Raw genomic sequence first — 72,089 nt, 5'->3', positions numbered from 1 at the left:
CCTAAGTCTTGGTCTAGATCTGTTGTCTCTATGTCATGTATCTCTCTTGTCTCTTTTATGGTGTCAAGGTCATGTAACGGCCTTTGTTGGTTTCCCCACTATGCCTGGGATGAATGATGAAATGTTCATGTATTATCATGGTTAGGTGGATGAGTCAATATTGATGTATCCCCACTTGGTTGGGTGGATGAGTCATTTTTTTTGTATATCCTCACTTAGTTGAGAAATGGATGTATGTATGAGTCTTTGGTTATAGGAAGGTCTTTTATGATGTATAGAGTCATGTTCTTCTTGAAGAACATCTTTTGCAGATCTTGCCTACAGTCAAGGGGAGCATGAACAGCACTTGGTGAGCAGGATGGATAGATTGGTACTCTTTGGCATTCACAAAGGGGGAGCACACTTGGAGATTTTCAGCATGTACTCAGGGGGAGTATGGACAGCAGTATGGACAGCAGAAGGATTACCAAGGAAGAGAATATCTTGGTCCTCCCTTTGCCCTTGATGTCAAAGGGGGAGAGTGACTTGGTGTGGTGGTTGCCATCAAGTCCAAAGGGGGAGATTGTTGGCATTATGGTTCAAGTGTTGTCCTTGATGGCAACTCACTCAGTGGATGGTACAGGTGCTCAAAGGTTAGTACAGGTGATGGCAACTTAATCAGAAGACAGATCTCAGTACAGCATGGCAAGAAAGCTCATACACGCTGTTTCGTTAAGCCCAAGTCGCGTGTACACGCAAGTTCGATTCAGAAAAAGCGCGTGTATGTGGAAAGGTTCCTTTGGTTCATGGTGGTTAGACCTTGGAAGTTGTGCCTATGATTTCGGACCATTATGTCTCGACGGGCGTGTCGATCCCTAGTTTTAAAGTTGATGGTATTGTGTTACTATGGTTTTGGCTCTTGGTATTGAGAAAGGCCTAAGGCTATATAAGGAGAAGAAGATCATTAGGCAAAGATCATCTTTCGACAAGGCATGAATATCTAAGAGAGAAAGAGATCTGATATGCAGGTTCTGAGTTGGTTGATCTGAGCTAAGGAGAGATCTCATCGGTTGATGGAGAACTAGATCTAAGGAGAGATCGGGATCAAATGGTTTGAAATGCACTATCATGTTATGGTTGATTATGCGTATTTCTAGATCTGCATATTGTCGCAATGTTACGTTCTGAGTCTAACTAATATCTGGTACAGCTGCAAGTTGAGAAAGTTTATTTTTAGATCTGTACGCAGGTTGGCTTCGGTAAAAGCGCGTGTATACGCGGTTTCTGCTCATTAAAGTAGCGTATATCTTTTGAAGCTTGATTTGGGTTTACAGTGGGATCTGACTGTTATTACAGAGTTCTGTAATCTGCTCTGTGTTCTGGTAACTGGTGATTGACAGGGTTCAGTGGTTCAGTGATTCAAAGTTGGTTGTTTTATGCTTCAATGATCTGTTGTGAAAATTGAATGAATTGTGGTCTTCAGATTGTAATGTTGTGCTTCAGGAATATCCAAGTCTGAAAATGTATGAAAAGTGATACCTGGAAGAAGGAAGATTGTAGGTCAGCACCTACGTACTAGTATCTTGGCTAGTACAAAAGCAAAAGGGGGTTGGAGCTCCCTTCCAAGGAAGTTTGGAGAACGAGAGAAGGTTGAAGCCTTCTGCAGGTTGTAGCCTGCGTACTGGTATAAGGCTGCACCAGTACAAAAGATTGTAAACTGAAGTTTCATATTAAGAAAGATAGAGACAACTTGCAGCAGGTGGTTTTCACCCACATTGGGTTTCCACCTTATATCTTGGTGTTCATGTGTGTGGCTTTTTATCTGTTCTGTTATACTGCACATGTTTACTGTTAATATGATGAATAATGTCCCGATGCACTTAATTGAAGAATAAGCCAACTAAATTGTGAGTTTTCTGATTATACGCTATTTTACTTCGTCACAGTAGCGTGTACACGCTGGTTCACTTAACTGAAGTAGCGTATATGTTTTGGGCATTTGAAAAGTTTGATTAATCTGATAATATTGATTCACCCCCCCCTCTCAGTATTATTTCCAACAAGCCAAAGATGTTGAGGATAATTTTCTTGACAACTTGATGCACTATTGGAATAGGTCAAATTAGTATAGGGAAGTGATTGATGAGGCATTAAGTGAGGAAGAAACAGGCTACATTTGTATGCCAGAATAGGGACCAATCCTTGGAAAGGAGGAAAGTGATGACGATGATGAAAAGAGACCTAATGAGATTCTCACAAATTGTCTGTAAGATCATCATATGATGGTTGAATCATTGACGAAAGATAAAGGCTATATTTATTTTAAATCTAATAATTGGTGTGTGGATGCAAGACTTGTTGTTCATGATAATGAAAAAAATATTAACTTTGTGTGTACAGATGATGAACACAAAATTGATAAAGAAATGAAGTTGCTAGAGTAGGATCTTTGGCCTAAATATATCAAAGATGGAAAACTAATAATTTTTTTTATGAAAGATAATTATGGTACATATGAAATGGAAAAGGACCATCAAATAAAGGGATAAAATGTAAACATGGGAGATATTGCAACAAAATCAGGTTCCTAGAAGAATGGTTGGACAATTCGAGGATAGAGTGTAGTAAATGAAGCTATGGTCAATTCAAAGGAAATAAAGGAAGTATTTCCATGAATGAAATAAAACAACCAATGGAAAACAAAAATAATCAATCCCAACAGAGATATAACATATTTAAGAAGGTTGAATGAATGCAGGATCTCAACAAAACTATAGAAATCCTAAGGAGGATTTTGGGATCTGAAATCAATTTTGGTTTAGATCAACTTGTATAAGCTTATGTAAATTTATGAAGCATAATAGAGAAATATGGCTGGGAAACCTATGCCCATATTGTGAGTCAGCAAGTTTTTAAATATTGTGAATATTTTATGTATGGTGTGGATTTTGTATGGATGTATGCTTGGTTTTTGTGTTGGTTTAGTTTGAGGGTATGTTGAGAGTGTTCAGTGGTATAGGAAGATAGTGTTGCTTACAAGAATGGAATTTCAACAGGTTGGCATTAGAATAACGCAACCCTAACATAACGTGTTTACGTAACATAATTAGTTGAAATAAGGCAACGAGTCAACGTAAAATGACTAGTTGACATAACAAAACCAGGTAGCATAACACAACAAGTTTACATAAAATAACCAATTGACATAATGCAACCAATTAGATTTATACAGCCAATCGACATAACACTTATAGTTGGCATAGTACATCCAATCAACATAGTACTAAAATGGTCGCCATAATATGCCCAATCTACATATTACATCTAGATGGCTTAACACAACCAATTGACATAACAAAAATAGTTTAAATAACATGTAAAGTCAACATAATATAGCTAGTCTACATAATACAACTAGTCAACACAACACAACCAATCAACATAACACAACCATAACACAGTTCTTTAGAACCCCTAGTTTGGGTTGATGATGGTTTAATACTGACGGGATAAACATACATATACATTAATATATCCATAACTAATGCATTTTTTCAAAATCAAGTACAACAACATCATATAGAACTACAAAATGGATCCTAAAAAACACTGCCAGGTTCAAAGATTCATGTACATTACACCAACTCATAGTACTTTACTAAAAAGGACAACTAATAGTCTTAAATAGTCAAAGGTCCTTGATATTTGTAACATACGAAACAATCGAATTCACACACTATAATAGTCTAGCCATGTGCATCATTCAATCATTCATGACCATAAAAATATATCTACTCTTTAAAAACATGTCAACAAATGCATAGGCCTCCAAGCTCCTCATGACCATAGAAAAATTCACACAAGCATCTCGTCATTGACAGATAGGAATACCACATTACTCCATTGTCAACGGTGATACATATATTGTCATAAAAAAAAAAAATTCATTCATCATTCATAGTGCATCATATATACAGGTAAATACACATATCTAATTACTTGAACGATTGGTAACTAAGGGAGGAACTTGAACGCTCCACCTAACTATAGAACAATTACACTATAGTGTTTCTTGTAGTTGTCCATTGCCAATCCATATTCAAGGTTTTAGGAGTGAAGTGCTAAAGGGAATTCACAAATTCAAGTCAAATATATGAGAGAGAGTATATTGTCCAAGTGATTCTCAAAATAGATCATAGGTATTCACTCTTAGGCATAGTGAATGAATGCTTAGTTCTAGGAGTATCATATCACTCCAAGGTGGTTCACATTTGGAATTTCAAGTAAATAACTACAGGAATCTAGAGCACACAATGTATCCACTTTATAAACCCTACATGAATCCAAAGCACAGAGTGTTGGCACTTGCTAGGCGATTAGTGGATTTCCAAAAATAATAGGAGTGGTTTAATCAATCTTCAACGAAGTCTACATTAGAGAAATTTTGAGATCTAAAATGGGCCTCAAAACAAAAATATAAAACCAAAATCAACTTTATAAGAACCAATATGATTCAAGATGATTATGTCAACCCTGAGGGATGATTCACCATTTTTTGAGTAAAAAGTAAAGAAAAAAAATAAATTAAAAATTAAAAGAACAACTTTTTCAACTCGTATTGTCAACTTATCTCCCTATGATTTTACTCAAATTTCAATCAGGCTCACTCGCTGGATGAGGAATTTAATTTTTCATCTAAGGATTACTCGTATTGCATACTTTCAATGGACCCTACTACAAGAAAAGTGAGAAATACATGAAAAGCGTGCTTGCAATCATGATTTTCATGTATTTCTCATTTTTCGTGTAGCAGCGTCCATGAAAAGTATGCAACATGGGTACTACTTGAATGTGGAATTAAATTCCACGTCTAATGATTCCTCCCACTCAAAATGTGAGTAAAAGAATAGGGAGATAAGTTGAAAATACGAGTTGAAAAAGTAGTTTTATTTTTTCCCTTTCAAATTTGGTGATGTAATCAAATCTTATTTTATTATTTCCAAAATTATTCTATAATATTCCTTAGGAGGCCCATTTTAGACCTCAAAAAATCTCTAATGAGTGGTTCACATCCCCATAGAAAGCACTTATAATTTCCCATCCAAGACATCTAGTACTAATGAGTCAAATTCCACATTTAGACTTTCGAGGCTATCATGGAATCGATACACATCATTAGTCATACAACAAAGTAAGTGGAAACATCGTCTCATTGCCTTTGAATTTTTCTTCACTTCTTTCGACTCTCCTCTGCATTTTCTCACATTCAATTATCTTCACCTCAAGCTTCACCTCTGTGAGCTCTCTAGCACTTCTGTCTACACATCCAAGCATACTCTCCATCTAGTATATTATTTTCTTGCTCCCTCTTTTCTTCACATCACTTCTCTTTTGTTGTTGGCCCAGTTTCTTACCTTTGAGAGGTTAGGGACAATATGGGCTTGTCCTTCAATTAGGGGGGCCATACACAACTCAATGTTCACACTAGCATGGGCATATATTGATTAGGGAGATATGTGGAAAAATAAAGGAAGTGGCATGCCGATCAATGCATTCTTACATTTTCACATTTATGTTCACTAGCAATTACACATGGTGACTTTTATATGGGGGGTAGGAAAAAGGGTTCTCACAACTACTTAAAAATGGTACTTTGAACATCCTACCTTCATGATGATACGCGAAACTAAATATTCAAGTGAAGAAATTAATAAAATGATGAACACATGGTTTCACAACTATAAACCAATAGCCCTTAATTATTTATGTAAATATGGATGCCTTTCCATTATTTGGAATTCCCAATAAGTAGTTATTCTACAAATGTTTTCCACCTTCATAATCCTCAAAATCTAATTCTAGCTCATCAACTCCATTGGAACACACTTCCTCTCAAATGCATATGGTCCACCACTTCCTAAGGATAAGCCCCACTTCCTCCACTTGATTTTACAAACTGGTAATCTCATCTCTTCTTCTCCTTGTAACCTAGGTGGAGTCTTCAACCCAATAAAATCTCTAGAAGAATAAAAAAGAGGCATAAGAAAACTTGAAGCCAAACCTCTCTATCTTGAGGAAGTAATGTGTTTCGCCTACCTAGTTGATATTGCAACTATAAACAACATAAATACTTGGAACAACAGAACAAGAGGATCCCAAAAAACTGACTCAAGTTGGAGTACTTCCTTGCATCCGAATCAATAATGGTAGGGGATATTTTCTTAGAAATCTCCATCCTTTCCAACCACAATTTTGATCATTTTCCTATCAATATTAACCGTAACATCAAAATATGCCATGGGAATAGACCCTTCCAACCAGAAAATGTTTGGACCCAACACTTGGATGTCCATTCCAATATCAACAACTAGTGGGAAGAATAGGAAAGCCTAGATGGAACAAAAATGTATTGGCTTTAAAAAAAATAAGGTATGTCAAGTTTAAGTTCAAATTATAAAATAAAAAATAAAAAAATTTCAATATATTGGTGAAAAAACATAGTATGGAAGTGAAAATGGAGAACATCCAACAAGAATTTATCACTCATGATATATTAAAATAGCTAATTCAAGAGGAAGCCCATACACTCACTCAACTTGAGGAGTGTAGAAATAAAGAGGAACTCCTTTGGTTGTAATAATTGAGGATATGTTGGCTCTAAGAGAGTGATAAGAAGACAAATTTATTCCATAAAGCAATGATACAACACCATAACCACAACCACATGTCATCGCTCAAAAATCAAGAAGGGGATAAACTTTGGGAACATCATGGCATTTCCCAACAATTGAATTACTTCTATCAAGAAATTTTAATGAATCCAAAACAAAAAAAGAAGCACACAATCCAAAAAATAGTGTGAAACATCCTCTTGTTTGTTACTCATGTGTATAATGAAACCATCCTTCACCAAATATAATTGGACAAATTTTTAATTGTCGTCAAAACAATGCCTTACACCAATGCCCATGACCTAGATGGCTTCATGACTAAATTATTTGAAATTTGTTGGTCCATAATTGAGAAATATGTTTGGTAAGATTTTGATGAGTGTAGACAATCAAAATCCATCCTAAAGCCCATGGATTCCAACTTCCTCACTTTATTTCTGAATAAATATAAGGTGGAAGATCCAAGTGACTTCAGGAGCATAGCCTTATGCAATGTAACATATAAATTCATCACCAAAATTATAGCCAACTAAATCACACCTCTTATACCTTATCTCATCTCGAAGGAAACAACAGATGTTGAAGGGTTCCAAATGGTTGATGGCATCATGATTTCTCATGAAACTATCCATTCCTTAAAAATATCAAAGAAACTAGGTATGTTGCTCAAGCTAGATCTCTCCAAAGCCTTCAACAACCTCGATTGGAACTACCTTTTCAATTTCCTCACACTCTTTGTTTATTATCATGAGTGGATTGATCGGATCAAAAGATTCTTATCCTCTACATTTTTCTCTATCATTTTAAATTGGTATCCCATGAACCCATTTAGTGCCTATGGAAGGATCTATCAAAGAGATCCACTATCACAATTCTTAATCATATTGGTGGTGGAAGATATGGGAATGCTATTCAAAGTGGAAGTGGTGGAAAATTCTATAAAAGGGATACTTCCTTTTGAAGAACATCACACACTAACACACCAACAATTTATTGATCACACCAAGTGCATAGGAATTCTAGAAATCCAAGAGGAAAATGGATTTTTTCAAAACCTATATAATTTCTCTCAATCTTCAGATATGGATATAAAAATGTTTGAATCTCAAGTATTATTTTTCAATACTTCTCTTGATCCAAATTGGATCCTAGAAACTCCCTAAGTTTTCATGATTATTTCAAATTATGATAAAATATTCAACTCCTAGAAACATCAAGCTATGAAAAGGAATCCTCGTAACAATTGTGGTTGCAGCTAGAGCGAAGCAACGACGAACCTCAGTCGAGCACGCAGACCGTTGGTCCATGGTAAACACGGGATATTCAAATACCATTTGAGAGTCAAACAGATGCCAGTGCTAGCTTGACGAGGAGTCGACATCATTCATGCACCGTTGTCTAGAGCTTCCTGCATAGAAAAGAGCTACCCACATGGAAAATAGGTTCCATTCCTCTGCACTGATAAGAGTTGTAGCACTGACCAGAGCTTATAGGGGAAAGAGTCTCCAGCCCCACCAAGCTCGACAGAAGCCTTTCAACCCATAAAAGTCAAGAGAGCTAGCTCTTTTCTTGGCAAGCTTACCTTCAATTAGGGGCATTAGGTAAGGAGGTTTATCGGTTATTATGGCATAAAGAAGGCATCATTAGGTTAAAATGGAATGGGGCGTGGCCAAGCCATTCTGAGACATTTAATTCTGCAGTAGTTAACTATCTCACATATGATAAAGAATTGTATGCATTAGTACAGAATGTGAAAAAGTGGAAACATTACTTAATGGGAAAAGAGACAATTATACATAGCGATCATCAACCACTTCAATATCAAAACTCCCAAACTATGTTGCAGCAATCAAGACACTATAGATGGATGGGTTTTCTGCAACAATTTCATTTAGTCATCAGATATAAAAATGGCATACACAATAAATTTGCAGATATGTTGTCCAGACCAATTGTGAATGCATCTACTATACTTAAGCATAATTCAGTATTGCATGAGAGTTACATTGAACAATATGCTCAAGATATAGATTTTAAAGATGTATATGCAACTTTAAGTCAGGGACAATGAGTAGAAGAATTGGATTATCGTGTTAAGGACCAACTCTTGTATCATTTTGGGAAGCTATGCATTCCACAAACTGAAAGAGTAAAGATAATTCGAGAAGCACTCACTTCTCTAATATTAGGTCACTTCAGTGTAGGTAAAACAGTTGCACAGCTACAAAGATTTTGTTATTGGCCAAAAATGAATGAGACAATTTCTAGATATTTAAGAGGGTGTACCATGTCTGCAAAAAGCAAGCCCAGCAATAGAAAACTAGGCTTGTACACTCCACTACCAGTTCTTTCTCATCCTTGGGAAACTGTTTCCATGGACTTTGTTGGAGGACTGTCTAAATCTAGGAAAGGTCATGACTATTTATATGTTGTTGTGGATAGGTTCAGCAAAATTTGTGTTTTAATACCTTGTAACAAATAGATTATAGCTAAACAAACTACAAAGTTGTTCTTTTAGCATGTATGGGTTCATTTTGGATTACCCACTTCCATAATATCTGATCGAGATATCCAATTTGTTGGGAAATTTTGGATAAGTTTGTGGGAATTGATGGACACCAGGCTAAATAAAAGCACAGATTTTCATCCGCAAACAGATGGGAAAACATAAATGGTCAATAGGACAGTGATCCAGTTGCTTAGAGGCTATTGCAGTGATCTAGTTTTGAATGAGTCCTTCCCGATGTTGTACACCAAGCGACACGCATCTGGCGGATGAGAGATAAAACTGCCTGCATCAGATGGGTAAATGTCATGCAACTTACCCGCCTGATATGAGCGATGGCCATAGGATCTGGGGGTCCCAGATTGATGGCGAAGATGCATCTCGATGACTGACCAGATTTGACAAGTCAAAAAGCAAGATTAAAGGGGATTTGGAGTCCAACATGGATGATGAGTTGGCAAATGATTCACATTTGTGGGCGATCTTGAAGAAAACAGAATTAACAGCCATTTGAATATGATTCAAGGAATCTGACATCAGTTCATTGGGAAACAGGTGGCCGCCTTCCTATGAGGTGTTACCCAGTGATGATGACGCAGAGCAAAGACATTCAAATGGGAAGAGGTAAAGAAACTAGAAGGCGAGGAAGTGAAAATGAACAGTCAAAAGAACAAACTAGGTTTAAAAAGCCATGAATTGATAGAAGCAGAGCAGAGGCAGATACCGACAAAAAAGACAAAAAGGTAGTGACAAGAATTAGTCATACGAAGTTAGCTAAGAGTAGAGAGTAGAAGCCGAGCTGACTTGAAGGCAACATCGAGCCAGACAAAGCCAGAGTAGAGTCAAAGAGTCTGTGTACTCTAGAAGGCTGTAGAGGTTCAAGCAAAATCCTCGACATAGGCCTATCTTACTACTTTGACCCTCAGAGGTTGAGTTCAGTAAGGAGAGTCTGTGTACTCCAGTCATACTGACTTAAATCTGTTTAAGTGAGACTCAACTTGAGTTCACGATTGTAAAACACTGCTTGAAAACATAATAGAGAAGCCACCACTGAAAGGTTGGACTAGGAGACGTAGCTCTGGAGCATTAGGTGAACTCCTTATTAAACTTGTTTTGTTTATATGTTTGACTATTATGTTTTTCTCTGATTGCCTCAGTGTCTAGGTATTCTATAAATCCTATCGATCCATTGCATAAGTAACATGGGCACATCCATGCATATGAGTCTGTAATACCTTTAATTCTTTATCCTAGATAAATTCCAGATCAACTGATATTAGAGCATAGGGTTACTGAGGTTAGACAAGCTTGTGTTGGATTTTGCTGTTGAATGCTAACTAGATCAAATCTTGAATTAGGAGAAGGAGAGTTGGCTTAACTAACACGAAAATTGGAAGAGTCTATTCTAAGAGGAAAATGTCAGAAGAAAATCCCTTGGAATCAAACCCCCAGTTCATGGATATTTTTATGACCATGAAATCAATGGTGGAGGAAATGTATAGGGACTTTAAGCAACATAGAGAAGACGAATCATCAAGCTCCAAACAAGAAAAAGGAGTAGAATAATCTCTCCTCCATGACCACTCTAAAGGCAAAGGGAAAGAAGAAAAATTTCTCACACCTCCTAATAGCCCTGAAAATAAAAATAATACATTTTTTATTAAATTAGATGTTAAATTTGATTTACCAATATATGATGGAGAGTTGAATGCAAAAAAACTGGATAATTGGATCAAACAGATTGATGTTTATTGCATAGTGCGGAGCATTAACTCAGACAAGAGTAAGATTTAGCTAGCCAGCCTACGCCTTGGAGGCATTGCCTTGGTATGGTGGGAAGGCAGGACACAAGCTAAGATGAAGAAACATGGTAAGATTCTTTCTATCTTGAGTGAATTTGTTTCTGCAATTAAAAATAAATTCTATCCATTGGCTTCCATGCAACAAGCCATGATGAGCTGGAAAACTCTTCAACAGTTGAAACGGAAAAGTGTACAAGGTTACACCCAAGAATTTAGGAAAGGAGCTTTGATTCTAGGAATTTATTTAGACTCACCTGAGACTCTGTTTAATTATGTAGGTGGTCTACACAGCTACATGAGGCACATTATCCTCATGTTTAATCCCACTAGTATAAATGAGGTATTCGTTCAGGTTATGCATCTAGAAGATAGAGGTAAGAATGGGAACCCAGAAGTGGGGGGATCATCCCAACCTACTGAAAGAAAAAATAAGGAGAAAAGAAAATAGAAATGGAAGGATAGGAAGACAAAAACTGTACAGAAAAGCAAGTCTTCATGCACCCACTATAAGAAATATGGGCATGATGATGAAAACTAATGTATTCTGCAACCAGAGCTAAAACCTAAGAAGTTTGAGGGAAAAAATAAGAAGACTGTTGCAGCTATTCAAAAGGATTTACGGTCAGACTTAGGAGATGAAGCAACAACCACAGCCACAGGTATAAAAGGTTGTCGCTTTAGAGAATGTAGAAATTAGGAAGCAGGTATAGGAGTTGCTCGAGAAAGGGTTCATAAGACCTAGCACATCACCATGTGGGTCTCCAATCGTTTTGGTGAAAAATAAAGATGGCTCATGGAGAATGTGTATTGATTACAGAGCACTGAATAAGATAACGATAAAAAACCGTTATCCCCTTCTTCACATAGATGATCTATTAGATTAGTTGAAGGAAGTTGTTTATTTTTCCAAGTTAGACTTGCACAGTGGCTATCATCAGGTCAGAGTTGTAGAGAAAGATGCATGGAAGACTGCTTTCAAAACAAAGTAGGGATTGTATGTGTGGCTAGTTATGCCTTTTGGCTTAACTAATGCTCCTACTACTTTCATGAGATTAATGAATGATGTACTCAGACCTTTTCTTGATGATTTTCTTATTGTATATCTGGATAAATTTTTATATTCAACAAAACATGGTAAGAACATTTAAAGCATGTTAAGGAGACACTAGATGTTTTGAAAAGAGAAAAGCTTTATGTTAAACTCTCAAAATGTGAATTTGGCAAAACATCCTTGAATTATTTGGGACATATACTAGGGGGTGGTGAATTGAAGATAGATCCCTCTAAGGTTGCGGTCAATATAAACTGGCCTAAACCCAAATCTGCTATAGAAGTTAGAAGCTTCTTAGGGGCAACATAATATTGGAGAAATTTTATTCCTAATTTTTCCTTAATTGCAACTCCCTTACATGTTTTAATAGGATTGAGCAATGTGTTTCAGTGGGGAGGAAAATCGCAGAAAGCCTTCGACACCTTGAAAGAAAAGATTAGTATAGTACTAGTACAAGCATTGCTCGATCTTCAAAGACCATTTGAGATTCAAATAGATGCCAGTGACTATGCCATGGGAGCAATGTTGATACAACATGGTAAACCCATATGTTATCATTCTGAGACATTTAACTCTACAGTAGTTAACTATCCCACATATGATAAAGAATTGTGTGCATTAGTACAAAGTGTGAAAAACTGGAAACATTATTGAATGGGCAAAGAGACAATTATACATATTGATCATCAACCACTTCAATATCTACACTCCCAAACTAAGTTGCAGCAATCAAGACACTATAGATGGAAGGGTTTTCTACAACAATTTCATTTAGTCATCCGATATAAAAAGGGCATACACAATAAAGTTGCAGATATGTTGTCTAGACCAATTATAAATGCAACTACTATACTTAATCATAAATCAGTATTGCATGAGAGTTACTTTGAACAATATGCTCAAGATATAGAGTTTAAAGATGTATATGCAACTTTAAGTTAGGTAAAACAAGTAGAAGAATTGGATTATTGTTTTAAGGACCAACTCTTGTATCATTTTAGGAAGCTATGCATTCCACAAATTGAAAGAGTAAAGATAATTCAAGAAGCACACACTTCTCTAATATTAGGTTACTCTGGTGTAGGTAAAACAGTTGCACAGTTGCAAAGATTTTGTAGTTGGCCAAAAATGAATGAGACAGTTTCTAGATATGTAAGAGGGTGTACCATGTGTGCAAAAAGCAAGCCCAGCAATAGAAAACTAGGCTTGTACACTCCACTACCAGTTCCTTCTCATCCTTGGGAAATTGTTTCAATGGACTTTTTTGGAGGAGTGTCTAAGTCTAGGAAAGGTCATGAATATTTATATGTTGTTGTGGATAGGTTCAGCAAAATGTGTATTTTAATACCTTGTAACAAACAATTTACAGCTAAACAAATTGTAAAGTTGTTCTTTCAGCATCTATGCGTTCATTTTAGATTACCCACTTCCATAATATCTGATCGAGATACCCGATTTGTTGGGAAATTTTGGTAAAGTTTGTGGGAATTACTGGACACTAGGCTGAAGAAAGGTACAACTTTTCATCCTCAAACAGATGGCCAAACAGAGGTGGTTAATCGGAGAGTAATCTAGTTGCTCAGAGATTATTGTGGTGATCCAGTTTTGTATGAGTCTTACTTGGTGCCATACACCAAGCGACACACGTCCTGTGGATGAGAGAGAAAACCACCTACATCGGATAGGTAAACATCATGCAACTTACTCGCCCGATATAAGCGATGACCGTAGGATCTGGGGGGCCCAGATCAATGGTGGAGATGCATCCTGATGACTGACTCGATTTGACAAGTCAAAAAAAAAATTGAAGGGGATTTGAAGTCCAACATGGATGATCAGTTGGCAAATGATTCATGTTTGCAGGCGATCTTGAAGCAAACAGAATTAACTGCCATTCAAATATGATTCAAGGAATTTAACACCAGATCGTCGGGAAATAAGTGGCCACCTCCTTACAAGGCATTACCCAGTGATGATGACGCAGATCATAGGAATTCGAACGAGCAAAGGTAAAGAAACCAGAAGGCCGGGAAGTGGAAACAAACAGTCAAAAGAATAGACTAGCTTTAAAAAGCCATGAACTAACAGAAGCAGAGAAGAGGCAGAAACTGACAAAACAAACAAAAAGGCAATGACAAGAGTTAGTCATACGAAGCTAGCTAACAACAGAGAGTAGAAATCGAGATGACCTGAAGGCAGGGTCGAGGCAGACAGAGCCAAAGAAGAGTTGGAGAGTCTGTGTACTCCAGAAGGTTGGAGAGGTTCAAGCAAACTCCTCGACATAGGCCTATCATACTACCTTGACCCTAAGAGGTCGAGTTCAGTAAGGAGATTCTGTGTACTCCCGTCCTACTGACATAAATTTGTTTAAGTGAGACTCAACTTGAGTTGACGATTGTAAAACACTGCTTGAAAACATAATAGAGAGGCCACTACTAAAAGGCTGGACTAGTAGACGTAGCCTATGAGCATTGGGTGAACTCCTTATTAAACTTGTTTTGTTTATATGTTTGACTATTATGTTTTTATCTACCTGTCTCAGTGTCGATGTATTCTAGCAATCTTATCTATCTGTTGCATAAGTGACATGGGCACATCCATGCACATGAGTCTTTAATACCTTTAATTCTCTATCATAGATAAATTCCAGATCAACTAGTATCAGAGCATAGGGTTACTAAGGTTATACAAGCTTGTGCTAGATTTTGTTGTTGAATGCTAACTAGATCAAAGCTTAAATTAGGAGAAGGAGAGTTGGCTTAAACTAACCCAAAAATTGGAAGAGTCTATTCTAAGAGGAAAATTTCAGAAGAAAATCCCTTGGAATCAGACCCCCAGTTCATGGATAGTTTTATGACCATGAAGTCAATGGTGGAGGAAATGTATAGGGACTTTAAGAAACATAGAGATGAAGACTCATCAAGCTCCAAACAAGACAAAGGAGTAGAATAATCTCTCCTCCACGACCACTCTAAAGGCAAAGGGAAAGAAGAAAAATTTCTCACACCTCCTAATAGCCCTGAAAATAAAAGGAAGACATGTTTGATTAAATTAGATGTTAAATTTTATTTACCAATATATGATGGAGAATTGAATGTAGAAAAGCTGGATAATTGTATCTGATGGATTGATGTTTATTACGGAGTGTAGAGCATTAACTCAGACAAGAGTAAGATTTAGCTGGCTAGCCTACACCTTGGAGGCACTCCCTTGGTATGGTGGGAAGGCAAGACACAAGCTGAGATGAAGAAACATGGTAAGATTCTTTCCGTCTGGAGTGAATTTGTTTCTGCAATTAAAAAGCAATTCTATCCACTAGCTTCCATGAAGCAAGCCATGATGAGTCGGAAAACTCTTCGACAGTTGAAAGGGTAAAGTGTACAAGGATACACTCAATAATTTAGGAAAAGAGCTTTGATTCTAGTAATTTCTTTAGACTCACCTGAGACTCCGTTGAATTATATAGGTGGTCTACACAGCTACATGAGGCACACTATCCTCATGTTTAATCCCACTATTATAAATGAGGTATTCGTTCAGGCTATGCATCTAGAAGCTAGAGGTAAGAATGGGAACCCATAAGTTGGGGCATCATCCCAACCTACTGAAAGCAAAAATAAGGAGAAAAGAAAACAAAAATGGAAAGAGAGGAAGACAAACACTGTATAGAAAAGCAAGTCTTCATGCACTCACTATAAGAAGGATGGCATGATGATGAACAGTGTTGGATTCTGCACCCAGAGCTGAAACCTAAGAAGTTCGAGGGAAAGAAGAAGAAGATCGCTGCAGCTATTCAAAAGGATTTTGGGTCAGACTCAAGAGATGAAGCAACAATCGTAGCCACACTTATAAAAAGTTGTTCGCTTTAGAGAATGCAGAGATCAAGAAGGAGGTACAGGAATTGCTTGAGAAAGGGTTCATAAGACCTAGCACATCACCATGTGGGTCTCGAATTTTTTTGGTGAAAAATAAAGATGGCTCATGTAGAATGTGCATTGATTATTGAGCACTGAATAAGATAACGATCAAAAATCGTTATCCCCTTCCTCACATAGATGATCTATTAGATCAGTTGAAAGAATTTGTTTATTTTTCCAAGTTAGACTTGCACAGTGGCTATCATTAGGTCAGAGTTGCGGAGCAAGATGCATGGAATACTGCTTTGAAAACAAAACAGGGATTGTATGACTGGCTGGTTATGCCTTTTGGCTTAACTAATTCTCTTGCTACTTTCATGAGAGTAACGAATGATGTACTCAGAACTTTTCTTGATGATTTTGTTATTGAATATCTGGATGAAATTCTTATATTTAGTAAAACATGGGAAGAACATTTAAAGCATGTTAAGCAGACACTAGATGTTTTGAAAAGAGAAAAACTTTATGTTAAACTCTCAAAATGTGAATTTGGAAAAACATCCTTGAATTATTTGGGACATATACTAGGGGGTGGTGAATTGAAGATAATTCCCTCTAAGGTTGTAGTCATTATAAACTTGCCTAAACCTAAATCTGCTACAGAAGTTAGAAGCTTCTTAGGGGCAGGACAATATTGGAGAAAGTTTATTCCTAATTTTTCTGTAATTGCAACTCCCTTACATGCTTTAACAGGATTGAACAAGGTGTTTCAGTGGGGAGGCAAACAACAAAAAGCCTTCGACACCTTGAAAGAAAAGAATAGTATAGCACCAGTATTAGCACTGTTCGATCTTCAAAGACCATTTGAGATTCAAACGTATGCCAGTGACTATTCCATGGGAGCAGTGTTGATACAACATGGTAAACCCATATGTTATCATTCTGAGACATCTAAATCTACAGTAGTTAACTATCCCACATATGATAAGAATTGTATACATCAGTACAGAGTGTGAAAAAGTGGAAACATTACTTAATGGGAAAAGAGACAATTATACATACTAATCATCAACCACTTCAATATCTACACTCCCAAACTATGTTGTAGCAATCAAGACAGTATAAATGGATGGGTTTTCTACAACAATTTCATTTAGTCATTAGATATAAAAAGGGCATACACAATAAAGTTGCAGATATTTTGCCCAGACCAATTATAAATGCATCTACTATACTTAATCATAATTCAGTATTGAATGAGAGCTACATTGAACAATATGCTCAAGATATAGATTTTAAAAATGTATATGCAACTTTAAGTTAGGGAAAACAAGTAGAATAATTGGATTATCGTGTTAAGAACCAACTCTTGTATCATTTTGGGAAGCTATGCATTCCACAAATTGAAATACTAAACTAATTCGAGAAGCACACACCTCTCTAATATCAGGTTACTTTGGTGTGGGTAAAATAGTTGCACAGCTGCAAAGATTTTGTTATTGGCCAAAAACGAATGATACAGTTTCTAGATATGTAAGAGGGTGTACCATGTGTGCAAAAAGCAAGCCCAGCAATAGAAAACTAGGCTTGTACACTCCACTACCAGTTCCTTCTCATCCTTGTGAAACTGTTTCCATGGACTTTGTTGGAGGAGTGTCTAAATCTAGCAAACGTCATGACTATTTATATGTTGTTGTGGATAGGTTTAGCAAAATGTGTATTTTAATACCTTGTAACAAATATATTATAGCTAAACAAACTACAAAGTTGTTCTTTCAGCATGTATGGGTTCATTTTGGATTACGCACTTCCATAATATCTGATCGAGATACCCCATTTGTTGGGAAATTTTGGATAAGTTTGTGGGAATTAATGGAAACCAGGCTGAAGAAAAGCACAACTTTTCATCCGCAAATAGATGGCCAAATAGAAGTGGTCAACATGACAGTGATCCAGTTGCTTAGAGGCTATTGCAGTGATCTAGTTTTGAATGAGTCCCGCTCGATGCCATACACCAATCAACACGTGTCCGGTGGATGACACAGAAAACTGCCCGCATCAGACGGGTAAACGTCATTCAACTTACCCACCCGATATGAGCGATGATTGTAGGATCTGGGGGGCCAGATCGACGGCGGAGATGCATCCCAATGACTGACCAAAGTTGAAAAGTCAAAAAGAAATATTAAAGGGGATTCGGAGTCCAACATGGACGATGAGTTGTAAAATGATTCACGTTTGTGGGTGATCTTGAAGCAAACGAAATTAACGGCCATTCGAATATGATTAAAGGAATCTGACACCAGTTCGTCAGGAAATAGGTGGCCACCTCCCTGTGAGACATTACCCAGTGATGATAACGTAGAGAAGAGGAATTCAAATGGGTAGAGGTAAAGAAACTAGAAGGCCGAGAAGCGGAAACAAATAGTCAAAAGAATAGACTGGCTTTAAACAGCCATGAACTGACAGAAGCAGAGCATAGGTAGAAACTGATAAAACAAACAAAAAGGCAGTGACAAGAGTTAGTCATACGAAGCTATCTAAGAGTAGAGAGTAGAATCTGAGCTGACCTGAAGGCAGCATCGAGCCAGACAGAGCCAGAGTAGAGTCAGAGAGTCTGTGTACTCCATAAGGCTGGAGAGGTTCAAGCAAACTCCTCGACATAGGCCTATCATACTACTTTGACCCTCAGAGGTCGAGTTCAGTAGGGAGAGTCTATGTACTCCTACCCTATTGACTTAAATCTGTTTAAGTGAGACTCAACCTGAGTTCATGATTGTAAAAATTGCTTGAAAACATAAAATAGAGGCCACCACTGAAAGGTTGGACCATGAGAAGTAGCCCAGGAGCATTGGGTGAACTCCTTATTAAACTTGTTTTGTTTATATGTTTGACTGTTATGTTTTTCTCTGATTTCCTCAGTGTCGATGTATTCTAGCAATCTTATCGATCTGTTTCATAAGTAACATGGGCACATCCATGCACATGAGTTTGTAATACCTTTAATTCTTTATCTTGGATAAATTCCAGATCAACTGGTATCAGAGCATAGGGTTACTAAGGTTAGACAAGCTTGTGCTAGATTTTGTTATTGAATGCTAACTAGATCAAAGCTTAAATTAGGAGAAGGAGAGTTGGCTTAAACTAACTCGAAAATTGGAAGAGTCTATTCTAAGAGGAAAATATCAGAAGAAAATCCCTTGGAATCAGACCCCCAGTTCATGGATAGTTTTATGACCATGAACTGAATGGTGGATGAAATGTATAAGGAATTTAAGAAACATAGAGATGAAGACTCATGAAGCTCCAAACAAGACAATGGAGTAGAATAATCTCTCCTCCATGACCACTCTAAAGGCAAAGCATTCTCACACCTCTTAATAGCCCTGAAAATAAAAGAAGACACCTTTTATTAAATTAGATGTTAAATTTGATTTACCAATATACAATGGAGAGTTGAATGCAGGAAAACTAGATAATTGGATAAAAAAGATTGATGTTTATTGCAGAGTGTAGAGCATTAACTCAGACAAGAGTAAGATTTAGCTGGCCAACCTACGCCTTGGTGGCACTGCCTTGGTATGGTGGGAAGGCATGACAAAATCTGAGATGAAGAAACATGGTAAGATTATTTATGTCTAGAGTGAATTTGTTTCTGCAATTAAAAAGCAATTCTATCCATTGGCTTCCATGCAGCAAGCCATGGTGAGCTGGCAAACTCTTCGACAATTGAAAGGGCAAAGTGTACAAGGTTACACCCAAGAATTTAGGAAAAGAGCTTTGATTATAGGAATTTCTTTAGACTCACCTGAGACTCCGTTGAAGTATATTGGTTGTATATACAGCTACATGAGGCACACTATCCTCATGTTTAATCCCACTAGTATAAATGACGTGTTTGTTAAGGCTATGCATCTAGAAGCTAGAGGTAAGAATGGGAACCCAGAAGTTGGGGGATCATTCCAACCTACTGAAAGCAAAAATAATGAGAAAAGAAAACAAAAATGGAAAGAGAGGAAGACAAGAACTGTACAGAAAAGCAAGTCTTCATGCACTCAATGTAAGAAGGATGGGCATGATGATGAACAATGCTAGATTCTGCACCTAGAGCTGAAACCTAAGAAGTTCAAGGGAAAGAAGAAGAAGATTGTCGAGGCTATTCAAAAGGATTTGTGGTTAGACTCAGGAGATGAAGCAACAATTGCAGCCACAGGTATAAAAGGTTGTCTGCTTTAGAGAATGCAAAAATCAAGAAGCAGGTACAGGAGTTGCTTAAGAAACAGTTCTTAAGACCTAGCACATCACCATGTGGGTCTCGAATTGTTTTGGTGAAAAATAAATATGGTTCATGGAGAATGTGCATTGATTACGTAGCACGGAATAATATAACAATAAAAAATCGTTATCCTCTTCCTCACATAAATTATCTATTAGATAAATTGAAAGAAGCTGTTTATTTTTCCAAGTTAGACTTGCATAGTGGCTATCATTAGGTCAGAGTTGCAGAGAAAGATACGTGAAAGACTGCTTTCGAAACAAAGCAGGGATTGTATGAGTGGCTGGTTATGCCTTTTGGCTTAACTAATGCTCCTACTACTTTCATGAGAGTAATGAATGATGTACTCAGACCTTTTATTGATGATTTTGTTATTGTATACCTGGATGACATTCTTATATTCAACAAAACATGGGAGGAACATTTAAAGCATGTTAAGAAGACATTAGATGTTTTGAAAAGAGAAAAACTTTATGTTAAACTCTCAAAATGTGAATTTGGCAAAACATCCTTGAATTATTTGGGACATATTCTAGGGGGTGGTGAATTGATGATAGATCCCTCTAAGGTTGCAGTCATCATAAACTGGCCTAAACCCAAATCTGCTACAGAACTTAGAAGCTTCTTAGGGGCAGCACAATATTGGAGAAAGTTTATTCCAAATTTTTCCTTAATTACAACTCCCTTACATGCTTTAAAAGGATTGAACAAGATGTTTTAGTGGGGAGGAAAACAGTAGAAAGCCTTCAACACCTTGAAAGAAAAGATTAGTACAACACCAGTACTAGCACTACTTGATATTCAAAGACCATTTGAGATTCAAATGGATGCCAGTGACTATGCCATGGGAGTAGTATTAATACAACACGGTAAGCCCATATGTTGTCACTCTGAGACATTTAAATTTGCAGTAGTTAACTATCCCACATATCATAAAGAATTGTATGAACTAGTATAGAGTGTGAAAAAGTGGAAACATTACTTAATCTGCAAAGAGATAGTTACACATACTGATCTTCAACCACTTCAATATCTACACTCCCAAACTAAGTTGCAACAATCAAGACATTATAGATGGATAGGTTTTCTACAACAGTTTCATTTAGTCATCAGATATAAAAAGGGCATACACAATAAAGTTGCAAATATGTTGTCCAGACCAATTATAAATGCATCTACAATAATTAAGCATAATTTAGTATTGCATGAGAGCTACATTGAATAATATGCTCAAGATATAGATTTTAAAGATGTATATGCAACTTTAAGTCAGGGAAAATGAGTAGAAGAATTGGATTATCGTGTTAAGGACCAACTCTTGTATCGTTTTGGGAAGCTATGCATTCCACAAACTGAAAGAGTAAAAATAATTCAAGAAGCATGCACTTCTCTAATATCATTTCACTTTGGTGTAGGTAAAATAGTTGCATAGCTGCAAAGATTTTGTTATTGGCCAAAAATGAATGTGAAAATTTCTAGATATGTAAGAGGGTGTACCATGTGTGCAAAAAGCAAGCCCAACAATAGAAAACTAGGCTTGTACACTTCACTACTAGTTCCTTCTCATCCTTGGGAAACTATTTCTATGGACTTTGTTGGAAGAGTGTCTAAATCTAGGAAAGGTCATGACTATTTATATGTTGTTTTGGATAGGTTCAGCAAAATGTGTATTTTAATACCTTGTAACAAATACATTATAGCTAAACAAACAGCAAAGTTGTTCTTTCAGCATGTATGGGTTCATTTCAGATTACCCACTTCCATAATATCTGATCGAGATACCCGATTTGTTGGGAAATTTTGGTCAAGTTTGTGGGAGTTGATGGACACTAGGCTAAAGAAAAGCATAGCTTTTCATCTGCAAACAGATGGCCAAACAAAAGTGGTCAATAAGGTAGTGATCCAGTTTCTTAGAGGCTATTGCAGCAAGCATACCAAACTTTGGGATGAACATTTGTGTTATGTGCATCATGCTTGCAACCGAGCTAAACATACTTCTACATAGAGATCTCCTTTTCAGAACCGTTTTGGTTTCACACCAAGGTCTCCCTTGGATTTTGTCTTTGGTAAAGACATAGTAGTTGATGGACACGGTGATGTGGACAAGGCAACCAAGTTCATTAAACAAATCCAAGAGATTCACCAGGCAGTACAAGAACAACTGGAAAAGAGCCAAGCCAACTTCAAGGCAAGGCATGACAAGCATCGAATGGAGCATAGTTTCCAAGTTGGTGATCAAGTATAGCTGTATATCAACAAAGACAGAATGCAAGGTGAAGGTAAGAAGTTGAAGCTAATAAGGTACCATCAAGAGACTTGAGAAAATTGGTGAGAATGATTTTCGCCTTGATTTAATAACTTACATGCACATCTACTAAGTTGTTAATGCAGACAACCTGAGATTATTTGAACCTTCATTAATTGAAGATCCTGAAGGGTAGAGTCAATTGCATTCTATTGATGAACTGTTGCTTGAATATCTTAATGAGATGTAGGAAGTTATATTTCTGCACAGGAAGGTGAGAGCCATGCGCAGAGGAGATGTTGAGTACCTAAAAATTGGGCTCAAAGGTTCAAAACCAAGCAGTGAGAAATGGATAGAAATTGAGAAAGCAAGGGAGCAATACCCTCACTTGATTGATGCTTAAAAGAAAACCAAGTTTTGGCGGTCCAAAAGCTTTTCATTAGGAAGGTCGTGATCCAAATTGGAACCTAGAAACTCCCTAAGTTTTCATGACTATTTCAAATTATGCTAAAAGATTCAAGTCCTAGAAAAATCAAGCTATCAGAAGGAATCCTCGTAACAATTGAAGTTACGGCCAAAGTGGAGCAACAAGGACCCTTAGTCGAGCGTGTAGACCGTTGGCCCATGGTAAACATGCGATGGTGCAAAACTGGCAAAATCAAAGGTCAAATTAAGAAATGGGGGTGGTGCTAAAGCACTAATTGCATATTGCAGGGTGTCCCTATCAGTGAAGGAAAGCCTCGAAGCACCCGAACCTGAAATCACTATGAAATTTAGAAAGTAACCATTTCGGCTCCGTAGCACTAGATTCCCCAAAACCGACAGGATATCAGAAGGCTTCGAGGCGATAAGCTATTTTGATTGAGTCCCGCCCGATGCCATACACCAAGCGATACGTGTCCGGCAGATGAGAGAGAAAACCACCTGCATCAGACGAGTAAACGTAATGCAACTTACTCACTCGATATGAGTGATGATCGTAGGATCTAGGGGGCCAAGATTGATGGTAGAGATGCGTCCTAGTGACTGACCAGATTTGACAAGTCAAAAATCAAGATTAAAAGGGATTTGGAGTCTGACATGGACAATGAGTTGGCAAACGATTCACGTTCGCGGTGATCTTGAAGCAAACAAAATTAATGGCCATTCGAATATGATTCAAGGAATCTAACACCAATTCATTGGGAAATAGGTGGCCACCTCATTGCGAGGTGTTACCCAGTGATGATGACACAGAGCAAAGGAATGCGAACAGACAGAGGTAAAGAAACCAGAAGGCTGGGAAGCAGAAATGAACAGTCAAAATAACAGACTGGCTTTAAAAAGCCATGAACTGACAGAAGTAAAGCAGAGGTAGAAATTGAGAAAACAAGCAGAAAGGCAGTGACAAGAGTTAGTCATACGAAGCTAGCTAAGATCAGAGAGTAGAAGCTGAGCTGACCTGAAGGTAGCATTAAACCAGATAGACCTAGAGTAGAGTCAGAGAGTCTATGTACTCCGAAAGGCTTGAGAGGTTCAAGAAAACTCCTTGACGTAGGCCTGTCATACTACTTTGACCCTCAGAGGTCGAGTTCAGTAAGGAGAGTCTGCGTACTCCAATCCTACTGACTTACATCTATTTAAGTGAGACTCAACTTGAGTTCTCGATTGTAAAACACTACTTGAAAACATAATAGAGAGGCCACCACTGAAAGGTTGGACCAGGAGACGTAGCCCAGGATCATTCGGTGAACTCCTTATTAAACTTGTTTTGTTTATATGTTTGACTGTTATGTTTTCTTTTCATTTCCCCAGTGTCGATGTATTCTAGAAATCTTATCGATCCATTTCATAAGTAACATGGGAAAATCCATGCACATGAGTCTGTAATACCTTTAATTCTTTATCTTGGATAAATTTCAAATCAGCTCTCTTAGTTTAGAAACAAATTTCAAGAATTCTGAAATTTCAAATCAACAAAGTTCCTCAAAATATTTTGGATCTCCCATAGCTAATAACTCACTCAATATAGGTCTTTGTGGGTATCTCCTAACCAAATTAAATAAAAATTTAGATGGTTCAGCCTTCCACTCCCTCAATATAGTGGGACATCTAGTTTGAGTCAAATCAATCCTTCATTCTCTTGTTATATCTTTGGCAAGCTCACATGGCCCCTATGTCTATTTTAAATGATATATGATGACTTCAACACTCTTTTCACTAGGGGGAACCAAAGTGGAGGAAACACCATCCTTATTTTCTTGTGAAAAACTTTTTCTTCCTAATTTCAAAAGGGGCTTGGGTTGAGACACCCCTCCACCTTTTCTAGATCCTTGGGAGCCAAAATATGTTGGATATCGATTCAAGGAGATTCAAATATTTGAAAATTCCTCTAGCTAAATAAATATGACAACCACAAACCTGCTCAACACCTCATCATAACTTTCTCTTAAATGGGTTTATCCATCTAGACCCTAGCAATGAAAGTTATGCACTTGATCCAACAACATTACTTTTAAGAAATCGAAGTTGGGCACACAACCATGATTGAGAAGATTCATAGGAATAGATACCTAATCTCCAAGATCAAGAATACATTGATGACCTTTACCTCCAAATAACCTCTTCAGGATTAACAAATTCATAAACTATTGGAGTTACCTCCATCCTCACCACTCATGGCAGTAATGGCTTCCTCTAGTAGAATGGTCTCCCAAGCCATGAAAAGAAAAATGGAGCAACTTTTGGTAGAACCTCTAATAGAGTCTCATTCTAATCACCAGTGAACCAGAGCAATTCCATTGGCGATACAGTCCAAGGGGACCCTTAACCATTTTGGAAGCCTATAGCCTAGAAGCAAGACATGAAGAGATACCAAGGGAATCCATATGTAAAAACATCTAAAAGAAAGAACTATGGAAAACATGTCCTTTTTCCTGTGGCTTCTTGTCGAAAATAAAACCCTGACTTGGGATAACATCTAGAATCATAATCATGTAGGACTACCTCACTACCCCCTATGCCTATTCAATTTAGAAACTATATATAATATCTTCAATGGCTACACCTACTCCAATAGCTATTGGTTCTCTTCGGAAACCAATTTTAGTTTCCTTGACTAGCATCTTCTTAGTATACCAAACACCATTGACAATTAGTAGACCACATCTTCTCAAATCCTATCCTTCACCAAATTTGGATCCTAATTATAGGATTCTTAGTATGGACCATCTAGAAATATTGTAATATATTCATATTTAAAATATAATATCTTGGCGACAACTCTCTTGTGTTCATCATATATAAAAACACTAAGGAATCTACCATTTGTCACCTTAACTTCCCCATGACTAGTAAAGACATGGATAACCAAACTCCTTAGTCATTGGCACCTAGCGCTAGGCCTCTCTCTCCCAAAAATTTTCACCTTGATATCCTTGAACCTCGGTCAGCCCCTCCTCCTTCCTTTCTCAAATTAAACATTGATGGAGCCTGTAGAGGGAATCTTGGCCCCACTAGGTTTGGAGGGGTATTCAGAGAAAATCCTAGTTCTTCTCTCTTTATCTAATCCATTTCTCTTGGCCTCACCAACATTAATGATGAAGATTTTTTAGCACTTGTGAAGGGTCTTATCAATTCCCAGACCCATGTATTCTCAAAAGTGTTTTTGGAGGGATATTCTCAACTAACCATTTGCATGGTTTGTAAAATTCAAAATGGAACTCTAGTCCATAAAATCTCACATATTTACAGGCTTGTTATAGACATTTTTGGGCACTAAAACCCCAAGCATGAAATGTCCATAAACCAAGGGTTCCTAAGTCCCTAAAAGAGTTGTTCTAACACCTAAAGGAACAAGGTCAACTGATTACAGCTTCTCCCAGAAGTTCTCCGTGAAAAACTACTCAAAATTGGTCAAAACAGGATCATTTCAGCTGCTCCATAGGCCAGGTGCGTTGCATCTCACCTAAGTACACTGTGAGGGTGCGTTGCATTTCAAAAATCCCTTCTATGGGGTGCGATGGGCAAGAAATGACAAATGGCAGTGTCATTCCGCGAGATGGAGAGGCAATGGAAGCTTCCAGAAAATTCTCCTGTGACACTTGCCTCTCTGAATTTGACCAAGGATGAGTAAGAGATCATCAATATCCAAGTGGAAGCAAGAACTATCAGAGAGAAGACACTAATCAAATCATAAGCTGACTCATCTCCATTACAAATATCTATATATGGATCCCTCATCCCAGAGATCTAGAGGCTGGAATTTCGCATATTGTAAGGAATTGCTGTTGGTTTCTTGAGACAAACATCAGATTGTTGGGTGATCTAAGCTTTGTATGAGGTGGAGAGGGGCTTCCTTGCTGAGAGGTTGATGCTGGGTCAGAACAACTGGTTGTAACTCCTCTTGGCTTTTTCTTGTTTATCAATAAAAGCTATTCAAATTTTCCTCCATACTCTTGTGTCATTTATGTTTGCTGCATTTGTATGGTCAATTTACATCTGATCCTAGATTGTTTATGATTATAGATCCATGTCTTTGTATAGTGTTATGCTACTGTGATCTTACAGGTACTCTCTGAAGCTGGGCGTGCAAGGGAACAAGTAACGAAAGACTATCAAGGAAGAGAGGAATCAAACCAGGAGATTAGCGCAAGACATAGGTTGGTCTTCTTTGTTCCTCTCTATCTATACTTTATAAAGGAAAAATGAAAGTAGCTTTACTGTGTTTGTTTCTAAGGTAGCTATCACACATTAGTGGGATAAGCAGTTTTGAGTAGACACTTTTCCCTGTAACAAAATGGCGACCCCACTGGGGACGAATTAGTTTGTTTGTTTATCTTCCTTGTTGTCTATTTCATAAACTTACAGACGGAGTCTGAAGTTGTGCCAGGTAGCATTCGAACTGCGTTTTCCATAGCAAATGCAAAGTAGATAAATGCCACTTCAGTCCATCTCCGGGATCTGTTTATGATTTAAACAACTGATTCACAAACTCTCTGATTGCGCTTGTGATAGCTCTTAGATCCTCCTTAGATCTACCCCTGATTTTTGAATTACTGATTACCTTTTGCTCGCCCAAAACCCATGAATTGAACTGCAAACTGTGACCCGAAACCCAAGCAAAGTCTCGTTTTTGGCCCAACGCAGGTACTGTTCTGAGAATCTGAAATTCAACGCACTTCCCAAGTGTAGAAGGTGCGCTGCATTTCAAATTCCCTGTGTTACAGGTGCACTGATCAGGCTAGGCTTTGTGCAGTTTTGGTTTCTGTGATTCATTCTTTCCAGTTCTATTCTTGAATTTTGCTGCCTATGATCAGTATATGTCTGTTTGAAACCCCTTTTCCTTGTTGTTATTCTGCCTCCTTTGTACAAAAGAACTGTAAATGTTTTTTTGTGTTTGTTGAGTCATTTTTAGTTCTCCTTTGCAAAAGTAGTGTAATCGTACTGTCGTCCTTTGATTTGAAACTGTCGCAAGTGTCGATTTCAATCATAGGAAAGAGTTTGATTGCTATTGATAGTCGATTATCCTGTTACTATTGTTTTTGGTATGAATTTGTAATTTTTCTAGTGTCAAAACAAGTATTCATTTCAAAATCGTAAGGTGTTGTGATCGTCTCCATTTTTTATTTCGAAAAGAAACTTGTTGATATTTGTCGCTTGAAAAGAAATTCAGATTTGTGCATCAACTTTCTTCTTATCATTCATATACTAAGAAAGTCGAAAACAAATACATGCATGTGCATTTGCATTTAGACAGTCTGATTGGTTTGATTTAGGAAAGTGCATTTAGAGTATGCTCCTTGCTCTTTGTGAAAGAATTCTTTCTTTCTTTCCTTAGTAGCTAGGATTTTCATTGCACAAAGAAGATAAAAAGATTGTTTATCATCTTAGATTTCATTTTAGGAATTACATCTACATCTCGCGGTGAACCTGAAAGGAAAACTTCATAAACAAGATCAACTATAAAATAAATTCAATGAATCTAACAACGCTTTGGAACCTAATGCACAACATTTAGAAGTCTAGGCTAGAGACGTATTCTGGCGTCGTAAAGCCTGGTAACTGTTGTTCTCACTGAATGTTGGGTGATTCCTCCACTTTGAGACAATAAGTGCAAGTAAGGACTTGTGCTCCCACATATCATCGAGTATATTTTGGGACACCAGAATAGGCTCAATCCTTTATCCATAGGAAGCCGTGTCTGCCGCCCTATCGATCGCAATGCACTCAACACAACATTTGGGAAGATTGACTGCCGTACCATAAAAAGTATTCTGTAGTTTTGCGATTGGTTTGGTAATCCCTCTACCTAGATTTCCAGAGCAGTCCCTTTCATTCCTTTTCAGACTCTTTAACAGAAAAGGTCCATCTGAGCACTTGTCACTTTAGGCTCATTAAAAATCGAAGGAGACTAGAGTCATCTTTTGTTTTTTCTCGACTCTTAAAAATTGAAAAAAAACAAGTTGTGTCAAAGCGTCTAAAATTCATTTAATTCAGAAACATACTTCCCCTTTATTTTTAGTTGATCGAGTAATCCGCAATCGTGGAAGAAAGTCAATTGAAACCCCGTCGTTCGCGGAGGCTTGCGAGTCAACCGTCTTTGTCTCTGGAATCGAAGCTAGTATGAACAAAGCAAACTCGTTTAACCGGTTCCAAATCTCCTGTTGAAGTTAGAACAAGTGTTCTGTTGAGGGCCCCGAAATCGGGTCAACAACAAGGGGGATACCCACCCGGTCCGGAACCTGGTTGGCGGCTCCTTGCCCGTTTGGTGTAGCGGGTCCGACTGGGGATGATGGGACCAGCTTCCCAATCTAAAAGATGTGTGTGTGTGTGTGTAGATTTTTGATGATGCTAATCTAAAGGTAATTTCAAACTAATTTAATTCTAAACTCTAAACTGACTCAATGCTACTGTAATCTAACAAAAACAACACATCTAATCTATACTAACCCGGGGTAAAATTCTTTCATTATGCGATCTAAAAAGATTTCATACAACAACTGGTAATAAAGATCATTCAACTATCATAAGAATGTAAATCAATTAAGATGAACCATTCAGCATAAGAAGTTAGGCAAAACAGTTATGAACAGCATATCGCATAATCAGTTATTCATATGTCAAGCACAAACAAATGATTCCACCGTACAAAAGTGCCAAATGGTAATCCAGACATTCATACATCAACATATAAACAAATCAGCTGTATATCACTCTAAGAATATGAGCAGAAATTAATCAAGAGATAAAAGTACCATTTATGACTGATTTTCACTCACAAACTTCAAGCAATAACGATTTACCTCTACTTACTTCTAACATCTACTAAGAGTACAGAAGTGCAACATCAGTAGTAGACATTAAAATGTAAACATAAATAAATCTCGATCCATTCATTCATCAAAAACCCCCTCCGAGGGTGCAAAAGTGCATGTTCTGAGGATAAGTTTTTTGACAAATTTCCGGACCCTTCTCCAAATGCCATGAGAAGGGTTAAATACTACTAACTAACTAATCTTAATTACACAAATTTAGGAAACGGCTTCAAATGACCGCCCTTTTACTAAAACAAATTTATTTCTAAAAATTGAATCTAATTTCTAACCGTTTCTGTATCTGCTCCTTAGTGCTGTAAGAAATGTAAGGTTCGCCTGGAAAGAGTCGGTTGTTTGTATTTTCCTTTTGCTCGAGTGATAAAAGTAGAAATAACAAAAGCTGGCACCTCTTTTTGACAAACTAGAAGATATTTTTGAAAATCTTCCTCTGGATGGGTGTTTTTTGCTGTGTGTATACTTAGTATAACCCAAATTTCTTTCAAACTGATTGTGTTGTTGCTATTTCGGTTTCCGGCCGTGTGAATGACTCAATGAGTTAGGGATTTCGTTGCCTGAACAATCTTACATATTGAAAATTGCTTCCATTCTTTGTTCCAGGCTTTTCTGAAGCATCATCCCTTTTCAACGTTTTTCTTTTTGCTTTATCCAATCTGAGCTTCAAGATCTTTTGCAAACATGCTGCTTTTGTGCGCCTTTGACTCTAAGTCTTGGATAGTCTATTTTCATCAGTGTCTGTGGAGTGATACTCTGGAATCCGCGGCTCTGCTGCATGCGGCATTCATTTGCGAAGGCATCTCCTCTCTGTTCTTCAAGTATTGGCGTTTTCCCCTTTTCCTTAGATGTTTCCTGCATATAGATTTATATCAGTTACTGCCTTACGATTTACGCAAAGGAAAAGAGACATGACGAAAAGATTGACATGAAAGCTTTAAGTTCTAATGAATGCATAATCATGACACTCATAATGACTTGACTCTTCGAAAAACGCAACACGATCATCTTTGGATACTCAGGCGTGCAATCATTAATTTGCCTTAAGGTGCGCGCTCAATTTTGGGTTTACAGATCATGCCGAAGAAACTTTGCGATGAGTGGTTTCTGCGATTTGCATCGCAGCAATTAATAGTCTCATTCGTCGCAGATCGCAAATCGCAAAATCGTAGTTTGTGGGATCGCAGATCGCAAATCGCAATATCGCAATTTTCATTTGCTCGTTGTGTGCTGCTTATGCGACGTTGCGATATGCGACGTCGCATATTGGCCGTCGTCGATTCCTTTTTATTTTCTTTTAAGGGCGCTTTCAAAATATGCGATGCGATGAATTTCGCATCGCTTCTTTGCAGCTTATTTACGCACATAGGAAAATTCTTCACTCTCTCTTTGCGATGCGATATAGCTTTTAGGGAGTTCAATACAAAAATTTTGATAAAAATATTTTTGAGATTTTTTGTTAAGGGTCCCCCTTTCCTTGATATTATTGCTAATACTAAACAAAGAGGGGGGTTGTTGGTGACCACAACAATGGCGATTCACTGTGAAGAACCAGTTATCTCTGCTTTTCTATTGACATTTCCACTTCCGAAACAGAAAAATTTTCATATGTCTAAATTTTGTTATGGACAGATAGAGTAGATTACCCCTTATCCTGTCAATGATACTTTGTCTCAACCCTTCTTTTATTCCAATTGTCTGCTTCCTTTAGGCTTAGTTCTTGCATTCATACCAGACATTACTTGGTCCTTTTTTAAATATAAAATAAGGTCTTCTCTGCGTACTGGCTTTAAACTATTCTCATTTGTCGTAGGTAGAGCCTCTGCTGCCCGCAAGCGTCCATAGCCTCGACAGGGTTACCATGTTATCCAGCAATGATCCTTTTTCCTGCTTGAGGTTATTTACAACATTTCAAAGAAAAATCCTTTTTGGCACTTTTTCCTTTTTTACTCTCTAAAGAACAATGTCTTGGTTTGGTGGCCAAATTATGACACAGTCATTCACTTGATTTACACTTTTGCTGAACAAGCTGGCTCGTGATGAGACCCCTTGTCTTTTGATTGCAACAATATTGAGTCGTTGCCCTGTTTTGATAGACAATATTGGCAAAGTCAGCAAGTTATAATATCTGTGATCATGATAAGCCGGCTCGTGATGAGACCTCTTATTCTTTGAGATATAGTGTTTTCTCGGATTGTTTCTCTGAATGCTGCGGTTTCCTTTAGCAGGGAGGAAGTCATTGTTTTTCCTTAAGAAAGCTCTGGACGACAATAATAGAGTTTTAAAAATAACAGCTTTGCAGAGAATATTTATTTTATTATTGATGATACCTTTCATTGTGCTGACATAAAACAATTTTTTAACCAAAGGTTGCTTTCATCAAAGTCTTTTGAAAGGTTGAAACTAATATCATTATTCAGGCTAAAGTTAACTCTATTTGTCAATAATAAAAATCAGATTTTTCAAAAAGCTTTGCTATTTGTACAAGTGAAATCAAAATCTGATAGAGAGTTAGTGTGCTCTTTCATGAATCCTTTTCAATGATCATTTACAACCGATTTTATTTATAAGAAAGAGAAAAACAAAACAAAATAAAAGAAACTAAAACTATCCTACAAAAAAAATAGAAGAATGATCTTCTTATGGAAAATACATTTTAAGAATCTGTCCATTCACAGGCAAAGAATCTCTTCTACCTGCCAAATCCTACAACATAAACGTCGATGGGCCTATGACTTCCACAATCTGAAAAGGACCAAGCCACAGCTTCTGAAATTTCGTATGTTTGCCCTTTTCTTCATGAGCCTTATCCCATTTCAAAACTAAATTTCCCATCTGAAAGTTCTTTCTGGTTATGATGGTTGAGTCAAAAGAGGATTTTATTAGCGCTTGGTGGTCAGCATGGGTTTTCTTAGCTTGTTCTCGGCGTTCTTCTAGTTTGATTATCTCCATTTGTCTTAATTGCAAAGAGGAAGTAGATACTTCATCGATGTGTTGTACTAAAGACAAAGAGGGAATGACTAAGTGAGTTGGAAGAACCACTTCTTTCCCATAAACTAAATTAAAGGGAGAAGTGCCGATTGAAGATTTCTTCGTGATTCTATCTTCCCATAAAGCATTTACCAGCGCTTTGTGCCAATTCTTTTGGTTTTGGTCGACTGTTCTTTTGATAATCCTGATTAGGTTTTTGTTTGTTGATTTAGCCAACCCATTACCTTGCAGATAGTAATTAGCAGAATATTTCAATTTGAACCCTCTTTTTAATGAAAACTCAGTCATTGCATTTCCAGAAAAGTATGATGCATTATCAAACATTAAGGCCGTTGGCAATCCAAACCTAGTGATGATAAATTGATCTATGAATTCAATAATATTTTCAAAATTAACTGTCTTGAGAGGAACTGCTTCTACCCATTTAGTAAAATAATCTATTGCCGTGAGGATATACCTATGCTGCTTAGAAGAGTGAGGAACGATCTCACCTATTATGTCCAAGCCCCATTGGCTGAATGGTTGCTCGATGTTAACCGGCTGTAGTGGCATGGACGATTTCCTTTGTTTCCCTACAGCAGTCTGGCAGATTTGTCATCTCCTTACGTAATTGTATGAGTCTTTGAACAGCGTGGGCCAATAATATCCTGCACGTAAGATCTTATGCGCAGTAGCTTCTCCAGCATAGTGTCCACCTGCTAGTCCATCATGGAGTTCCTACAAAACCTTTTCGGCTTTAGTTTTCTCAAGACACCTAAGAAGTACAGAATCGTAATTCCTTTTAAACGGAACATCATTTATGAGCTGGTATTGTTTAGCTTTCAACCTCAGAGCTCTTTTCTTGGTGTCATCCAGGTGTGATGGAGCATACCCGTTCTTAAGATAATAAATGGTGTCCGCATATAATGATTCTGCATCGTTTAGGCTTACCTCATACGTGTGTACCTCTTCAGATGAGTACTCAGGAAGTTGCGATGCTCCAGCTAACATCTTGCAGAAGCCTTGACCCCTTACGATGTTTGCTGGTTTGATCTCAAGATCGTATTCTTTTAGAGCGGTAATCCAATTTGCTCTCTTTTCGCCCACATCCTTCTATACCAAAAGGTTTCTTACCGCTGGAAACGGTACGACGACTTTGGTATGGGCTTTAAGTAAGAAAGGTCTGAAATATTTGATCGCTTTGAAAACAACATAAGTCTGTTTCTCCACGTCTGAGTAATTGAGTTCAGCACCTTGTAAGTTCGAGCTAAAGAATGCGATTGGAGCTTCCGCCTTCTCTTGATTTACTTGAGTCAAAATCGCGGCATAAGATTTCTCTGAGGCAAAAGTGTATAAGATGAAAGATTCTCAAAAATTTGGGGTAGCTAAAGATGGAGCGTTGATGATAGCTTGTTTGATCAAGTTGAATGCTTTGTGCTCATCTATGCCCCATTTAAAATTTGAATTCTTTTTTATCATATTTTGTAAAGGAGAAATAATACGTGAAAAATCCGGGACAAACCTTTTTACAAAATTGATTTGTCCAAGGAAAGATTGCATGGCCTTTTTTTTATGGGGTATGGATATTTCGGAAATTTCTTTGATTCTGTCAGGTTCAATGTGAATACCAGATTTCAACACTATGAATCTGAGCAATTTCCCTTCACTTAATGCGAAAAAAGATTTTTTTGGGTTAAGTGAAATTCCATACCTTAAGCATCTTTGAAAGATCTGTTTCAAATCTTTGAGATGGTCGCTTCGCTTCTTGGAGTACACTGTTATATCATCCAGGTAAATCACTACCGATTTATTGACCAAACCTTTAAACGCGATGTCCATGGCTCTCTGAAAGGTAGCGCCGGCATTGATCCGACCAAATGGCATCTTCCGATATGCGTATGTGCCCCACTTGGTTCGGAATGTGGTTTTCAACTGATCATCGGGATGTACCAGCACTTGATTGTATCCTGAAAATCCATCCAGGAAAGACATTAATTCTGAGCCCGCTACTGCCTGTAGTATTTTCTCCATAGGTGGGAGGGGAAAATTATCTTTCTGACAGGCTTTGTTGAGATTCCAGAAATCAATAAAGATTCTAATATCTCCGTTTTTCTTCCTAACAGGTACCATATTGGATACCCATTTGGAGTGTCTGACGGGGAAAATTATTCTGGCTCTCAACCATTTATTTAGCTCAGTCTTTATCTGATTTTCTAAGTTGGGGTGGATTTTTCTGAGCTTCTGCTGGACAGGTTTTTCATTGTCAATCATAGGGATAGTGTGTTGAATGATAGAAGTGTTGTATGTTTTCAGCTCATCGTAATTCCAAGCAAAAACGTTTTTGAATTGTCTCAGAAGACGGATATATGCTGATTTTTCTTCAAGGGCTAGGCCGTGGCCCAGATTAACGTTTTGCAGCTTCTGATCGGTTCCTAGGTTCACTAATTCATAATTCAGAGTTGAACTATAGAGTTTAGAATTGGCAGACCTTTTAAACCGACTTTTCAAATCATATAAATCTTCTAACTTAACCACCGATTTAGGTATAGCGTTATCAGTGCTATTTTGCTGAATTTGGTGATCATGATGGTCTTCGTCAATTATTTGATTTGAGTAGGATCCTTCAGAAGTGAGGAAATTTACAATGTCTGGATCGTCATTGAATACTCTCCAGTTGGTGATGTTGTCAGGGATGGATGGTTTAAAGATTAATTCTATTGAAAACCTATTGGGACTAAAATCTTCGGAGGGAATCAGTCTAGAGGCTACGTTAGCTAACAGGTTTGCGCTCGCATTTTGGAGTCTTGGGATTGACGAAATATTGAATGCTATGAAATGTGAAGTCAGATCTTGTACTAAAGATTGATAGTGCTTTAAAAGACTTGACAGGCAATGTATGGTGTTACGTACCTGTTTGACGACAATTTCGGAATCTCCAAAGACTTGAAGATACTTAACATTCAAGCCGATTGCTTTGTATAGGCCTTGCACCAAGGCTTCGTATTCCGTTGTATTGTTTGTGCAATCGAACTCAAGTCTGCATGTAAGCATGGTCTTGTTCCCATCTGGGTTAATCAGAACGCATCCTGCTCCTGCTCCCTCGTTAGATTTAGAGCCATCAAAATATAATTTCCAAAATAAAGATGTATTTACAGAATTATCTAAAAAATTAAAACACTTTGAATCATCAGTTTGGGAAAAATTTTCAACTTGGGACACAACTGAATTTTCTAAGTAAGGTGAAGTGTGAGCATTGAAACTGCCGAGGAAAGAATCTACCGAGTAATTGCCTATGATACTACTTTTGTATGCTATTGCTTCATTCTCTCCTTCCAATTTTGTCACTATGTACTTTTGGTGCAACTCTCGTTCAACCTTTATTTGATTGGGTTTGCTGTTGTAGGGTAACCACATGTGCGACCAGTCGGTTGAGAAATATCCGTGGAGTTTCTCGGACCAATCCCTGCTAAGAATTAAACCATAGAATTCAGGGATATCAGCTACTAGAATATCGATAACCTGACATACTTTCGGGTTAGACGACAATCTTATGGTCACCTGGTTAAGTTCACCAATCACTTCGACTTGAGATCGATCAAGTTGAACTATGCACACTGCAGATTTCTGAGGATGAACATTCAATTTGGCACATATTGATCTGGGTAGAATATTCGTTGAAGCACCAGAATCAATCAGGCAATTGTGCATGTTTTTATTGAAAATTTCATAAGTGAGGAGAAAAGGAGGAGTATGGGATCTTGACCTTCCTCCAATCAAGGCAATGTCATTCGGATCAATCTTATTGATCATGTTGGTTGGAGGTCTTCCCATGTTGTGGGAAGCTACAACTGTAGGTAAAGATGTAGTAGGCACGGCATGTAATTCTTTCATCATTATTTTCTGTTGATGTTTCAATTTGCTCAATTCGTACAGAGTGATATTAGCCCTAGTCTTTTTCATGTCATCGATAATGTTATACTCCATTTCATCCGACACTATCAGTTTTCTTGATGGAGGTACTTGATCTGATTGGACTGGGCTAAATTGGGTCGCTCTAGCGGTTGTTTTCTTTGTTGCGACCTTATCTTTTGTTGCAGGGCTTGCGCCCTTCTGTTTAGGGGTAGTTTGGGGAGGATCAAGTTGATTTTTTCTTCGTGTGCTAACCGGAAATGCTTCTTGATCCTCTTCTTGTGGGAGGATGAAATCCCACATTCCTTGTAGTTCCACAACTTCTTCATCATCGGTCTGCCCTTCAGTGGTATTCTCTTCTTCTTCTTCTTCTTCTTCTTCTTCAGATTCGACGTTTGAGACAACATTGGGTGGTTTCATCTCCATGGGAAGATTTATTTTAAAAGATCTGTAGGGATTTTTTGAAGAAGTTTCTGCTACTTTCTTTCTTATGTCAATCATCTCATTGGACATGGCCTTTAACACTTTTTGTAATCCTTCCATATCGAAAGGATCTTTCGTTTGCTTCTTCTTGGTGTCTTCTTTGAAAGAGATTTTCTTAGATTTGTGTTCTTCTATTGCAGATCTCTTTTCTAGGGCAACTACGCGTTTTTCTACTGCTAATGCCTTAGTCAAGTTTTCAACTAAGGTCGTCTTGTTTTCCCTATCTACGAAGATGACCAAGTTTGATAGTAAGGCCGTGATGTACCATTCACATCTTACTTCCTCACTGGGTTGAGAAGCAGCGGGAATCTTGTTGAGGATCTTGTTGAACCGTAAATTGAAATCTTTAATGGGTTCTCTAGTCTCAGCTTTAAGATTAGATAGGTCATTGATCAATGTCGCTGTTGATCTATCGTCGCCAAACTTGGTGAGGAATTGACTTTGAAAAATGTCCCAACTTGTGATGGACCCGGAAACTAATGAAAAGTACCATGACCCGGCTGTTCCTTGCATTGTGTAAAGAAAAATTCGGACGACAACATCTTCGTTGGTAACTCCGTTGAGATTAACAGAAAGCATGAAATTATTGATATGCTCTTCAGCTAGCATGCCTGTTTCTGGATTGAATTTAGGTAGCCACTTCTCAGGATGGGCCGGTATTGGGCTCAGGGGTAGAGGCATTAAAACCGCCCCAGGATTGTTCCATGGAGACTGGGCCATCGTTGAGCCGCTAGTTAATGAGAGTGCAGAAGACGGTCCCTGATGCTGAGAAGATGAAGGTATTATGATCTTTGATGATTGAAGAGGAAGTGTTGTGGAAGATGGATGAGTGATTTGGGATGAGGATGTGGGTGGTTGACTTCGCGGTGAGGGTGTTGAAATGGATGAAGTGGATGAAAGAGTCTCACGGTCAGACTCTGGTGGTGCTTTCCTTGCTCTTTTCCTAGTAGGGAGAGGGAGTTCACTTGGTTGAATACCAAATTTTTCACTCTTCAATCTGGTTAGAGGATGAGCAGGATTGTACTGCGAAGTCACACTGCTGTTAGATTTATCAAACCTATGAGAAAAAATAGAGAATCCCTGGAGTTTACGAATCAAAGTTTGAATTTCAGGGGGTTCAATAATGAGTTGGTCTAATATATTGGAGTAGGTAGCAGTGGTGGATACTCGAGCGACTTCTAACTCCGGGTTTAACCGTAGTGGAGAATTCGGGGGAGTTGATGAGGGTGATTTACTTCTCAGAATGGCATTTAGATTTTGACTTAGTTGCCATTCATAGTTCGTGCCCTCCTTCTAGCACCAAATATGTTGAGGACCCTGAAATCGGGTCAACAACAAGGGGGATACCCACCCGGTCCGGAACCTGGTTGGCGGCTCCTTGCCCGTTTGGTGTAGTGGGTCCGACTGGGGATGATGGGACCAGCTTCCCAATCTAAAAGATGTGTGTGTGTGTGTAGATTTTTGATGATGCTAATCTAAAGGTAATTTCAAACTAATTTAATTCTAAACTCTAAACTGACTCAATGCTACTGTAATCTAACAAAAACAACACATCTAATCTATACTAACCTGGGGTAAAATTCTTTCATTATGCGATCTAAAAAGATTTCATACAACAACTGGTAATAAAGATCATTAAGCTATCATAAGAATATAAATCAATTAAGATGAACCATTCTGCATAAGAAGTTAGGCAAAACAGTTGTGAACAGCATATCGCATAATCATTTATTCATATGTCAAGCACAAACAATTGATTCCACCGTACAAAAGTGCCAAATGGTAATCCAGACATTCATACATCAACATATAAACAAATCATCCGTATATCACTCTAAGAATATGAGCAGAAATTAATCAAGAGATAAAAGTACCATTTATGACTGATTTTCACTCACAAACTTCAAGCAATAACGATTTACCTCTACTTAATTCTAACATCTACTAAGAGTACAGAAGTGCAACATCGTAGCAGACATTAAAACGTAAACATAAATAAATCTCGATCCATCCATTCATCAAAAACCCCCTCCGAGGGTGCAAAAGTGCATGTTCTGAGGATAAGTTTTTTGACAAATTTTCGGACCCTTCTCCAAATGCCATGAGAAGGGTTAAATACTACTAACTAACTAATCTTAATTACACAAATTTAGGAAACGGCTTCAAATGACTGCCCTTTTACTAAAACAAATTTATTTCTAAAAATTGAATCTAATTTCTAACCGTTTCTGTATCTGCTCCTTAGTGCTGTAAGCAATGCAAGGTTCGCCTGGAAAGAGTCGGCTGTTTGTCTTTTCCTTTTGCTCGAGTGATAAAAGTAGAAATAACAAAAGATGGCACCTCTTTCTGACAAACTAGAAGATATTTTTGAAAATCTTCCTCTGGCTGGGTTTTTTTTGCTGTGTGTATACTTAGTATAACCCAGATTTCTTTCAAACTGATTGTGCTGTTGCTATTTCGGTTTCCGGCCGTGTGAATGACTCAATGAGTTAGGGATTTCGTTGCCGAAAAAATCTTACGTATTGAAAATTTCTTCCATTCTTTGTTCCGGGCTTTTCTAAAGCATCATCCCTTTTTAGTGTTTTTCTTTTTGCTTTATCCAATCTGAGCTTCAGGATCTTTTGCAAACATGCTGCTTTTGTGCGCCTTTGACTCTAAGTCTTGAATAGTCTATTTTCATCAGTGTCTGTGGAGTGATACTCTGGAATCCGCGGCTCTGCTGCATGCGGCATTCATTTGCGAAGGCATCTCCTCTCTGTTCTTCAAGTATTGGCACTTTCCCCTTTTCCTTAGATGTTTCCTGCATATAGATTTATATCAGTTACTGCCTTACGGTTTACGCAAAGGAAAAGAGACATGATGAAAAGATTGACATGAAAGCTTTAAGTTCTAATGGATGCATAATCATGACACTCATAATGACTTGACTCTTCGAAAAATGCAACACGATCATCTTTGGATACTCAGGCGTGCAATCATTAATTTGCCTTAAGGTGCGCGCTCAATTTTAGGTTTACAGATCATGCCAAAGAAACTTTGCGATGAGTGGTTTCTGCGATTCGCATCGCAGCAATTAATAGTCTCATTTGTCGCAGATCGCAAATCGCAAAATCGCAGTTTGTGGGATCGCAAATCGCAATATCGCAATTTTCATTTGCTCGTTGTGTGCTGCTTATGCGACGTTGCGATATGCGACGTCGCATATCGGCCGTCAGCGATTCCTTTTTATTTTCTTTTAAGGGCTTTTTCAAAATATGCGATGCGATGAATTTCACATCGCTTCTTTGCAGCTTATTTACGCGCATAGGAAAACTCTTCACTCTCTCTTTGCGATGCGATATAGCTTTTAGGGAGTTAAATACAAAAATTTTGATAAAAATATTTTTGAGATTTTTTGTTAAGGGTCCCCCTTTCCTTGATATTATTGCTAATACTAAACAAAGAGGGGGGTTGTTGGTGACCACAACATGTTCCAACAACATCAGAGATTCCGGTTACTCCAAACATTTCTAGAATCCCTGCCTCTACAGAAGAATTTCAGCATCCACAGAAGGACATTAGTACTGATCTTAGTCTGAGGGTAAACACTTGTGTTACCGAACCAGTTCCATTTACAACCGGTTTGGAGAGTCTTTCTCCTCAAACATCTGTCGCTGCCGATACCATACCTTCTTCGGCACCAGAAATATTCTACGGACTTGACGGTCTACCCCTTCCACCTAGTTTGATTGCCATAGAAGAGATTGTGGAAGATCCTCCAACTTGTACTCCATCGCAATTTGGAGTCGGGATCACTCTGTATCCTTCTTCGTCAGAAGTTAGTCTATCACCAGCGGAAGCTCCTGTAGAATCGCTAGGTAATCTTTTGGATAGATTAGAAATGTTTGAATAACCGTCAACATCTAGGACTGTGTCGTCTGACACAGCGACGACAGAACCCCCTGCTATCACTCCAATAATGATCGTCGGTATACCATCTGTCCCAACTAGCTCTCAATCGCTAGAAGGAGCCCGCTCAGGGGCCATTTCGACAGTATGGTCTATTCCTATTTGTTCATCTGGATTAATATCCGGAAACTCTTATGTTGAGTCTCAACAAATTTATCCATTTGGAGGTCAATTTGGGCATTCCGGCCCTCAAGGGCAAACTATTCCCTTGAGTTCTGGATTACCACCATATGGGGGGCAGTATGCCCTTTCATTATCCCCTCCGGGGGGACAACCATACGGGAGTTCACAACAAAATTCGGGTTATGCTGGAATTACTTCAAGCGGTTGGGTACCGATACTACCTCAACAACCAAGAGTTGTATATTCGATGCGACAATGCTTACCTATGTCAAATATACCAACTACGCTAGCTATTGTGATGGTGTCGCAAGTTCAAGCACTGTCTGTTGTGTGCCAACCTTAGGTTTCTCAGGTTGTGTTGTGGCCAGCAACACCCCCCCCCCCCTTGTTCATTTAAGTGTTGTCCAAAACACTAAATGAATGGGGACCCTTAGTTAAATTTTAAAGAAAAAAGCAAGAGTTTCCTTTCTTCAAAATAAGGTTACCATCGTAAGCTTAGAAAGGTCTTTTGAATATTTTTAACCTAAGTCTACGATAAGGGAAATATCTTTAAAATTGCGTTGCAAAAAAGATAGGAAATGCCTCCATTTCTCTATAATATCAGTATGCACAAGACCCTCGTGTTAAGAATAACATCGCATCGCAATAAAGTAATACTCATAAGGAAAAAAATTCAAGATTTACCGATCTGCGATAACACCGATCGCAAGATCGCATATCGCAGAAATGAGCTGGAAAGATTTGGCAAACATCAAACTTCTGCGACCTGCGATGTTGCGATCACTACGATATTATATTCTCGTGATCTGCGATGGTGCGATTTGCGATGGCATGATCTGCGATGTTACGTAAGCAAATCATAAATCAGTTCATCACGAATCCTTCGGGCACGCCATTCAAAGAAAAGCCACTTACCATAATCTGACTCAAGATCATGCGCTTTTGATCATAGTAAATGAATTAGTTGTCAGTTATTAAATGAAATGAAGACGCGTGCTTTTGTAAAGAATTACTTCACGTAAGGTGGCATATTTGATATATCTGTTGCATTTAAAACTCTCCCATCACCTTTCTTGATCAGTCATTCCCATTTCACTCGTAATCTGCAAGAACGAAGAGCTAAGACGATTCAAAGCCAAACGCAGGAAGAAATGGGAAAGAAAAATAAAGCTCAAGGCTCTGAGGTGAAGGAAAAGACGAAGGAGATGGCGCCTTTGTATACAGACATAGCCTGTAACAGAGACGCAGGGATATCGACATGGGAAAGCATGTACAGGCTGCTTGAAGAAGAAAATCCTAGAATAATGAAGTTTGCTGCTGTCGCGGGCTCACAACACTCTTCCGAGGCGTCCTTAGAGGAGCTAGCATGTTCATTTCTTCACCGGATAGCAGCAAGGCCCAAAATTCTACCATATATGGATATGATCAAGTGGATACTTGCCAATGCAAAGATGAACAATAGACAATTCAAGGTTCAAGGACATGGGCTCATCGGATCATTCGCTGCGCAAGATTTAAAGCTTATGTATCATCTTCCTGAACCGCAGGCGACTTACAATGCATAATTCGTTAAGAAATTTGTGGCAGAGAACCCAAACCTAGCAGAGACCACAAAATATTGGTCCAGAAAAGAGGAGCCGCTCAAAAAGGACAAAAACAGTATGTACAGCACTGGTTACCTCACCTCTCCGTATTGTTTTGCTGCGGCCATGGTTTGTAGATTATTTGGGGTGCCAGATATCAATAAGTTTTCGTCTGAATGGCTACCATTAATAGATGCTGCCACAAATGCCGATATTTTGGATTGGGCCAAGATCTTTTCTGATAATCTATACACGGCTGTTATCAATTACCGGTCTAAAAGATCCTTGTCTCAAAGGATCTATCCTCCTTTTTATCTGTCCGCATATGTTATGGATTCTATTTGTTATGTGTCTAAATTTCCCACTATGGGTTGGAAATGGACTACCCAGGACCCATTACCTATCCATGTTTATCATAAGGTGTTATGGGATTCTCAGTTCGTCCCACACTTCTACCAGATTTTTCACGGGCTTATCTTACCCTTGTATAGAATGATGTATGATGAAGACCCCCCGAGGTGCTCACCCGAGGCATAGATAGACATCATCCCCATCGCAAGATGGTTCGGGGAAGAATGGTTCACCTATATTAGAGTGTTTGGAAGCACTGTACCTCCACATGTCCTACCTCTGTATATCCCCGATAAACTTTTGGCTCGGGAAATTGCATATCAAACCTGTTCAGAAGGTGGCCTGACTAAAGACCTAAAAGACAAAAAGAAGGCCATATGGCCTCAGTTTCCTGTAGCTTGTGGGGCCTTTTCATTGTTTGATGTAGGACACGCTTTCACCGAAGTGGAGAATGTGACGTGTCTACAATTACTTAAATTCCCAGCGAGGCCATTTGACCCAAATGATGTTGCCCAAGATTTCACAACGAACGTCAAAATAAAAGTGTTCATTAGAAAGAAAGATTTGTTTGATGATTTGTTTCAGAGTAGAAGCTCACTCTAGGAAATTTTGCGGGAAGCTCGGTCGAAGTTGTCTCCAGATGACCTCCAAAGATTCATGTTATATAGGGAAAGAAGGTTGGCCAGTGTTCCTCTAGAGAAGCTGCGACTGCCTGCCAGAGAACCAACTCCAAGCGTTAGCCTCAGTGGAAACTCTAGCACTTCCAGATCTAAATCTAACACTACGCAAGGAGTGCCTGAACATTCTAAAGGGTCTGGAAGCGACCAAGGAAAAAATGAAGAAATAGCTAAAGATACGGTTCAGTCAAGTGCAATGTCGCAATAGCAGGTTATCGCCTCCCCGCCAAGATATGTCCCCCCTCCTGTCATTGAAGCACCACTCGTCACAACAGAGCTGGAAAAAGAATGGGAAACCTTCAATGAGATGATCAATCTTGAAGGGCAAGCCCCAAGAACACCTGTGAGCAATACACAGGTAGCGCAAGAAGTGGTTTCGACCATAGTCAGCAGTGTCACAGAAACGGAGCACATTCCTATCGCTCCACCTTCTGAGCTTCTACTTAATGTAGAAGAAATTCCCCCACTGGATGTATTCTATAGTCCCCAACATAAAGCAGTTGTAAGGAGACAGAGGAAGAAAAGAAAACTAGAAAATACACTGTCACAAGATGCTGAACATTTGGACGTCTTATGGAAAGACCCCAACAATAACCCAACTGAAAATCTCACTAAGTTGTCTCAAATCGCAGGAGCATATGCTTCTGCAACTATTGACAAGGCATCGGAAGTTCAACAACTGTTGAAAGAACAAGAAGATCAAATACATCTACTACAATGACAATTTCAACAAGCCAATGCTAATATTGAAGCTTCCAAACAACTCGAGAAGCTGCAGGAAGACTTTCAGCAAATGCAGATAGGCTATCAAAGAAGTCTAGACGAGAAAGGAAAGCAATTGCAAATTTTAAAAGAAATGCATAAAGATGAGCCTAAGCTTGCGGAATTTATTTCAGAATTTATTGGCTTAAATGAGCAACTACTGCAGCAACAGGAAGAGTTGGGACGTAAGATATCACAGTGGAGTCACTATTGCGAGCTGAGCGATAAAATCACCAATCAAGTGGTAGACTTGTGGAGTGACTATGATCAGAGTGACAGACGAGTGACGGAATACTTAGCTTGGCAGGATGAAGATGAAGGGAAAAGAGCAAGTGCACCTAGAATAAACGAGAATCACAAAGAACTGCTCTTTAATAAATGGGACGATCAAATCAGGCAGGCGGAACAAGCAGCGGAGACAGCGGCCACGCAAGCAAACATTCTTATCGACTGTGTAAATGAGAATTTACACAGGGCCAATTTAATCGAAGAGACCACCCCGGGGTACCTACCAAATAAGCTACGACTGGAAGCAGAATGGAAGCAGAAGGCACAGGAAAAGGGAAAAGCGATCCAAGCATTAAACAGGTTGAATTGGGAGTGTTACTGGGCATACTTGGTCAAGCCGCATAGTCAATGGATGACTATGAAATGCATCATAAACGCGATCGAAAAAGTAGTGCCAGCTCTCATAGATTCTGTTTTCGCAGCCCAGCTCAACGCAAAAGTCAGCCAGCTGACTCTCCTCAAGCCCATGATGAACACTTGCAGCTTTAAAGACCAAGTTCAGAAGTAGCCTTATTTTAGAATGTTGTTTTTTCTTTAAAATTAGATTAGAAAAAGGACGGTCATTTGAAAACCGCATCCTAAATTTTGTAAATACACTATTATTAGAATTAGGAAGTAGTATTTTAACCCTTCTCATGCATTTAGAGAAGGGTCCAGAAATTTGTCAAAAACTTGTCCTCAGAACATGCACTTCTGCACCCTCAGAGGAGGTTTTGATGAATGGATGGATCGAGATTTATTAATGTTTGCATTTGATGTTTGCTACTGATGTTGCACTTTTGTACTCTTAGTAGATGTTAGAACAAGTAGAGATAAATCGTTTTTTCTTGAAGCTTATGGTTAGGATTAGTCATAAATGGTACTTTTATCTCTTGGCCATTTCTGCTTATATTCTTAAAGTGATATACAATTTTCAGTTGTTTATATGTTACTGCATGAATGTATGAGTTACCATTTGGCACTTCTGTACGGTGGAGCCATTTATTTATGTCTGATATATGAATAACTTATTATGCGATATGCTGTTCACAACTGTTTTGCCTAACTTTTTATGCAAAGTGGTTTCTCTCAATTGATTTCTATTCTTATGATAGATGAATGATCTTTATTACCAACTATTGTTTGAAATCTATTTAGATCGCATAATGAAAGAAATACACCCCGGGTTAGCATAGCTTAGATGTGTTGTTTCTCATTAGATTACAATAGCATAGAGTTAGTTTAAAAGTTTGAATTAAATTAGCTTTAAGTATTCTTAGATCAGCAACATCCAACTCTGTACACACACACATACACCCTTAGATTGGGAAACTGGTCACATTATCCCCAGTCGGACCCGCTATACCAAACGGATAAGGAGCTGCCAACCAAGGTCCGGACCGGGTGGATATCCCCCTTGTTGTCAACCCGATTTTCGGGGCTTCAACAGTTTGTAATGCAACATCCAATTGACCCTGTGACTCAACCACAATCACCAACTGGTGGAATCACACAGGTTCAGACGGGTACAATTACCCCTCATCTTGGTCAAACAGTTAGTATCAGGCAACAACACATGGCATCACAACCATGGCTAGTACAATACCAACAACCGCAATTCCAACAAGTATACCAAGGTTCTGAGCAATAAATCTTTGCAAATAGTGGGCAGTCATTTATTCAAAATGGTCAAAATCAACTATTTTACAATGGTCATGCCCGCCAACCTTACCAAAGTTACCAGCATCAAATACATTATGCCAGTATGCAAAGACCAACTGCACAGGCAATCCCATCTTATCCTGGGTATGCTTCACCTAACCTGAATCAACAGTTACCCTTCGTGGCAACTTTAGAGTTACCTAATTTAAATCAGTTAACAAACGATCCGATCGCTTACGCCCCTTGGTGGCCAACGATTCCGCATAAACTTCCATCAGATATTCCTAAATTTAATGGAAATCCGGGTGAATTCCAGGTGAAGATTCGTCGAATCATGTGATGACCTTTCATCTGTGTTGTTCATCAAACACCCTAAACGATGATTCGATTAGGCCTCACCTTTTTTAGAGGACGTTGACTGGTCCGGCAGCAAAATGGTACATCGAATTGCCTAGAGCTTCATTCAACAACTTCAGTACCTTAGCCACAACCTTTTTAACCCATTTTCAATTACCGATAAGGTACGAAACGGGAACGGAACTCCTTACCAAATTCAAACAGACGACGGCCACTCACATATCTGATCATATACATGAGTGGCGATGTCATCGTAGAATGGTAAAAACGTATGTTCCCGATCAGCTCTTAGCTGAATGGTTTATCAAGTCATTACTACCTTCCATCACGGAAGATGTGGCAAAAGGGGGAGTCGTAATAGAAGAGCAAGTTATCACTCGTGTACAATATTTGGACTTGATTTACACTCAGTCTGGCATGCTCTACGATAAAATACCTGACGCCCCTAGACCAGAATTCTCAGTTCCTCCTCCTCCTAAATCAAACAATGACTCTCATGCCGACGATGGCGTGATTGGCGCAACAGACACGAAATCGACAAAGGCTACATCCAAAAAGGCCCGTAAGATTTTAGGTCAAAATGAAAAAGATGAACTTCTTGCCTCAGAAGTAAATGTCGTATCGACAGATAAAGGTAAAGAAAACAAGCAACCAGGGGGCAAGAAGAAAGGCAAAGGGAAGAAGAAGAAATAGGAAGAATCATCTCCTGAAAAATCTTCTGCAAACCCTCCTGGAAATAGGAAACAAAAATTTCCATGCATAATATGCGATGAGGATCATCAGACACTAGATTGTCCACACAGAGCTGAGCTTAAAAAATTCTTCAAGAATTCAAAAACCTCCGCAGTGTTAACTGATCCATTTCAAATCCAAGAACAAATCTGGTTGACAGTGGAAATGGTTACCCGTCTCAAGTGCTAATGTTTTCGGTTTCAAAATAGCAAAATGATGCTTTGATATCGACGAGGAACAAATATTATGGGAATCCACAGCTGTCGAACAACAAGGATAACGATCAACCTAGTAGTTCGAGAACAACTTCGACAGAAGTTGCGCCGCCCATCATTCTTGAACTGACAATAAAACCACCAAAGGGAGTATTACACAAATCGACATTTAATCCTCATGCTAGAGCAACACAACATTATAATATAGTGGAAGATTTGGCCCAATCGCCATCCGCTATGTCGACTCTTTAAGTACTACAAAATTGCCCATCCCAAAAGCAGGCTTTATTATCGGCCATTGGTGGGATAGACCCAAAGGATTCCAATCTTGTATCCTTCGATCATAAAGGATACGATCCTCAATTACCATCTCAACTAGCTTTCCTTGTTCAAGTGAAAGCCCTCAACAAAACTGTTCATCGAATAATTATTGATGAGGGGGCATCTACATGCATTATGTCAATAAGTTGCTGGAAAAATTTAGGATCTCCAACCTTGTCGCAATCTTCGACGACATTAAAAGCATTTGATGGAAGAACATATACCCCATATGGTATTCTAAGTAACTTGAAGGTTGAACTAGGAGGAAAAATAGTAGAAATAGATGTTGAGGTAATCGACGAAAATCTCGATTACAACATCCTACTAGGAAGGCCATGGATATATGCTATGGTTGCCGTTGTGTCGACCTATTTTAGGAAGATTGCATTTCCCTTTCAAGGAGGGATTACAATCGTCGATCAACAAAACTTCCTCCCCAAAAGCGGACTGATCACCCGCATCATTTAAGAGCGATATTTCTACGTTGCCGACACTACAAGATACGACTCAATCCACACAAATGTGTATTTTGCGTCAGTTCTGGTCGTTTACTTGGCTTTGTAGTCTCAAAAGATGGGATTCGTCTCGACCCATGCAAGGTTCAGGAAATCATAAATTTGCCTCCACCTTCGAATTTGCTTTATATTCAGAAACTCCAAGTGAAAGCAAACTTTCTGAGGAGATTCATTCCAAATTACGCCGAACTTGCTAAAGGTTATACGCGTCTTTTGAAAAAGGAAGTACCCTTTGTCTGGGATCAGGTTGCGCAAGCTTCCTTTGATGCTTTAAAAGAATCCCTAATGAAAGCATCATTAATATACGCTCCTGACTATCAAAAAGATTTTAACCTGTATCTGGCTGCAGCAGATACAACCATCGCAATGGTTTTAGTTCAAGAAGACAACGTAATCGAACATCCTATATATTATTTAAGTAAGAACTTAAATGATACAGAAAGAAAATATTCTTATGTTGAAAAGCTAGCGCTCGCAGCTGTTCAAGCGATACAGAGATTTCGACACTATGTCCTCTTTCGAAAAACTACCATTCTGTCGGATTGCAACCCCATGACTTATATATTGTCGCGACAGTTGCTGGGGGGCAAATATTCAAAATGGATAGCAATCCTACAAGAGCTTGATTTGGAATTTGTAAAATCCAAGTCAAAGAAAGCTCTGGTTTTTGCAGAATTATTATGCAATCTCCCATTGTCATCCAACGATGAAACATACGAAGAAACGATCGTGGAAGAAAACTTGTTTATGATATCTTCAAGCAATCAGTGGTATGGGGATATAATAATTTATCTCCAAACCCATAAATATAGGCCAAATACCTCTCGCTCCAAACAAAAACGTATTCGATACCAAGCAAAAGACTACATGATCGTCAGTGATACACTTTACCGTCGTGGTATCGATACAGTTCTGAGAAGGTGCCTCACGCATGAGGAGGCCGAAAAAGTCCTGAATGATTGCCATTCAGGCGCGTGTGGCGGGCATCAATCTGGTTATGCTACAGCGCAAAAAATCTTACGAGCAGGATGCTTCTGGCCAACAATGTTTAAAGATTGCATAAACGCAGTCAGAAGTTGCCATTCTTGTCAAATTTTCGATAGCAAAACCAGAAGACCACCCGCACCTCTGCAGCCAATAGTTGTTGTCAGGCCATTCGCCAAATGGGGCATCGATTTCATGAAATGTAACCCCACCTCGACCTGGGGGCATGGGTATATCATAGTCGCAGTTGACTATTTTACCAAATGGGCCGAGGCGATGCCTACATTAGATAATACTGGTGAAATAGCTGCCCTCTTCTTTTTCAATCATGTAGTCACCAGATTCGGCATTCCACAAGCTATAGTCATAGATCATGGATCGCATTTTCTCAATCACATGATGGTCAAATTAGCTGCCAAACTAGGGTTGTCTCACGATAGCTCTACTCCATATTATCTGCAAGCCAATAGACAAGTTGAAGCAATCAACAAGGTCTTGAAGTGCATGCTACAAAGGATGATTGGAGTTCACAAAAGAAGATGGCACCTAATCCTTTACTCAGCTTTGTGGGCTTACTGAACATCGGTAAGGAATGCAACCGGGTTTACACCTTTCCAACTAGTATATGGCCTGGAAGCAGTCTTACCAATCCAGTGCGAAATCTCGTCCCTCAAACTCGCAATTGATCTCCTCCCCGGAACTTTAGAAGAAGAAGCTCATTTCTTGGAATTAATCCAATTGGACAAAACCCGTCGTGATGCCACTTTGGCTAACGAAGCCCATAAGAAACGAGTCAAGGTGCAGTTCGACAAAAATGTCAAACCCCGTATCTTCTCAGAAGGTGACTTGGTCTTGCTTTATGACCAAGAATCCGATAAATTGGGAGTAGGTAAATTTAAGTCTTTATGGATGGGCCCCTATATTGTTAAGCGAGTGTTAGCAAAAGGAGCTTACGAGTTAATGGATTATGATGGAATTCCACTGGCGCAACCTCGTAACGGGTTGTACCTCAAGCGTTACTATGCGTAATTCAGTATGGTAACCTGTATGCTTTTGTTATGTTTTTTTTTTCGCTAAAGTGTTTATTTTGGTCAAGTAATCCACTTTTTACATTTATTGCAGATGTCAAACCTATTAGAGTCATGTGTTGGATATGCCGACGGAGCGAGTCGTAGTTCGCAGAACCTATCCTCCGCGGCCTGGGCCATTTTTGATCCAAGCGGCGAGTTAGTAAGTTTCAGAAGGGTATGTATTGGTCGATCAACGAATAACATCGCTGAATATAGCGCGTTGATAGAAATTCTCTCTGATGCCATCACACATGGTATACGCTGACTGATTGTTAGGCTAGACTCACAACTCATCATACTACAACTCACTGGTATCTACTCTCTCCGAAATCCAGCTATTTATCGCATGTTCCTAAGGGTTAAGATTTTGGAAAGGTAATTTGATTTTATTCAATATCAACAAATTTCCAGAAACTTAAGCACATTAACTGACTCATTGGAAAATGTGTTAGATAGACACTTGCAGCATTTATAAAAAGAAGCATACCATCAATATTTGCATTTCGATCATGTAACTTAACCAAAATAAAACTCTGAAGATAAAAAATATATATAACTGTTTATGGTTTACACATAATGTTCTGTAACCAAGACAAAATTGGTGAAATGACCAAAAACCTCAAAATGTTAGGGGGCACCCTAGTCTAATGATGCTCATGATAGCAAGTCACAGCCTGTGCGATCATGCGTAGGAGTCAATTCCATCATCTTGGCACACCAGTAGTATGCCACTACAACCTCAAGGGCAGCTCGCCAGTCCTCACATCTGGAATACCAAGAGTGAGGCCCTCAACCTGCTCCTGTAATGCTGTAAGAGTCTCGGCCACATCTAGGTCGCGAAGGATAGCCCTTCCAACAGCCTCTCCTGCTGGGGCAGCAGCTGGCACTCTCAGGCGTACTACTGGCCGAATGGGACCAACATCTGCATGAACACATGAGTTTGATTAATTCTTGATAGAATAAAGCACAAGGACATTATAAATGAAAAATGATAAACAGGAATATGGTGAAAGAATTTACCAATGGCGCCCCACTGTTCGCCATCCGACAGTAATAAATCTGGATCACCCCAGAAGTCCATGCCAACATATGGATACTCGGAATAAACCATCTCCTGACGATCAAACCACCCGAAGAAGGTATCAGAAAATGAAATCAGAGACTGAATAGCATGCCTAGACATATGGTCAACCCATCTCTGCATACGTGGTTCAGTAGGTGAAGGTAAATCGAGTGCAATATACTGCGGCTGCATCAGTGGTATCTTTTCGAAGGCAACGACGGTCAAAATAGAACCATACCCAAAGTTTTTCAACCTCCCACTCTTTACCTTGGTCAACTATTCTTTCATCATAAGAAGTATTGCGTCACACCAGTTGAACACCTTCGGTTGGAGGCATTCCAAGGCATACTGCATATAAGAACGGTTGGTTACATAAAGAGCCGCACCACCAGCCATCCTACCAAAAGTATACAGAATAGTCTTGAGGGACCTGTCAGTGACATCATGGATGATGATGCTGCTGTCTTTACTCAGCTGAGATCCCTCTCTGCAATACCGGCGAACATAATCTCTCACAGATTCACCTCCTCGGGCCGAACCTGATAAAGAGATGGGGGCACCCCGCCTCGACAAGCCAGTCAAGAAATAGATGTCTACTACAGTCAAGGGGATAGATTTGTCCCTGATCTGGAACACCTAGTTGGTAGGATCCCAAGCATCGAGAAAATACTACAGTAAGTTGATCTGTTGTCTCATGCTAGAAATGCGGAAAAACTTCAGCAAGCCATAGTTCCATAGTGCGTTTACTGTAACCGGATCATGTAGGGAAAGCATGTCCTCTTCTTCATGCTCACGTTCTCGCCATGTAATAGTCATCTTACTCCAAAGATATCTGAAAAAAAAACAAGAGAAGAGTTAGATCCTGATTTTGGTAAGAAACAGGCAAAATTTCCATCAAAAACTATGCATAAAATTCCTTCCTTGCACCCATCGCACCCACAATAGTACTCTGGGTGCAATGCATGTCAGATGGCCAGTGGACAGGCCAACATCCAATGCACTTTTCGATACACAGAGGGTGCGCTGGAGGCAGAACTAGTTTTTCAAACTCCAGAGGCTTAGAAAAACTAGGAATCAAGCTCACAATGCAAAATGGAAAGCATGAAATGAAAGAGCTCAAGTTTAGCTCCTACCTGGTCCAGACGGTGCCGAGAATCGTCCACAGAATCTCCTGAAATTAGCTGATGAAAATCAAATGGGGAAAGGACCTCCAAAGCTCCAACAAACCAAAGTTCAAATGAAATGGTAAAATGAGAGGTAAAAGCACCTTTTCATTACTTTTTACGTAGTTTGAAGTAAAATATTAGTGTTCTAACTCATTTTTCAAGCATATATTGTTCATTTCTGACTAGTTTGATGAAGCAATTGAAAATACAGTACAATCTTTGAAAGAACAAAGCTATTTATGGTAAAGTCAAAAAGAGACCATGTAATCGAGCAGTTTTGGCGCGGACTTCATGCTCGTTAAAAAATAAACATAAGCAATGAGCACATGTTCCTCCAGAGTTTAAGCTCATTAAAAAATGAACCAATTTCCGGTAAATAACCATCGTGAATGTAATATTTCAGTCTTTAAAGCCTTGGTCGTGTTTGCACCGTCACCTCCACTTTTGCATTGGCCAATCATTCACCTCCATTTTATTGTTTACCCATTTTGAGGAACAGCTGCGAAGAGTGATCATGTTAGCCATCCTTGTAACACTGCCGTGATTGGAAAGTTCCAAACCTTACCTAGAATCAGTTGCTACCCATTTTATCACTCGTTCCTCAAAAGACGAGTCTCCTTTAAGCTCTTTTCAATTGACTCATAAAATATGAAAATATTGCCGAGCCATTGGCCTCTCCAGCTCATTAAAGGGACCGGAAGTGCTATCCCTCCTCTAAATTTTAATGTTTTTGGACCTGAGGGATTATTACACAAAAAGATCGAGCGCTTGTTTTGCTCGACTCGTTAAAAGTATCAAAAATTCATCCCTTCTGTATTGTTTTATACTTTTTCGGACTTAAGGGATTAGGTGACGAAAAAGGAATTTTGGAGTTTCCTTTACGTTCCTTTTTATACTCTCTAAAATTGAAAAGGACCGAGTTATCTTTGTCGTTAAACTCGTTAAAATTTTAATAGAGACAAACTTGTCTATAGATGAGAATGAGCTTCACTATCGCTAGGCTCATTAAAACATAGCGATGGGTTTGCCCGAAGGGAAAATTATAGAACAAGCATATGTTATCCTCCTCAATCTTGATAAAAATAAAGAGGTACTGGTCAACAATGACTGGGGAAAAATTAGGAAGAAAACTTGAAGAAACTTTGTTGGTAGCAAGTCGCTCTTGAACATGACACTTTCACTCTGCATCCAAGTCGGGTTAGGTTATTTCATTCACCGATCACATCACCATGGTCCCATCATACAATCCACATTCAGTGTTAATGCTACCAATCCATCACGTCAGTGTCGCCGATATGTTCAAGAGAAGTCATTCAGAGAATTCACCTGTGTCTCACCCACTACAATACATTTATACTCCATTCTTTCATGACCGCCACCCTGAACCTTATATCACCAGATTGTTTTCACCTCCATTAAAATCATTTGCTCTGTTCCATGTCATTGATGTGGGACTCATTAAGGCCCTCCTGTGATGGATCACTTCTTCTCGACATCAGCTCATTATCCAAGAAGTTGATCTAGGAACACCCCATTCAGTACTTTGAAGCGTGCATGCCTCAATGGCAAGTTTCTCACTTCCGGTGACAGGTTTACATCGATGACCTTCGACCGAAAGATTTTGTGTGGTGTTTGACGCAAAGTCCTTTATTCACATCACGTGAATTGTACTGCAGTACCTTGAGGGTCATTATCATTATCGATGATTCCTCTCGTGCTTGTTAACAACTTATATCATTGGCTGGTGATCAAGCGATGTCTTTCCATGTTCAACTCCAGAACATCTCTCACATGGATAGACTTTTACTTCGAGTGAAGATCGAACGAGATTGAAGACCCCGGATCTAGTTTCATACATCCGGGCTGCGATATATATTCAGGGAAATAAATACATCAAATGTACATCATTGCTGCATAGATAATCATCCAATCAATGGGATGATAGCTCTATCAGAATCATCAGTCTACACAGACGATTGTCTGTCTTATGTACATGAAAATGAATTTATAAAGCTAAGCATGGGAATGCTTGCCTCAGCTAGATCATGAAAATATTATGAATATAGTGTATTGTATTGTATCTTGTTACAGGTCTCCCCCCAGCTTGAAAGAACTTCGGATCCTCATAATAAAGCATTTCACCCGAAATCAAAAGATTAATGACCTCATGTTTTAGGGGCAACTGTTATACACATTTTTGGGCACTACAACCCCAAGCATGAAATTTCCATAAACCAAGGGCTCCTAAGTCCCTAAAAGAGTTGTTCTAACCCCTAAAGGAACAAGGTCAACTGATTACAGCTTCTCCTAGAAGTTCTCCGTGAAAAACTGCTCAGAATTGGTCAAAACAGGATCATTTCAGCTGCTCCACAGGCCAGGTGTGTTGCATCTAACCTAAGTACACTGTGAGGGTGCGTTGCATTTCAAAAAGCCCTTCTATGGGGTGCGATGGGCGAGAAATGAAAAATGGCAGTGTCGTTCCGCGAGGTGGAGAGGCAATGGAAGCTTCCCGAAACTTCTCCTGTGACACTTGCCTCTCTGAATTCAACCAAGGATGAGTAAGAGATCATCAATCTCCAAGTGGAAGCAAGAACTATCAGAGAGAAGAAACTAATCAAATCATAAGCTAACTCATCTCCATTACAGATATCTATATATGGATCCCTCATCCCAGAGATCCAGAGGCTAGAATTTCGCATATTGTAAGGAATTGCTGTTGGTTTCTTGAGACAAACATCAAATTGTTGGGTGATCTAAGCTTTGTATGAGGTGAAGAGGGGCTCCCTTGCTGATAGGTTGATGCTGGGTCAGAACAACTGGTTGTAACTCCTCTTGGCTTTTTCTTGTTTATCAATAAAAGCTATTCAAGTTTTCCTCCATACTCTTGTGTCATTTATGTTTTCTGCATTTGTATGGTCAATTTACATATGATCCTAGATTGTTTATGATTATAGATCCATGTCTTTGTATAGTGTTATGCTACTGTGATCTTACAGGTACTCTGTGAAGCTGGGCGTGCAAGGGAACAAGTAGCGAAAGACTATCAAGGAAGAGAGGAATCAAACCAGGAGATTAGCGCAAGACAGAGGTTGGTCTTCTTTGTTCCTCTCTATCTATACTTTATAAAGGAAAAATGAAAGTAGCTTTACTGTGTTTGTTTCTAAGGTAGCTATCACAACTTAGTGGGATAAGCAGTTCTGAGTAGACACTTTTCCCTGTAACAAGGCTTAAATTTGTACTTATTTTCATGTCTTTCGTATTCTCCATCATTCCCAATGATGTAAAAAGATTCATTAATAAAATTATGGAGAAACTAGTAAATTTTAACACACAACCTTGCCATCCTAACTCAAGGAAGGAGGTTACTATGTTTACATGACTCCCAATGTTCTATTATGGTAATCGGGTCTAACTTTTTTTACCTTTATCAAACTCTCAAAACACAAAATAGTTGGCACCATTTCATTTGTCTCATCCAAACCTTTCCACTGATTTAAAATTTTACCTCAATCGGGTTTTGGAATCAAATGTTATGGCTTCCCAAAGCTTTGATGACCAAACCATTTATTCCCACTTTAACCTACCATGAGGCCCCCACATGGTTCCTACATGGAATGTGTCCCCACTTCCATGTGTGGGAATCACGTTTGTCATTACACCAAAACTTACAGGTGTTAGCAAATGAACAAATCGGTAAAGTTAACGAATCCATGAGAGGTGGTTAATCACATGTCTTGAAACACACGTCAAGTGCTGGTTTATCCAATGTCCAACAATCTCCCCCCCCGGGGGTGAGCCGGGTGTGATTCGAACTCGATACCTTTTGATCTGATACCACTTGTTGGAAAAATACTAAGAGGGGGGGTGAATCAGTATTTTAATCTACTTAAACTTTTCTTTCCATATTGAATTTTTTGTAAGTTATTGTTATGAAGTAAACATACATATGTACGTGACTACAATGAATACAAGTAGCGTATATCCAATTCACTAACTATTTTAGTTAATTCATCATCTGTTTAACTTGAAGAAATATATTGGCACTTCAATAAACATTAATTAAACATTAATCATGTGCCGTAAGAACAAAATAAGTCACATACACAAGCAACGTGAAAACCAAGATTTTTATGTGGAAACCCAACGTGGTAAAAAACCACCGTTACTTTCATCTCTATCTTCTTCCTTTATTATAAGGAAAATTTTCCTACAATACTTGTACTTGCACACATATACCCTTATGCAGGAACCCACCTATAGAAGGCTACGACCTTCTCTCATTTTCTAGCTTCTACTGGAAGGGAGCTACAAGTAACTTTTCCTTTGTTCTTTGTGGATAAGTTTTTAGAATATTTCAAATTAGATCTATTCCAAATATCAGACAACAATATTGAAACGAAAAATGTATCAAATCACTCAAACAACTTCATCACCAAATCATTAAATAAACTAAATAGAGAATCCCTAATAAGCAAAGTAGTTAGACCATTTCAATTCACTATATACTCTTCATCAGAATGTCACACCATTTACTGTTCATCACATAAACTAGATCATGTCACTGCAAACCATGGTCAACCTTATGTCAGAATATATATTGGTGGGTTCAAGTATTGCAACAATAATGTTGCAGCTCCTAGGGCTTCCTTCTTTACTTTTATCAACCCGGTAGTTCGTAACAAACTTGGAAGCGACGGTGCTGTATGCACAAGTACTAGCTCTTACTATAGGCTGTCAGTTGATTAGCTGGTGCAAGTTCGCTAGGAGCTTTAGCCAACTTCTATGAGTTCTCAGAAGAAGCTTTTAACTGTGATGAGAGAAAGCTAACTCTACAGAGGCTGTTCTATTTGAAGAAAGAGAATGAAAACTGAAATGAAACGTAAACCCTAGCAAACCCTAGCTTACCCACTAACCCTACTTTTGCAAGAAAAGAGATCGAAATTGATGAAATGAGTGCCATTGATTACTAAAAAGGTAAATTGCATTTATTTAGGCTATTTCTGAAGAGAAATGAGAAGAAATCATCTTTTTGTATTTTATGTGAAATTATTGTGCTTGTGATTGATCTGGTTATGACTGTGCAGAGGTTTGGTGGCAAAGGAAGATGGAGTTGGATTTTGCAGAGGGTGAGGAAGGTGTGGAGAGGTCCTAAGAATTGCCTAGTATCCTTTAGAAGACTTCCATAGCAATCGGACTTTGAAAAATCACTCACAGGATGTTCTACAGGAGGCTGCAGGGGATCTATAGGAGGATCTACAAGAGGAGGCCAAAAGCTATTTTTTGAGTTTTGAAAGTGCAAAAATGATGGGAAATGGGAAATGAAGGATAGATGAAGGTGGTGAGTGTCTAGAACTTGTCAAAGAATATCAGGGATGAACACGATGGCTGGATTTGTTCGAATGTCAAGAAAGCAGCTTTATGGAAAAAACGCAGAAATTAGGGTAGATTAGCGAAATGTTGCAAATGATCTGGGAAATCTATGAGAAATGAGCTAGTGCTAGCTTTTTTATGGATGGATGGTGAGCTGAGATGTCCTGCAAGAGATCTGCACATTGACTTATCAAAACTGACCAAAGAAAGAACTAAAAATAGAATTTTGTCTAGCTTGATCTAATTTCTGACCTACAAATAGAAAATGTTGAACAGTACCCTATGAACCAAAAAGCATGCGAGAGAACTATGGTAAAATATCAGGAAATGATCTACGAAAATGAATCTGAACCAATATCAACCTTTCCAACTCAAAGTATCACAATAGCAATTGCATGGAAGAGAAAAAACTTTGTTTTTGGTGGCAGCGGTAGTGTATTGACCTCAAATCATAGTCCCAGGAAGGGAGAAAGGAGATCAAGGCCTGCTGTTAGCCTTTTTGAATCTTTTTCTATCATTTTAGCAACCTACTTGAGCAACTGAAACAAAAACAACTATGCTAACCATCAAAAGCAACCTAATCCAACAAAGTAAAATGAATCTATGCAACAGAAATTAACTCATGAATGGAAACAAAAACATATAAGTACACAGAAGGAGGTGCTGGGTAGCTTGGGTTGGGCCCTAACCCAAGAGCTCCAGCCCTCTGAAAGAGATCAGTGCTAGCTCAAAAAATGTTTCATCTTCATTATCAAAAATAACAGTTACATTACATAAACTGTTCTCAAAAGGGAACTTGAAAATAAGCTGAACAATGTGCTGCACAAAAGTGTGAAAATCTACTAATAATTGGCTAACCTACTGAGGCTCAAAGCCTTCTTATTTATACAAATGGGGACTTCCAATAGTCTTCCTGAAATCAAGGAACTCAACTTCCTAAAACTGAAGATAAACAACAGTACTACTTGACTTGCTCAATTTCCCCTTGGAATCATCAATGTGGGCCTTTGTGCTCCCAGTTGTTGATGGAGGATTCGAGGAAAGGGGTCATTAGTGAAGGAGACACCACCCCTACAAGTCCTATTCCATGCTTTCCTCGAGTTTTGGCTGCCATTTTCTCATAAATTCCTTGTCTTTGTCCAAAATTGTCCAAAAAATCTACATAAAACACTCTTTAGACTACATGGCAAAGTGACTAACCCAATTCACTCTATTAGCATAAATATATTCAAAAACATGCAAAAAAGTAATGAGAATGGTGGATTAAGTCGAAATAAGAAGCACAATGATCCCATATAGTTACCCATTTGTAGGGATCATCATCGCCCCTTTGCTGAATGTGTTGCTCATCCTCTGAGCAACTAATCTAACTCTTCATCTTTAATGGCTCTGATAGATTCCCTAACATCCCAAGCCTCTGATGTGATGTCTTCCTCTCTATCATGGAAACGTACTTTCCTATCCACTTCTTCCCATTGTTTCTGTTCTTCCTCCTCCTTAACTCCTTTCAATAGTCCTAGCAGCAGTGAAGGACTCAATTTAAGACCAATCCAATTGACTTTCAAATTTTGCATTGAGTGCTTATACAGGGGCACTCTCCTCATGGCTTCCCTCATCCTATTTGGGGAGTGATTCTCCCTGATCCTTAGGTTGTGTGGAAGTGTATTCCACCTTCTCATGCAGGCATGAATACATTCATCGCCAAACAATCTCTCTATATCCTCGAAGTGAGCAATAGCCCATGCTTGCTTGTCAACATAGTTAGGGAGAACTTGAGGATTAGCTACAAGGTGTTGATGGGCATAAATGAGAGCCAGGGTTTTGTTGGTTCTACTCTAATAATCAGGGGCTCACTTAGCTCTTCTGCCATTACTTCCTGAATTTCCACTGCTCTCTTTTCTTCATGGCTCATCCAAGATGCCATAGGCATGAGCTGCAAGTCTCCCAATGTAGCATTTGGATCCCATAAATTCATGTCACCAAGTGCCATGTTGTGTAGGTAAAATTCTGCTAGCTTTTCTTTATCCTTAGTTGAACTGTGATCATATAAATGCTTAAATTGGACATAATCCTAAAATGGTATTGTACCCCTTTGGGCCAGTGTCTTAATCTAGAATTGGAGCCACTAATCTTTGAGGTATAGTGCATATGATTTGGTTGCTTGCTTGCACTACAATGCCTCCATTGCCCAGCCGACCATGCATGCTAACTAGGCTTCCTTTTCGTGTAGTTGCCTTTTCAAAATCAGCACTTTAGTTTCTACCTCAGATTCTTTTCCTTGTTGTTGTTTCATCAGTGTCTCACTATCTATCTAGGGTTCGTCTTCTTGTTGTTGTCTCTCTGTTGCCTCACTATCTGCCTGGGGTCCCTCTTTCTGTTGTTGTCCTTTCAAGATTGATAGCTCATTTCCTCCTTGAGGTTCCCTTTCTTGTAGTTTCCTTTTCAACAATTCATTTTCTTCTTGCAGTTGAGCTCTTCTGATGCTCTTTGTATGCCTTACCATGCTCAATTCTCTGCTCATCTCTCTCAACTTGTTTTCCATGTGCCCTATGTGTTCGACCCCTTTGGATTTTGCTATCTACATCCAGGTGTGTGTCCTAACTCTTTCCTTTTCAAGCTCGAAGAAAAGAGGCACTGCAAACATTTGTGGGATGATCTTCCCACCTTCCAGGAGGTTGTAGTAGGAGCCTAAGTTAGGCTAAGGTCTAGGCTATGGTATCTCTTATGCCTTATCTTCCTCTTGGGGCTATTCTTCTGCCTTCTTTTCCCGTTTCTCAGTTTCTTTGAGCTTTTCCATTATCTCCTGTAGAGAGGTTTGTGTCTCTTATAGGACTACTTTAGAGTCCATTAATTTTATCCTTTCCTTCTAGGTAGAGGTCTTAAGACTTCCGCTCTCGTAAGTGATGGAGATTTTGGAGGGAGATTCCTCCTTTGTTATAGTAGGTGCATCCTCAATGATGATGGGTTCTTTCGAAGGTGGTCGGGGCTTGCCCACCTTGATTCTGGTACTCCTTCGAGCTTTGAAATACATAGATGGTTTTACTTTTCTTTTCCCTTTTTTCTTAACTAGAGTGCTAAGTGCAGCAAGAAGCCACTGCTTCTCTTGCTAGTGTCTTAGGAGACTCTTCTTCTTTCTGTTTTTCTTCTTCATCCTCTGCAGTTTTTCCTGTGTTTGCTATTTTTGATTTTTTTCTGTTGTCTCTGGTGTTGTTTTCTCCTCTTCTTGTTGAGTTTCTGCCTTTCCTGTGGTAGGCTTTTTCTGAACTTTTTTGGGCTTCTTCTTTTCAGTTCTTTCCCTCTTTCTTTTCCCTGCTGTGGTTTTCCCTTTTTCTTCTTTTGATGTTGTTTTCTTCTCTGCTTTAGGTTCAACTGTGGTTGTGTCATGTTTCTCCTCTTCTCTTTGTTTTTCCTCTTTTTCTTCTTCCAATTGAATATTCTTTGCTTCCTCATGGATTTCCATCTCAAGTTCCTCTTTCTGCTCCTCCTTGTCATTGCCAGATGGACTAAGGTCATCAGTGAGAGTTTTTATGTCATCTTCTCTAGTCATGTTCCTAAAAATTTCCCAGGATATAGGGATTGTGTATGTGTGGAGGGCATCCTCTACCAACAATTTAATGAGCCATTGGTGGGCCAGTTGTTCAGGAACCCCTGCATTCAATTTAGTGCCACAATCTATCAAAGATTGGAGGAGGAAAAAGGGAATACTGAGTTTTCTAGATGCAGGTAGGTCCATTCCATATCTTAGTTCATGTAATAATTTGAAATGATAACCATAGACTATATTGTATCTCCCTTCTCAGGAGATATATTTCATGATCTGGTAGCTGACATCACCCCATAGATCAGGTATACTTGTCCTTCTGATCCCATTATTATCCTCCACAGGATGTTCATCAAGCTAGAAAAAGGATTTTTTAGAAACCTATCCTAGTGGATTTATTCTTTGTTCTAAGGAAGCCCAAGTGGAAGACCTGTAATTCTGCTGATGAATTATGGTGTAAGTTCTATGGTTAGACCCTTGAAACTGACTATAGCATGGGTTTTTGAATGGGGTCTTAAAGATATTAAAAATTCCTCTGTAACTTCTTCATCCTAACCATGAAATTTCCCAGAGAAAGGCATCCAATATTCCCTGGTAAAGAGGACTACCACTTCTGGGTGTTCATGCAATTTGGTGGAGTTCAGAAGCTCGTTTCACATAAAACCCCCTGTCATGTTGTTTTAGAGACTGCTGGAAATTCTCAGGTGAGGAGGAAGGAAACAAATTTTCAAACCCGAAAACAGAGGAAAAATTGAGTTTTTTTTTTTTTTTTACTGGAACCAGAGAGAGTTTTTCGTGTTTCTTCTTTTCAAAAAAAAAAATTAATTTTCTTGCCCTTCAAACTATGTTCTCAAACTTACTTTACTTCTCGGGCTGTTGGAAGAAATTAATAGTTTTTCTTTAAAAAAAAACACAACACAAAGAGCAAGACAATGTTTTTCTTAGCAGGCCACCCAATGCAAATTCAGTGCTTTACAGGCTTAATTTCCTATGGTTGCATCACTTCTTCATAAAGGAGTACCATGGAGGATAAAGAGATAGAATTTTAGTGCAAATATTAAAATGGAGGGACTGTATATATTTCAGAAAAACATAGGCAGACTTTTGTTTTCACTTTCCCTTTCTTTTTCAACCCAGTACTTTGCTTCAAATCACACCACCTTTTGTAGATATATAACATGCAGAGTGGGATTTTCTGAGACTACCTTCTTTTGAGCTTGAATTTGGCACAAAATCTCAAATTTTCCCTCTACAAAGCTGTTCACTAGCCCTCCTTTAGAAAGGCTCCTATAGACTATGTTTCTACTCCTGTAGAGTGCGATAATGCTTCTGTAGAGCTCGATAAGTGGGAGGGTTTTGAAAACTAGTAGAGTGACTGTGTCAAGGTTCTGAAGGTGGTAGGTAAGTTGTTGCAGCAGAGAACTCGTTGTTGAAAATGAAAAGAGAAGGTGGTGGACACTTCTACTGCAACGTACTTAGGCTTATGGCGTCTTCTGCGGTGACGAGGTGAGGCGGCAGGAAGGGTACGTTATCCCTATCCAGACCATTGGTCCCTACTCCAGTGCCATTATGATATTTCATGTCACTACCCACAATCACTTCCGTAATTCCTGTTATATGCCACCACCACTACCTGTTTTGAGTTTTTCTTCTCGAGTTGATGGACCACATGTGCTGATTGCACCTTCTGAACGTTGTTTGAATTTGACGAGTCTTATTCAAACTGGATGAGGGTGGCCAGTTAGATGGCCACCAATTTTGTTTTATTGCAACCATCTCAATGGTTCATGCAGTTTCTAAATCATATTCATGCAACAGAGGAACGGTTTTAGCCACTTACCAGTTAGTCGCTACCGTGCTTTGCATGCTGAGACTTTGGCACTTTGTTCTTGGATTGTTGCTGTCGTTGAAGATCATGGCTTCTAAACTAGTGGATTGGCTACCTCATGCTAGTGAATTTTGATCAGGAATGGCACCTTGCATGTTATATACACCTTTGGTTACACTAACCCTACCTCTGGAGCTTGTTTTTTAAAGGGGATCAGCTCTTATAGGAATGCTTTAGGATTTCCTGTAACTGCTTCTCCCTACGTAATTTCAAGCTGATGTTTGAGCAGAGATTGAAGAGATAGCTGAGGATGGTTCTAAAGGAAGAGAAAAAGAAGCTGGTATGCACTAGGTAAAAAAACAAGTTACGGATGCTATTGTTTTATTCTTCATCATTCTTTAAAAAAAAAACAAAAGAAACAAAATTTTTGGGTTTTCTGTGCAGGGAAGAAAGAAGCAAGTGGAAATGCAGGTGTCCAAGGATGGAATGGAGAATTAGGAGGATGAATGGTTGTAGGGAGGTCCACAGGCCTTTTGGACATATTTCTAGTCCTCGAATTCTTTTCTGAACTTGATTTCAACCTCTCTTTGGCTTCTACAGAAGCCTCCTGTAGAATGCATAGAGCTTCCTGCAGGATGCATAATTTCCAAAACAAACGAGACCAGGGCCTGGGAAAAGACAATGGCAATGGAGGAATGATCTATCAGGGGTGTATTCAGCTTGTACATGTCCTTTTTTCTTTTGTGACCCTCATGCAATCTGTAATGCATTCAAAAGAAATTAGTTTTTCTATTTTTTTTCTCTGTTTTCTCTCTCTCTCTCTCTCTTTTTATGAGACAATTAGGGTTCCTCTAGGAGGTTTTCACCCTCATTTCCTACCCTGGGTGCCTCCAGGAGGTTTTCACCCAGGGATCTTTTATTCTCTTTTTCTATTTTTTTTTCTTCTTTCTCTCTTCTTTTTTTTGTTTAGGGTGTGGGTGGAGTGGAGGCAGAGACCTACTCCACTACCAAAACTATTTTAATCAAATTTTCAATGAATTCCTACTTGGAGAGGGGCTTCTTGTAGATCTTCAACCTATGCCCATTGACGAGCACGAGGATAGCTTCTTCATTGATGGTCCGGATCAGGACTGAACCATTGTCATTGCATTTTTTTACTGTATACGGTCCCAACCATCTTGTTCTCAGTTTTCCCTTGAAATCTTTATATTTTGAATCATACAGTAGTGCCCAATCTCCTTCCTGGAACTGTTTTTCTTTGAGGTGTCTATCATGCCATATTTCCCTTTGAAGTTGTACTACCTCTAAGTGGAGAAGGGATTGCAATCTCTGTTCATCCAGTCCACTTAGTTGAAGTAACCTTTCCTTTTATGCATGGCTAAGATCTAGGTCCAGCTGAGCGGCCATCCTTAATGTGTTATATTCAAATTCTATTGACAGCAAAACCTTCTTCCCATAGACCAATTCATAGGTCGTGAACCCTGTGGTGGTTTTCCAGGTGGTGTTATAGGCCCAAGTGGTCTCAACCAATCGATCTGCCCAACCTCTTCTGCTGCTACACACCACCTTGGTCAAAATCCCTTCCAAAGCTCGGTTAGTGACTTCCACCTGTCCATTTGCTTGTGGATGATAAGGGGTGAAGGTTATGTGCTTAATTTTGTGATATGAAAGAAGGTCTTCAATCAGATTGGAGGTAAACTAACTCCCTTGATCTGTGACTAATTCTCTTGGATAGCCAAACTTGTAGAAAGTATTTTCTCTCAAAAAGTCAGCTACTTTTTCTTTTGTTCTTACATTGATCGCCATTGTTTTTGTCCATTTTGTCAAATAATCAGTACACACAATGATGTAAGAATTCTGTTTTGAAGAAGGGTTGATAAGACCCACAATGTCCATGCCCCACTTCTTAAATGACCTGAAAGTCACTTGAGGTTGCAGGGGCATCTCATCCCTTGGAGTAGGTTTCCCCATCCTTTGACATTAGTCACATTAGCTGATATATCTCCTGACATCTTGATGAAGAGTGGGCCAATAGTAACCTGCTTTCAGAATTTTGACGACAGTCCTCTTTGCTGCAAAATAGCCCCCATAGGGCCCATCATGATAGGTTAGGAGAATGTCAAAAACTTTCTCCTCCCTGAAACAATGCCTCAAAATCTGATCTGGGCCAAGTTTGAAGAGATTTCCCCCAATCAGGTGAATGGGGCACTTCACGATCTTGCTCTCCTCTTTTGAGGATAGGTATGGCGGAAATTGTGTTAAAAATAAGTAATTTTCTATATCAACAAACCATGGAGAGGATACTGAGATAGAAAATATGTGTTCATTTAGCATTTGATCATCCACCATTCCTTCTTCACCTGCAGGCAGATCTAGTCTAGACAAAAAATTAGCAACAACATTTTCCTTACTCGATTTATCAACAATGGTTAAATCAAATTGCAGCAATAAAAGTAACCATCTAATAATACGAGCATTTATATCTGGTTTTTTCATTAAATACCTAATTGTAGCATGATCAGTATGTACGAATGTTTGATAGTCGGTGATGTAGTGTCTGAACTTATTTAGGGAACGGACTACAACTAGGAGCTCTTTTTCGGTTACAGTGTAGTTTAATTCTACCTTAGACAGGTTTTTACTTACAAAATATATGGCATAATGTAGCCTCTCATCTATTTTCCCTAAGGCTACTCCTATCACTTTGTTCGAGGCATATGTATGAATGTGGAAAGGTAGGGCCCAGTTTGGACCTCTCAAAATTGGGGCAGTTACCAGTTTAACTTTCAAGGTATCCAGAGCCTCTTGACAGTTGGCAGTCCATATGAACTCACCATATTTTCCCAAAGGACCAAACAATGGAGAGACTAGCTTACTAAAATCCTTAATGAATCTTCTATAATACCCTACCAAGCCTAGGAAACTCCAAACATCTCTTACCTTTTGAGGAGGTGGGACCCTTTGGATGATGGCAATTTTGTTGGGATCCACCTGTAATCCTTGCTAAGAAATTGTATGACCTAGCACAGGCCCTTCATTCATCAGGAATTCACATTTTTCACATCTGAGGGACAGGTTCACTTCAATGCACTTGGCTAAAACTTTTCCCAGGTTAGTCAAAGTTTCTTAGAAGTTAGAACCATAAGGGGTAAAGTCATCCATATAGATTTCCACTAAATCATGAACCAGTTCAGCAAATATGCTCAATACCACTCCGTGGAAAGTGGCAGGAGAAATGCACAACCCAAAAGGAAGGACTCGGTATGCAAAGGTACCCCAAGGACAAATGAAAGTGGTCTTATCTTGGTCTTCCGGGCTGATTTGGATCTGGTTGTACCCGCTAAACCCATCTAACAAGGAGAAGAACTTCTTCCCTGCCAGGCCATCTAACACTTTATCTATGAAAGGTAAAGGAAAATGGTCCTCCTTGGTGGCCCTATTTAGTTCTCGATAATCGACACAGATTCTCCACTTCCCACTTTTCTTTGGCACTAGCACAAAAGGAGAGACCCATTTGTTGTCAAAGATAGGGTAGATGAATCCTGCATCCAACAACTTTTGCAGTTCTTCTTTGACAATGTCCTTAAGGGATGGATTCATCCTCCTTTGAGGCTACTTGACTGGTTTACAATATTCTTTAATGTAAATGTGATGGGTACAGGCTGAAAGGTGGACTCCCTTCATATCCTTATAGCTCCAAACAAAAGCATCCAAGTACTTTTTCAATAAGCTACACAGCTCTTTCTCTTGAGAGGTGGATAGGGATGAATTGATCTTCAAGGTTCTTTATGGGCTGAATTCTACATTTTTAACTTGGAGAGAGGTCGGATCAGCCACACAGAGATCAATTAAAGGATTGGCTTTGGTTCCTTCCACAAGCTTTTCTAATGGCAACACATTGGGGGGTGGATTCTGAATCAAATTTTCAATAAGATCATCGTCGGTTTTTGGGCCTCCCATGGTAGCTTCTACTATACACAATGGTGCTGAATAGACTTCATCCTCATCTTCCTCCTCTAACTAGAGAGGTAAATCATGTTCTAACAAAGGCTGGGCAGGAGGATATAGGACTAGCTACTTGGACATATGCCCATTCTTGATTGTCATGTTCCCAGCACGACAACTGATGTAGGCATCTACAGTGGCTATCCAAGGTCTTCCTAGGATGACAGGATACCCAGTGAGTTTGCCTTTGGCTAGAGAACTAGGAAATCAGTAGGGTACTCCCAAGAATCAATAGAGACCATTACATCTTCCACAATGCCCTCAAGGGTCACGGTGGAGCGGTCTGCTAACTACAGTACTGTTGTGGTCTTTGTCATGGAGCCTTGAATACCTAACTGTAGCATGATCAATATGTACGAATGTTTGATAGCCGGTGATGTAGTGTCTGAACTTATTTAGGGAACAGACTACAACTAGGAGCTCTTTTTCGGTTACAGTGTAGTTTAATTCTACCTTAGACAGGTTTTTACTTACAAAATATATGGCGTAAGGTAGCCTCTCATCTATTTGCCCTAAGGCTACTCCTATCACTTTGTTCAAGGCATCTGTATGAATGTGGAAAGGTAGGGCCCAGTTTGGACCTCTCAAAATTGGGGCAGTTACCAGTTTACCTTTCAAGGTATCGAGAGCCTCTTGACAGTTGTCAGTTCATATGAACTCATCATATTTTCCCAAAAGACCAAACAATGAAGAGACTAGCTTACTAAAGTCCTTAATGAATCTTCTATAATACCCTGCCAAGCTTAGGAAACTCCAAACATCTCTTACCTTCTGAGGAGGTGGGACCCTTTTGATGATCCGAATTTTGTTGGGATCCACCTATAATCCTTGCTAAGAAATTGTATGACCTAGCACAGTCCCTTAATTCATCAGGAATTCACATTTTTCACGTCTCAGGGATAGGTTCATTTAAATGCACTTGGCTAAAACTTTTCCCAGGTTAGCTAAAGCTTCTTGGAAGTTAGAACCATAAGGGGTAAAGTCATCCATATAGATTTCCACTAAATCATGAACTAGTTCAGCAAATATGCTCAGTACTGCTCCTTGGAAAGTGGCGGGAGCATTGCACAACCCAAAAGGAAGGACTCGGTATGCAAAAGTTCCCCAAGGACAAGTGACAGTGGTCTTATCTTGGTCTTCTGGGCTGATTTGGATCTAGTTGTACCCGCTAAACCCATCTAGCAAGGAGAAAAAATTCTTCCCTGCCAGGCCATCTAACACTTGATCTATGAAAGGTAAAGGAAAATGGTCCTTCTTGGTGGCCCTATTTAGTTCTCGATAATCGACACAGATTCTCCACTTCCCACTTTTCTTTGGCACTAGCATGAAAGGAGAGACCCATTTGTTGTTACAGATAGGGTAGATGAATCTTGCATCCAACAACTTTTGCAGTTCTTCTTTGACAATGTCCTTAAGGGCTAGATTCATCCTCCTTTGAGGCTACCTGACTGGTTTACAATATTCTTTAATGTAAATGTGATGAGTACATGCTGAACGGTGGACTCCCTTCATATCCTTATAGCTCTAAACAAAAGCATCCAAGTGGTTTTTCAATAAGCTACACAGTTCTTTCTCTTGAGAGGTGGATAGGGATGAATTGATCTTAAAGGTTCTTTCTGGGCCGAATTCTACATTTTTAACTCAGAGAGAGGTCGGATCATCCACATAGAGATCAATTAAAGGATTGGCTTTGGTTTCTTCCACAAGCTCTTCTAATGGCAACACATTGGGGGGTGGATTTTGAATCAAATTTTCAATAAGATCATCTTCGGTTTGTGGGCCCCCCATGGTAGCTTCTACTATATGCAATGGTGCGGAATAGACTTCATCCTAATCTTCCTCCTCTAACTAGAGAGGTAAATCATGTTCTAACAAAGGCTGGGCAGGAGGATATAGGACTAGCTACTTGGACATATGCCCATTCTTGATTTTCATGTTCCTAGCACGACAACTGATGTAGGCATCTGCAGTGGCCATCCAAGGTCTTCCTAGGATGAGAGGATACCTAGTGAGCTTTGCCTTTGGCTGGAGAACTAGGAAATCAGTAGAGTACTCCCAAGAATCAATAGAGACCATTACATCTTCCACAATGCCCTCAAGGGTCACAGTGGAGCGGTCTGCTAACTACAGTACTGTTGTGGTCTTTCTCACGGAGCCTTGAAGGTTGAGCTTGAGCATAGTGTCCTTGGTCATCACATTAATGGTAGCCCCTAGATCAATTAGGGTGTGGGGGATGACGCTGCCATTGATGTGGACATCGACTAAAGGACTCTGAGGGTCTAGATATGTCAGATAGATTACCTGCCCCAACATCAGGTCGGACAGTTGTCCTATGACATTGATAGTTGGAGCATCTCTCCTGTGCCTGCCTGGATTCCTGAAGCACTTCTCCTTGATCATCTTGTTATATATAGGCATATCCTTTATGGCTTGGAGAAGTGGTATCTTTACACATAATTGTTTCAATTATCCTAGAAGTTCAGTTTCTTCTGGGGTCGGTTGTGTGGTTCCAGTTAGTCTCTCAGGAAAGGGTGGAATGGCTTTTGGTTCACTTTCCTGTTTTTCTTCCTCATCCTCCTTAGGAGGAGGTTGGCTATCTGGGAGAACCTTCCCAGATCATAGGTTAATCTCTTGAATCTCCACAGCATAGATCGGGCATGATGTTTCTCCATTATATACCTGCTGGGCTAGTCTGTTATTGGCGTTCGGGTTTGGTTGAGCAGGTATTTGGGGTTGCCTTGGAGGAGTAGGAGGAAATGGTTGTGGTTGAGTAGGTGGTGGAGGAAAAAGAGTGGGAGGAGAGTTGTACTGGGACCTCTGCCCCTGATGAGGTGCATTCCATTGAGGTTGTGGCTGAGCATAAGAGTGAAACAAATGAGCAACTGGAGGAGCATGGTATTGAGATGGATATGTCCAAGGAGGGGGACCCCAAGAAGGCATGGAAGTGGCTTGATTGGGGTTGTAATAGCTCTGGGACGTCCCTTGCATTCCCTGCTGGTAAGGTCTAGGTCCATGTGACCACCTTTGGTTCATTAAATAGAGTGGTTCAGTGGCTCCTTTGACCCCTTGATATGTAGCTTTAAGTCCGGGCAAGGAAGGGCTTTGATTCGTAGGATGGTCTTCTTCACAAACTGAACACTCTTCTATAGAGTGTAATGGATATTCATTCCTAGGATGCTTTCTAGTGCACCTGGGACAAAATATGGCCAAAGCCCTCTCGGCTTCCTCTTGTTTCCTTTTGATATGCAAGGTAGAAATTTGCATGGAAAGAGTTTGCCTCATTTCGCTCTTGAAATCTTCTAGCCGATTCTCAAGTTCACTTCTAAGGGATGAACTGGATGAGGATGTACTGGCTAAAGGTTGACTTTCCCTACCTCTCTTTCTGGCTAGCCTAGAATGGTTTCTAGACATAGTCTTCATGTCATCATAAGGTGGTTGGTAGTTGTCTCCCCCAGCTGGAAAATGGAGGGTATCTAGAAGGTCTTCAAGGACTCCTCTGAGCATGACCAACTTCAGAGATTCAGGGTCAAGTGTGCACCTATCCCTTTTATAACTGATTTGAAACCTCTCTTCATAGTCTTCTAAAGATTCGTCACTTCCCATGGTCATTTAGAAGATTTATTCCTTGGTGTCCTTTGACCTACAGTAGTCCCAGTATTTGTTGTTAAAGGCTTGCTGCATCTGAGCCCAAGTTGTGATGCTATTTCTAGGTAACCCCATGAAGCAGCGTAATGCTACATCCTTGAAGGTAGAAGGAAACAGTTTCAACTTCTGCTCGTTTTCTGCATAGTCATAGGTTCGACAGAGAATAGTAAATTGAAACAAGAAGGTATTAGGATTTTTGGTAGTCAATCCATGGAAGTGAGGTAAGGATGAAGGACTTATGTTTTTCATTTTAGTCTCCCCATTGGTCTCTTGGATAGGAAAGGTACCCTCTATTCTTTCCCCATTTCCTCTAACATTTTTGTTTTTAGCCATAGTCTCAGGAGGAATGGTTTCTTACTCTTCTTCTATTATAGGATCTTCATATATCTCTGGAGGTTCACCTATAGGGTCTTCTGGATCACTGTCACCAAAGAAGAGAGAAGGGTGACTTAGTGATGTGGTGGGGGTGTTGGGTAGGAATTTCCTGAATTGTCTCTGTTCCTACGAGGCATGAAATGAAATCTCTTTTTGGGTGATTTTTGTTTTTGTTTTTCTTCTTGTACCTGCAAAACTGAAATGGATTGAACAACAAATTGCAACTAACTGAAATGAATCTTGCTGAAATGAAATTTCAGAATTGAAATGAAAGCAAGGAAATGCCTATTCTACTCTTGCTAAAATGGAAATTGCAGAATTGAAATGAAAACAGGAAATGCCTAATCTACACTTGCTGAAATGAAATTGTAGAATTGAAATGAAAGCAGGAAATGACTAATCTACGCTTCTTGAAATGGAAATTGCAGAATTAAAATGAAAGCAGGAAATGGCTAATCTACTTCACTGAAATG

This window comes from Pinus tabuliformis, chromosome X, assembly GCF_031772625.1.
Source record: "Pinus tabuliformis cultivar Carrire ecotype Pingquan chromosome X, CPIR1, whole genome shotgun sequence".
Classification (NCBI taxonomy): Eukaryota; Viridiplantae; Streptophyta; class Pinopsida; order Pinales; family Pinaceae; genus Pinus; species Pinus tabuliformis.
This window is presented reverse-complemented; position numbering follows the sequence as displayed.